The 63,876-nt window shown below is 36.5% G+C and overlaps 1 long non-coding RNA gene across 7 annotated transcripts; it reads right to left on the reverse strand.

Annotated features, from left to right (window-relative positions):
• Window positions 1–28,624: 28,624 nt before the first annotated feature.
• On the reverse strand, window positions 28,625–58,905 carry LOC145804873 (uncharacterized). 7 transcript variants are annotated; one of them, XR_014347564.1, is made up of 10 exons: window positions 58,581–58,905; window positions 41,995–42,062; window positions 41,478–41,527; window positions 39,440–39,490; window positions 39,070–39,086; window positions 38,006–38,100; window positions 30,487–30,606; window positions 29,375–29,436; window positions 29,090–29,261; window positions 28,625–28,965 (listed from the first exon to the last, which is right to left on the reverse strand). It is a non-coding gene; the product is annotated as an uncharacterized LOC145804873 (long non-coding RNA). The 7 variants fall into 7 exon arrangements; XR_014347563.1 differs by having other exon boundaries at window positions 38,212–39,086; XR_014347567.1 differs by adding an exon at window positions 43,512–43,543 and having other exon boundaries at window positions 38,006–39,086.
• Between the last annotated feature and the right edge of the window lie 4,971 nt (window positions 58,906–63,876).

Here is a 63,876-nt window from a genome sequence, read left to right on the forward strand (position 1 = left end):
TCTGCGTTATCACAAGTCCTGCCTCGGCAAGGGGGAACACTAGCTATTCTGTATCAATTCTCTGGACACTCTGAACTGAAAGGAGAAACAAACAGCATTTCAGCCCAAATAGACCAAACACGGGTGTAGCCGAACGACTGCACTCTACTACTGATCACTGTTCCCCAGAAATCACTGTCCCCAAAAACTGAACCTGATGCCCGCAGATAACTGGTTTCTCAACAACACTGATACTGGTGCCCTCGGGCCCGATATTCAAACTTGCAAACTAATATGTACGTTCTTGTAGAGATACATTCTAAAAGCACATAACAAGTAAAGAGAGCCAAAACACCCCTATACTGGGGTAGGGTTTCTCTGTCCTATTTTGTCAGGAGCTAGGGTTTCGCTATGTACGCAGCAGTTTTCAAACAACCTAACATCAGGTAAGCAACCTGTCCTAACTTGGAATGGTCACTATGGATCCGAATATGTACTAGGTCGAATAGTCAAAAGGGTGCCCCAGTAAAACCAGGGTTTGTGTTCCCATACTGTCAGAGCCCATAACCGGTCAGCCTTTTGGTCATGCCTTGACAAGACAAGCCTCCGGCAAACCGTTCAGGAATGGCAGATGGCAAACACTGTGTCCTAGGCGCACCAATGCACATGCAATGCAAAGAGACACATAAATGGAATCAAAATAGGATATCACGAGTTCGAGTCAAGCTCTCTAAAATCCCCAGCAGAGTCGCCAGAAACTGTAGACGTCCCCGAACGCCCCGGGAGGGTGAGCTCCTATTCTGTTCATTTGGGGTTACTATAGCTCGGACTCTCAAATCATCACGGTTCTTAATCTTGAACCGAAGAGTCCAAATCCGGTAAATCGTTTTGAGAAACAGATTTTTTGAAAAGAAGTGCCAAACATGGACTGCTTCGCCAGATACAGAGTCGCCACCTAAATATTTTTTATGGGGGAATTTAGGAAACCCTGACTCGGTGTCGAAAGCCACATGTCCGTCATCACCAAAGTTGTCTTGTCTCGGGAGCTTGGGTACGATCGGGGAAGGTTAGCTATGAGCACCCCCTTTCGCCCGGTCCGAAGACCGGCCTCTACTAACCATGATATCCGATTTTGAAAACGTTATGTGTTCTTATTCCGATTATTAGCCTAGAATTACTATGTTATGCGCACAGCAAACAAGTATAGACTAGATTGCCTAATTTGGAAACAAGCATTGCATATCCGTTTGTTTTGAAAAGCGCTTTGGAATTTGATACTCGCAAGTAGGCTAAAACACGGATTTCAACGAGTTTTTCCAACTCAAACAATCCAACCTTCACCCACAGGCATTCAAACAGTTTATCACATAAGCATCTAGCCACATGGTAAGCATGCTGTCATGATAGCATTCACACGCATGCGATATGCTAAAGCACAAATACTTACATCGTACTCCGTGCTAAAAACAGGAACATGTTAGCAATCAATGCATGATCCAAGTCCATGTTAAGTGCCTAATGCATTCGCATACAAAATGTTACTAGAATGGGCTCGACTAATCCAAGGATGGCATGTGAAATGCAGTCAGTCAATGCATGTATTCAATTCGGAATTTGAAGTACAAATGCAATTAGCATGATGTACTGAGCCCGGTGCATGCAATACAAATGCATGAATGCACGCATGCATAGCATAAGGTATGCTAATTTAAACATGTCCTATTACTAACCATCAAAGCAGGTAAGTAAAAGGGAAGGAAGACGTGGGGTTGGGGGACATGCACACACTCACCCACCCTTATTACAAGTTTGCCCTCGCTCGGAGGGACCGAATAAATATTACAAATTAACTAACTCGCGAGCTAATTAATTATTACAAATTGCCTAATTAATCAACAAACTAACTAAGCTAGGAAAAACAGATAAATCGCCTCAGGAGGGGAGCTCGATGCAATGCATGCTCGTTCCTGCTCGGAAGTGCACCGCCATGCATAGGCTGCCTCTGTTTCCCTTGCTGTACTCCTCTGGAGGCTACCAAAACCTTAGGATTGCTTCTCTGGATACTGGGGAATGCCATCGACTGAGTAGGATTACCACCGGCAGTGGTATATGGTCACCGGCCATTTATGAAGCTATCGGCAGAAGGAGGATTTCCGGTCGGCACTTGACACTGCCGGTCGGCATAAAGTTCCTGCAGAATCTGCAATTGACAGCAACAGAGGGCAAGGCAGAGCATGGCAGTACAATTCAAGCCATATATGCACCAAACATGTTCCTTATCATGTGAATGAGTCAAAGGGACATGCTTCTTGGTTCTCGGACCATCAATCGCGCATTTCAATGCGTGATGGCCCAAGAGACCAAGTGTGCACATTTTGATGTCAAATGTAATGCAAACAATCAAGCCAAAGTCCAATTCCTATCACTAGATCAAGGAACAAGACATGCATGCCAAATGCAATGCAACCTAGGCATACAAGCTAAGGATGCAACATGGAAGTACAAGATGAAAGGTAAGCATGCAAGCAACATGCAAGGTAAGCATGCAAGCAAACAAATAATGGACTTAAACATGATTTGGGCAGCTCTAATAAGGCCCAAAACAGTGGCCAAAATGACCAAAGTAAAGGACTAAATACACATACACACATGCACATGTTAAAGGGCCCACACTTAGGCACAAATGGGACAACTCTCAAACACATTTAAAAGGGAATGATCATGGACATATGGCATGCATTACAAGTCTTGAAAATCATGTTAAGATGATGTCAAACCAAGCAAACAAAATAGGCTAAGCATGCAATAAATGACCCAAGTACTTGAAGCAAGTCAAAGGGGCTTGAACCATGACCAAGTCAACCAAGCCTCACAAGGTTGAGAGGACTTAAAATAGGTTCAAGGCAGACCTAGACCATGCAAAGGGGGCCCCCTAGATGGCATCTAAGTGGCTCAAATTCAAAGGCATGTATAGTGGCCAAAACATGGAGCATGCTACACAAGCTTTCAAAGCATTAAAGAGGTGTCCAAGGCAAGCATACAAGCATGTCAAAGGGACTGAAATAACATGGCAAATGGCCCCAAATCACTAAATTAAGACAAGGATTCATGCCACACATTCACACACTTAAGGCCAACAAGCCAAAAATGTAAAGGGGCTATATAATGCATGCCATGGCCGACCCAAACAACTATGGACAGACCTCTAGCATGGCAAAATAAGCACATAAGCTTCACAAAACTAGACCTAAAACATGCTCGAACAACGGTTTACAACCTAAGGCATATTAAGGCCTAAACATGGCATTACAAGGTAGGTATGCGAAGCATGCATGGTGTACGAAAACCAAGTAAAAACAGAGGCATATTATGACATAATAAGCATAAAAAACAACTAAGGCATGGTCAACATGAAGCTTAGCTAGGTGCTCCCTCAAGAGGCCAAAAACGGTCCTTTTCAAGGACAACAAGGAGAGGGGGGGACCCTCTCCTCCCTAGGACCTCAAGGCACCATCTTCACCTCTGAAATCCCTCAAGATTTCAGTGGTGAGGAGGCCCAAACACCAAGGTCCCGGAGCTCACTCAAAATAGCACAAAATGGGGCCTTTCAAGGCCTAAGAGGGGTCAAACTCCTCCAAACCACAAAACACTCTAAACAAACTATTTAGAGGGCCTAAAAATAGAACTTTTTTATGTTATACACTAAGCACAAAAACAGTTTGAAGATGGGTAAAAATACAATGCAAAAATGGGGAATATAAAGGTAAGTTTCTTACCCTTGAAGACCCTCTTCAACAATGGTGGACCAGCTGCTCCTCCAAGCTCAAAACCACCCAAGAACCTCAAGAACAACCTCTTAGAACCTCAGTAGCTAAGGGAAGGTGAAACACTATGTGTTTGTGTGCAATAGTAAGACACAAATGCACCTAGACACACACAAAGGTAAAATGAGAGAGGGGTATAGAGATTGAATGTGTATGGAAACTTAGACCTTAAACCAGAGCTCTCACACCACTTATCTCTCTAAAATGTCTAACCCTAGAATAAGGAGAAGAGCCCTCCTCTTATAGAAGCCCTCATTTGCAAAGCTTTCCAAACAAGCTTCTTAGAGGGAAATCCCTCCATACACGTGTATGAAGGGAAGCAGAGTGGGTGCCAGCTGTCACAGCTGGCACAAAATATCTACAAAAAGTAGATGCACAGTAATCGGTTGCTCAAAATTGTCATTTTGACAAAATAGAGTGCCGACCGGCAATAAACAATGCCGATCGGCAATATTCATTGCCGATGGCAACAAAATATCAGCCGGTGGCCTCCGGCCATGGCCGGTGATGTGTGCGGATGCCTCATAAGGCATTCCCTGCCCCTCCAAGGCAAAACACAAGTGTTTGGTGCAAAATCGGACACTAAACAGTCGAGTCGAGAGATCCTGAGGCAAGGCGCGCGAGCCGAGACCTCCAGGAACTCAAGACGAACACAAATATGGATGATCACCGAGTGTTCAAACGGTGACGTCCAAGTCTTGAGGACGGTCAAAAATGGGGTGTCTACAGCTTAAGACACACATTTTGATGAATTGTTCCAATTCAAGCAATCCAACCTTCATCCCCAGGCATTCATGCAATTAAACACTTAAGCAGTTAGCCTCATGGCAAGCATGCTATCATGTCAACACTCACACTCATGCAAGATGCTAAAGCATAAACACTTACAGTGTACTCCGAGCCAAAATAAAAACGAGTTAGAAATCATGCATGATCGTAGTTCATGTTAAAATGACTAATGCAACACATGCAAAATGCAACTAGAAATAGGCTCGGCTATTCTAAGGTGGCATATGAAATGCAACTTGATAACATGCTGTTGGACACGTATTCAAGTAAATGTATTGAAACACAATGGAGTTAGTATGATACGCCGAGCCCGGTGCATGCAATATAGATGAATGATGCAAACATGCATAGCATAAGGATGCTAATTAAAACATGACCTAGAACTAACCATCGTAAGCGGTTAAGTAAAAGGGAGAAAGACGTGGGGTTGGAAGACATTCACACACTCATGCACACTTATTACAAAATTCGCCCTTTCGACGGAGGGTCCGAATGAATAATACAAACCAACTAATTAACTAACTATCCTAGCTAATTAATTATTACAAAACCATTAACTAATTAAACAAATTAATTAAGTTACAAAAGAAGCTAAGTAAGAAACTAAAACAGGCTACCACAGCTCTGCCTCGAAGTGATGAATGATGCATGCTCGATCGCCTCGCTTGGAAATCCGTTGCCATGCCTCATGTTGCCTCTATTTGCACTATTTTGCACCTCTGAAAATTGTACAAATCTCCAACACACTTCTGCTTCACCCCATGGATATGCTGAGAGGCCATCGGCCAAATAGTAAGGTCATCGGCCAAGAGATGAGGGTCATCGACCACTTATGAGTCCATCGGCCAAACATTGATAGCCGATCGACAGCCAAAATGGCCGGTCGGCCACTGATTTCTGCAAACTGCTCCTTTTGCTGTAGTAGAGTACAAATAGAGGCATGGCAATACATTTACAAGAAAATGTTTTGCAACTACACCCCTTATCATGTTTGAAGCTCAAAGGAGTGTAGTGCTCGACTCTTGAGCCATTAATCGCGCATTTCGATGCATGATGGCCAAAGAGGCCGAGTCGCACAATTCAATGTGAATGAAATGCACAAAAACACATAAGGGACCTTAACCTCTATCATGTTTGATCAAGAGGCAAGGCATGGACACACAATGCAATGCAACAAGCATGCAAAATCATGCAATGCAACAAGCATGCAACAACATGCAATGCACCAAGCATGGAATAACAACAAAATGGAGTAAGCATGCAACAACATGCAAAGATGAACAAGCACGCAACAACATACAAAGGTAAGCATGCAACAACATGCAAAAAGGAACGAGCATGCAACAACATGCAAAAGATGGACTTAAACCAAAATGGACAGACCTCAGCCATGCCTAAATCAGTGGCCAAAGTGATGAAATGCAAGACACGAAATGCAAGACACACATGCGCATGTAATGGTCTAAAAATTAAGGCGTAAAGAGGACAACTCTCAAGAGCACTTAAAGAGTGAAAATCATGCAAGTGTGACAACACTATAGGCCCTGAAATCATGCATGGAATGGTGCCAAACCACTCTAACAAGACAAGCATAGCATGCAAGAAAGTTCAAAACTTGAAACCAGCAAAGGGACTTAAGCCATGGCCATGCAAAACAAGCCCCAAAGGGGCAAGGGCATCCAAAATAGTCCCAAGGTAGGTCAATACAAGACCAAAAGCATGCTTGAACCTAGCCAACACAAACTAGAACAAAAAAAAACCAAAAGCATGAAGCATGCGAGGCCACAAAGGGGTATTATACTACACCTATCAAAACCAAACACGGCATGACTTAACCAATAAAAATCAAAGTTATGGCATGTCAAAATGAGCCCAAAAACCCACTGAGATAGCATCCTAAAGGCCTAAGCATAGAGGCATGCACAATGATCTACTCTTAAGGCATGAAACACCAACTCTTCAAAGCATTGAAAGGATGACAAAGGCAAGTGTTTGACCATGAAACATGCACTAAAATATCATTTCGAACGATGCCAAATCATGAGAATATGGATGCTAGTGACTTGGACACTCAAAGCTAACAAGCTAGATTGAACTACGGCTATACAAAACAACGCATGCATGACTAAAACAACACAAATCAGAGCTTAAGCATGGTAAAATAAGGCTAAAAGCTTCTTTGAGTTGAGCCAAAACATGCAAGAATGATGGTCCAAGCACAAAATGCATGTTAAGGCAATAGAGAGGATTACACTACAAGTGCATGGTGCATGTAATAGGCTATCAAGCCAATCTCAGACAGAGGTATAGCATGGAAAAATAACGCCAAACACTTGCTGAAATGGAGCCAAAACAAGCTAAGCAAACATGCTACTATTATGAGCCATTTATACTAGCATACAAGACATAAGGAGAGGGGATGACCCTCTCCAATTTGGGACCTCAAAACCACATTTCCACCACTAAAAATCCTCTGGATTTCAGTGGTGAGAAGGTCTAAACAAAGTGGTCCCAATAGCTCAAAAAGGAAGGCACAAAGCAAGGCCAAACAAGGCCTAAGAGGGGGTTGACTACCCCAAACACAAAAGTGACCTTAAACAAACATCACAAGCATGGAAAATCAGAAGTTTTTATAGTAGAAAGTTAAGCTTAAATCAGCATGCAAATAGGTCTAAAAGCTTAAGCCAAAACAAGGAATTAAAAGGTAGTTTACTCACCCTTGAAGAACACTTTCAAGAACACAACTCCAGCACTCTTCTTGGATCAAAACCAGTCCAAAACAACCAAAAACAACCTCAAGAAGCCTCAACAAGAAAAGGATGGTGTTCTAGTGGGTGATTTAGTGCAAAAGTATGAAGAAATTACACTTTTGAGCTCAAACTCACACAAATATAAAGAGAGAGAGAGATATAGAACTTGTATCTCAAGATTTCAGAACCTCTGGAAGGGGAGAGGGGTCTCATTTCTTATAGACTTTCAATTCTCAGGCTTGTTGAACAAGCTTGAGTCTCGATGCAATCCCTCTATACACGTGTATGGAGGATGAGAATTGTGCTCACCAACTGTCACAGCTGGCACAAAAATATCTGCAAAAGCAGGTGGAAAGGTCTCGGCTAGAAAATATGGCCGATCGACCAAAAAGAGTGTCGATCGGCCACCACTTATGGCCGATGGCAAGGAAACATGGCCGATGGCGCAAGGCCTTAGCCGATGGGTTGCGGGGATGGCCAACAAGCCACCCCCTTCCCTCAGAAGCAAAAACCACAAGTCCTTGGTCCACAACCAAGCACAAAATAGACAAATTGAGAGATCCTAAGGCAAGGCGCGCAGCCGAGACCTTCGGGAACTCAAAACGAACACAAGCATGGATGATCATTGAGTATTCAAACGATGATGTCCAAGTCTTGAGGACGGTCAAAAGTTGGGTGTCTACACATGGCTATCCTCAACCGATAGCCCAATACAATAATTTCTAAAGAGATGTTCAATCTCAAACAAATATTTTATTCAAAACTTACATAGGTGAGATAATACATATCCAAAATCACCATTTATAATCACAACCTTCCAATTTCACATTTTCAATGTTTATCCCAATTATTTATACAAAATAATAATTTAATCAAAATTAGGGCAAAACCCCTATTTTACCAAATATCAACCAAAACACCAAAATCAACTATTTTGGCACAACATGATCTTATATTCAAGCCTCATACTCGTTTACCTCATATTCATCAAAACCCCTCTTTTCATTTCACACCCAAATCCTAGATTTGTCCAAACCACAACCGAATCTCATCATCTATACACAATAGCAAATAACTAAGCTAAAAACCATATTAGAGTGTAGAAAATTCCTACCTCAAGTTTGAAGAAGAAACGAGTTGAAACCCCAAAATCAACGATGCCTAAACTCGATCTCCACTGTACACAACGCAGGCCTTGCCTAGATAACCAACTTTGATGAAGGACTTGGATCTAAATCCCAATGGATTTGGAGAAATCAAAGATCTTGTGAGGTTTTTGGTAGGAAATGTAGAGAGAAGGGAGAGGAAATGTTTTTAGAGAGAGAGAGAGATATACAAAAAGTGACATTCAATCAGCCCAAAGAGAGAAGAAAAGGAAAAAAAAATTGGGATCTACCTAACTTCCCGCACCTCCAGCCGCACTTGCCTTTTTATCAGTGTGCTTCAGCCCCCTGCCCTGTTTTCCGAACGTGCGACCTCATTCCCCACACGTGCGGAAAAACAACTTCGAATGCGTTTTGCATTTTTGTTTTGAGGGGCGCTGCCCTTGGACCCGCGAAGGGGCGCTGCCCTCTCGACCCCCGATCGGCCCAGTCGAAGTGGCAAAACATAAAAGAAGGATCGAAACCGAGATTACTACACACATAGAAACTTCTTTGGACATATCAACGTTCTGATTATCAGCATGAGATACTACTTCTCCCAACAACAAGAAAGCTCAATAACTTGTCTTCCTGTCACACTGTTATAGCCTTTATCGTCCCGACGCCACTCAACTTTCTGCAACTCATGTATAAAAAACTTGAAATATCCCCATTTGAAACTCACCACAAATGAATTAGTGTTGCCATTACTAGTTTGCTTATGTATTGCTTAGCCTACGATGCTGAACTGAGATTTTCTGCAAGTCAACGTACTCAAACTTATGCTCGCCGTGGGGTGGTGGTGTTTGGTTGGCTTGGTTTGGTCTCTCTAGCTTCAATTCTTTTGCCAGACTCAGTTGGGTCTCTTCTCTACTCTCTCTACGTGTTGTTCTCTTCAGGTGAGTTGTTGAGCCGCTGACTTCAGATGCTGTGGGAGTGGGTGCATCAGATAATAATGGGCAGAAGAGTTCCGTTGATGCTTTCGAGTCGGCTCACTGCTCATTCCTTTTCCAACATAGGAGCTATGCCTCGGCCTCGTGTCTAACTCAACCAAATTAAAACAAGTGAGATATTGATCAGCATCAGCTAATGGTTCCTTTTTACGTGTCAAAAAATAATGTTTGTCTCATTATGATGCAGCCATATATATATACTTTTTTTTTCTTGTTCTTTTTTTTAAAATTTTTTTATTTTAAAAATCATATGTAGCTGCCAATGTTGTTTAACAAAAATGATAGTACAGTACAATACATGGTACGTAGGTTGTTCTAACTTGCAAGCACTAAGAAACAAAATCAATTCCTGATTTACTTAGTTTTTTTAAGAAGGTGGTCAATAACCAGAATTGCAAGTGCTATTGATGTTCATAGAGTTTATCATAGGTTTTATTTTGATAATTTAAATCGTTCTTTTTTTTCTTCGTATATATCATCTACAAAAAAAAATAATAATAATAAAAAAGGTTGATCTAATAATCGTAACAATTTAATTTATCACATTTGTTATATAAAAAAAAACACAATTGTCATTTATTTATTTTTTTTGTGATAAATACAATAAATTAAATATATTATAATTATAAGAATAATATGAAGTACCCAATAAAATAAGTAAATTGGATCATTGAAACATAACACATAATAAGTCTCACAGACCCTTGTTAATTCCTTCACCAGTTCGAAACATTCCTTGGTCCATACTCAATCCTGTTTCAGCAAGTTATCCTTGACACACTGATCAGCTCCTAATGAACACCCGTAATGAACACCACCCTCCAATCTAGAACACGGACTGCTACCTGAATTATTAAAACAGAACCCGTAATGCTCGGAAAAATGAGGAGCCTGCAATTGTGTTCAAGCTAACCCTTCAAGTTTCCTTCAATCTTACACTTTCTCTCTCTAGAATGTTAGTTCTCTCTCTCTCTCTCTAGAGCTCTCCCTCAGATTGTGCACTCGAGAATGAAGCATGTTGAGCTCAAGAATGAGCTTAAGGCTCGTATATATACTTCGGATGGTTTTTTTTTTTGATCAGCAAAAAAAAAATTTATTGATGAAAAACATACAAAGTATGAAGGATACATCAATAAAGAGGAAGGTGCAAAAAGCATCACAATGGAACCTCAAGATCCCAACGAGGTTGGCACCAGGAAGCCCACGAAATCATCTGCTAGCACTACCTCAAGCTTGAAGTTGGAGAGTAACCAACAAAAAGAGCAAAACAAAGAAAAACCAACACACTACACCCATCAGAAGACACCCTTTTGAAGCAACAACAGTAGCTGGGTAGCAAGCACAGCAATAGCCAGCAATGATCTTCCCCCAACCAATAACCAATCCACACAGATCATTAACTTGGGTTGAGATTCCTTAAGAAACTAATAACAGACAGCATAACAGTGTCACAGACGCACTGTAGGCAGACCACCCAAGACCAAAGTTGGCAGATATCAGCAGCAAACAGAACAGAGAACAGAAACCACAAGCTTGAAGTTGGAGAGTAACCAACAAAATGTTGAACATCAGACTAATTAAATACAACTTAATTAATTAAAATGAATCAATTTTTTATTAAACTTGCCAAAAGGTTCTAAAAATTCCAATTAGACTATTCATATAGCCAATTTAGGTTTATGGCGCCATTAAGGCCTTCAATTTCAGATTCAGAGTAGAAATCACAACAGATAGTTTTCAAATTGAACAGATATACTCAATTTAATGTCATGGCACATATCACAATTAATAATTAACACATAATTAAATAAATATAATCATGATATACATGTTGGGGTCGTTACAAAAACTGTTGGTATTATTGCTTTAGATATAATCATATTCCCTTATTAAACTTTATTTTCTTTCTAGCCAAACTCTTAAAACGAGTATACGTGGAGCTGATTTGATAATTGATGTTCATGGTATATGGTGTACTAAAAACTATTTGTGGCGTATTATTTTGAGTAAATGTGCTATATTTAAAGCTCTCTGTTGCCTCAGTTTCATTTTAGGGGAAAAAATAAATGGCTGTTTAAGTTGTTGAAAAAAAATATTTGTAGATTATGAGGAAAAATAATCAGTGTGTTTGGTTTGAGTTTTTTGAATTAAGTTTTTTGAAAATTAAATTTTTTGGTTTTCGTGTTTTTTTGTTTTTAGTGGATATTTTTTAAATTTTAAACATTTTTTTTACTTTTTAGATGCACCTTACTTAGATATATCTAAAAAGTAAAAAAAATATGAAAAAATATTTTAAAAAATTAATAAATACATAAAAATATAAAAAATGTACTAAATTCTCGTATTTTATTTTGTATTTTGGGTATTTAGTGAATTTTTAAAAGATTTTTTTCACAAATTTTTTACTTTTTAGATACATCTAAGTTAGGTATGCGTAAAAATTTAAAAAATTGCTTAAAATATTTTAAAAAATCAATAACAATAAAAAAACACGAAAAATAAGAAGTAGAATTTTTTAAAAAGTATTTTTGAAAAGTGAAACCAAGCGTAGTGAATAGTTTCAAGTCTCCAATAGTTATGGATAATTCAATGGTTCTGTATTTTGCTTTTAGAGTTTTGATTAGTACATAATCCTTGAAATTTGACCAAATTAGTAGCTGAGAATGGTCTTGGTGTGATTTGTAAAGCATTTTTAACTAGAAATAGTTTATACTTTACAATTGGAACATTAGATTACATAAATATAATTTTTGAAACTTGTAGAAGTTTAACAATTCAATTCCCCCCCCCCCCCCCTTAACATGAGCATGGTTAATCGTGCGCCGTCTACACAACTAGTTTCTTATAAAGATTAGAGCCTAACAACAAAAGTGTAATTCTAATAAAATGGCTAAAATTTAATAAATCAAAATTACTTTTCCCGTACATTTAAAATAAATTTTATATTATTATTTAATTTTAAAATTAATTTTTGATATTTAATTATTATGCTTGTACCATTATATGGAATTATTTTATTTTTTTATTATTTTATTTTTTTTGTCAACTCAAATTACCGTAGAAGAGTTGATGTCAAGGCCAAACAGTAAGCCACCTAAGGTGTCCACATCAGCCAGTAAATCCATATCGAGACCAAACACTAAGCCATCTAAAGCTAACCACATGAACTGGTAAGCATACAGGGTAAAATCTCATAAATAAATAATGAAGTAAGCAATTTACAGGAAACCAAACCACCACAACACACTTGAATGAGACCACAAAATTGGCCAGCCAAAAACATTTATGAGATTTACATGCAACTTCTAATAGGTGAACTTTATTATCTAATAAATTTTATAATAATTAATGATATTTTTTATCAAATACTATTAGAAAAAATTACTAATTGTTAACTTTTAGTAACAGTTTAAAAGTTGTCACAAAAATGTCACTAATTATAAGTTTTAGCGACAATTTATAAAAATCGTAACAAAAAAAAAGTCACTAATTGTCAATTTTTAGCCATATATGTAAAAAATCGTCACATAATTATTTGTAGTAACAATTTTATTAGGATTTATTTTCAATAGAACTTGATGTAATTAAGTCTAATTATAAGGACTTAGTAGTTTACCCAAATGTTCTATCCATTATCAACGTGGGCTAACAGCCAAGAAGAAGAAGAGAGCAATCTGCATGAAGGGCAGTTCAGTGAGGCAAATAGATTCAAGGCATTAGCTGGGCAATAGAAACAAAACTAAGGAGCAGAAGTTGTTCAAAAGCTGTATTCATAAAAGTCATAGTTGGGTTAAATCTAACTGGCAACCGGCTATCCCGGGCCAGAGCCTGCGGAGGCTATGATGACACTACAGAGCTTCCTTTTTTCTTGTTCAAAAAAAAAAAAAAAAAACTAAAGTCATACCATATTCAATCAGGAACTTGCAATTGCAATATGAAACAGGATGACGAAAATTAAATTTTAAGTGCTTTGTCTCAATTCATCAAACGGCTACCATAGGATTTAAGAATGAGTAAAAAATATATATAATTGAAACAATATGAGTAAAATTGTATCGTTTATATATATCATGAATCATATTATGTAAAATGTTCAAAATCTCAAAATAAGTATTGAACAATGTGTAAGATATTAGGCTGATCAAAAAAAAAAAAAAAATGTGTAAGATTATTACAAAAAATAACGCCTAAATAATACACATCAATGTGTGTAAGATTATTACTATTACTAATAAAAGATTAAAAAAAAAATTTGAGAGCATAACTTTAATAATAATAATAATAATAATAATAATAATAATGTAGTTTAATTTCTCATATTAGGCCTTTACTTTTCAAATACTTATATTTACTGAAGTTATACCAGATCCAATCAAGGAACTTGCAATATGATACAGGATGATCAAGATTAAGATAGTAATCGAGGCCAGATTGGTTGTTCTTCAAATAGGACACCTTTTTAATGGCAGTAAGGTATTCATCCGGGGACTACGTGCAGGGAATGTTTTCTGAAAGCATTAGGACGCGGCCATAGTGGAAAACAGAGAGATAAATTGTAGAACAAATCTTGCAATGGAATGCGGCCATATACTTGTCTCATTCTGGGTCGTCAGATGGGGAGGGGGTGGTATTGGATTAAAGTGGCTCCGAACGCACCGTTCCAAATTCCAATGGCATCAGGAAGTCCTCATCGCCAAGGACTGCCATCAAGAGTATGAGTAACAACATCCCAACCACTACTATAATTTTGTTGCAGCAGCAGAACTTGAGGAAGAAGCCATACAACCTTTCTCCAACAGCAAGCTATACGTAGAAATCCGATGAGACGAGACGAGACGAGACGAGATTAATTTGGAAGAGAAGCCGTGTGTCAATGATTTATTATATAGGCTAGTCAAGTCGGGGGAAGGGTTTCCTACTTTAATTTGGTATGAGCTAATTTGAGGGTATCAATGGTAAGCCATCTAAGCTGACCACATCAGCCGGTAAACATACAGGGTAAAACTATGTAGCCAGTGCTCATAAATAAATAATGAAGTAACGGATTTACACGAAACCAAACCACCACACCACACCACACCACACTTGAATGGATCAACTAAAATTGCCCAACCTAGCTGGGCCAAAAATATGTAACCACTACCACCATGGGCTAACACCCAAGAAGAAGAAGAAGAAGAAGTAGTTTTGTTCACCCTAAACATTGCCAAACAAAAGAATCCATTAGGAGCACGTTCCCAAGTGTTTTGGTCACTTAGCCTGAAGGCCAAATCCTTAAACTTGAAAACTATTTCCGGTACATCTGTAAAATAAACTGATGTATATTATTAATTGATTGATTACAAGATTGTTGTATATTACAAATCAGAGTGGCTCATTATATAGGAGAGGGTTTGGGTAGTAGGTGAGGAGTAGGTGAGGGTAAATGGGTGGTAGGTGTAGTAGGTGTGGTAGTAGGTGGTGGTAGGTGTAGGTAGGTTATGGTAAATTATGGTAAATTCTAACAGCCCCCCGCAAACTCAAGGAGGATATAAACTAATCAACTTGAGTTTGAAGAGAGGAACAAAACAAGAAAATACATAAAAATAAAAAAATAAAAAAAAAGATAGGAGACACTGTATGGTCGTGTCAGACCGTTGGTGAAGACACTGAAAGATGGTGCCATAACGTGGTAGAGGACACTGGATGGTGGTGTCATAACATTGTAGAGGACACTGATGGTGGTGCCATAACGGTGTAGAGGACACTGAAGGGGGTGTCATAACATTGTAGAGGACACTGATGGTGGTGCCATAACGGTGTAGAGGACACTGAAGGGGGTGTCATAACGGTGTAGAGGACACTGTATGCTAACCGGAATCAATGTCGGGACAGTTTATGGGGTCTTGTCAGACCGTAGTAAAAGGGGCACCCTCAAAAGGCGTGCCATCAAAAGGCGTGCCCACTTTATCAAAAGATGTGCCATGAAAAGGCGTGCCAGGTTGTCGGGCGTCAAGAGGCGCGCGATGCGCGTGGCTGCCTCGGCTATTTAACCAAGTAGGAGCCTGAGGCCGAGGCAGAGGCAAAAAACCTGCGAAAACCGCTGAAAAATTCTGCCGTGTCTGAGAGAGATTTCTGAGAGAGGTTCTGTAACACTCTGTTGTCTGAGAGAATGGCTTCATCGTCTTCCCGCGGGCTGCTCACCCTCTTTCCCGACCTCAACGAGTCAACGAGAGAGAGAACTGGTGCGGTGGCACTGGAAACTCAACCAAGCGCCCCGGAGTTTACTCCGTTGAACTTTCCAATGCGGTCTGTGGAGCAAAGAATGGCAGTGCTGTCAGATGTGGAGGCCAATCAGTATACTCTGAAGGCATGTGTGGAAAGCATGACGGCGGTCACAAATTTGTCGAACCGGCTGCAGAGTAGGACAAATGAGGTGCAGCATTTAAACTCCCAGCTGGCTCTGCTCCAACGCATGTATAAGGATGCGCGAGCAGAGATAAGCGTGCTAAGGGCAGAAAACAAGGAGCTGAAACGGAAGGCCACCGTGATGTTCCGTTTTGGAGGTTCGCCATATGCGGCAGTGGGGGAGGATGGGGGAGTGAACGTGCTCGGTGGACTGGGAAGCACTGAGGCAACACCGGCCAGGGCCGCCCAGGACGGAGGCAAAAAGAAGAGACCTGCAGTAGAGTAGGAAAAGAAAAATCCCACGGGGGGTGTGGTTGTTTTGTTGGTGTGTCTGTTTTTTTTTTTTTTTTTTTATGTAAAATGGTGAACGGGGTGAGCCCCGACATGAATAAAAGGAGTGGTATGCAAGTCGTCTTCGTCCAAAGTTTTTTTTTTTTTTATTTTTTTATTTATATTATTATCTCAGAATACGCAAACAATTGATGTGCAAAATGTTGGGGGAAGGACTGTTATGGGATAATAGATATTTTCAAAAGAGTAACAGTTTGATGGGGTTGCCCAGAAGTTAATTTGTTTTTTTGTTTTTTGTTTTTTTTTTTTTTTTTATTTTTTTAATGTTTGATTGCAAAGGACGTGATGGTTGGAAAGTCAAAAAGGAGGAAGAGATAAAGGAGAGGTAGTGCGCCAGAATAGGAAAATAAAAAAAAACAAAAAACGAAAAGAGGAAAGTGGAGTGGGGGAACAGAATTGTAAGGAAAAATAGGTTTTAAAAAATAAAAAGGAGGAAGAGATAAAAAAAAAATAATAAAGAAATAAATAAACAAAGGAGGAGAGATGGTGTGGTGTATGGCCGTGTGTGTTGGGAGTGAGTGGAGAATAAAGAAAAGAAAAGAAAGGGGTGCATGTGTGGAGAGAGAGAGAATGCCCGAGAGAGAGAGAGAGAGAGATTGAGTCACCCTCTCTGTTGGTTAACACCAAGTGGAGAGGCAGTGGTATAGGAGACAGTCCAACCGTAGAACAGAAATGGGTCTGCAGCTAAAGCAAAGAAAAAAATAGATAAAGAAAAGAAAAAAATAGATCGGCGGAGAATGCCAGTGGTATCCCGAGGCTACAATCGACAGAACCGCCATGGCTCTTACAGCTGCTTGTTTTGATTGCACAGTCCAGTAGAATCCGGAGAGAAGGTGGTGGTGTTGATGGTGAGGAGAGAGATCTCGTCGACCTTAGGGCGAAAGAGACCGAGTTGAGAGAGAGAAAGCCTCTTGTCGCAAGGAGAGAGCTGGACCGATGTGTTGACGAAGAAGTCACCCCTAGCTGAGAACGCGATCCCGAAGCTGAACCCGTCGGACTTCTGGATCGTGGTGTCCGCGCACGGCGAGTACACCGAGTTCGAGTCGCTTCTCGACTCAGCCAAATACACCAGCAACGAGAGGGTTAAGGCTGCGAAGAAGATCGAGACTCTCGGAGCAGCCATTGTTGAGAGCTTCGCTGCGGTAGATGGTGGTGAAGTTGCCGGTGGAGCGGACACCACAGGAGGTGGTGCCGCCGTGGGGCTGGTGGTCGGAGCAGGAGTTGTCGGTGGTACGGGATATGAAGTAGGAGGTGCCGGAGTTACAGTCGGAAATGTGGCCGAAGGTGAGAGAGGCTTGTGATCAAGCAAGGTATGTGTAAAAAAATTCCAGCGGGCAGCGAAGGCAAGGTTGCCGGCCGGCTGTCCGCCGGTGAGAAAAAAATACAAGCCCAAATCTTATTGCTCTGATACCATGTAAAATAAACTGATGTATATTATTAATTGATTGATTACAAGATTGTTGTATATTACAAATCAGAGTGGCTCATTATATAGGAGAGGGTTTGGGTAGTAGGTGAGGAGTAGGTGAGGGTAAATGGGTGGTAGGTGTAGTAGGTGTGGTAGTAGGTGGTGGTAGGTGTAGGTAGGTTATGGTAAATTATGGTAAATTCTAACAACATCAGAAATATCTTCATAGCATAATTCATAATTACCAAATTTCTCCGCTTCATCATCATACATTGACTTCACTTTTTCAATTAATGCATCGAATGCACCATTGTAAAGTGCTGTATAACTACTCCCAGAGTCAATGACAAAACCATAGTCAAAAAATTCTTTTGGTAGGTTTACTTCCTCATCATCCCCACCGACAGTAATACCTTCAATGGATAAGTAGTAAATACTAGTATGGGTCGTAATTGGCATTGACCGCCCCAAAAGTCGGACTGCTGAACCAAAGTGAATCCAATCCATCCTCGAGGATCAATTCGGTCATCCATCACACAGTAAGAGAAGTAAGGATAATTCAGCTGTCAAATCAGCGAGACACGATCATTACCCAAACCTATATAATGCCTGAAGCGCCTAACCCTGAGCCATCTATGTTCCTTGTCCCACAACCGAAGTCTATATTTTCGAGTGTGGTTCTTTCAATAAAATCATTTGCTTCAAAAGTAAAAGATTCCTCAGCAATGAACCCGGTACTCATTGTTCCATCCGTGTAAGACAAGTTATATTGGCAAATTGACTTTTCTAAGCAAGTCAAGTACTTTAGACGTCCGCAGTCAAAATTTACAAAAAGTTGTTGTCTGAAAGTCGATGATTTTTCTCGGTTATAAATTGGTTCGAACCGATTCTGATTGTAGCACTTATCACAAGGCGAACATTACATCCAGATTAGACTACTGCCTGTATCAGGAACTGCAAATGTTTGCTGTGGTGGGGTGCCAATGCTAAATCTCATTAAGAAATAGTCGCTCATCATGGGTGCTCTCACCATCATGTTTGTTTCTCCCTTGCTGATGGCGGTGAGTTGACTAAAGTACACACTGCGTTGTTGTGAAATGCGAATGTCATTAGCCATCAAGTCCTCCTGATTTGCAAGAGGATTGTAAAAGGGAGATTGAGGGGAGGTGTGATGAATCAGGCGTGCTATGAAACCAATATCAGGTGAAGGTGAAGCTGAAGGTGAGGAGGGTAAGGGTGAAGGTGAAGGTGGTGGAAAGGAAGAGTTGATTAACCCAAGACAAAAGAAAAAAGATGGATGGAAAGATCGAATTCAATGACGAAAGCACTAACATAACAATTGTAAATCGATTCAAAGAAGCCATAACTAGTTGCGTGCCGAAGATTAAGGATGAAATGTATGGGACTGAAATCATTCTATATAGGTATTGTATATATTGTTGGAAAAAATAATTTTTGGTGACTTTAATTTAATATTAAAGTGTAGTAATTTTAATTAAATATTAAATTAGATCCCAACTTTTTATTGTGTTAGGTCTAAGTGAGCCAAAAATCATTGGGTTTTGAATAAGAAATTGCCAAGAAATTGTCTCATGATGTTAGATTCATGAATAGGATTTTCAAGAATATTTAAATCCTTTTTCTTGGCTAAAGGGTGTGAATCCTTTGGCCATCCAAACTTTCATATTTTTTGAAAGGGGCTATGGATACTTGGCGTTTTAATAACCAGACTTAAATGCTGGAGGCACTTCTTCTCTCCCCTTTCCATGTATAAATTGAGACCTTCCTATCAAGTTTCAATATAGAAATTTTTTGCTTGCATTTTACAAGTCAGTTTGCCAGAAAGTTTTTACATTGAGAGAGTGCTGTCACTGTTCTTGTTCACTAAGTTAGACAGAAAGTGCTTCTGCCGTAGCTGGTTTTGACCGTCATATCCTAGGAGACAGACGTCGGGATTCCTCAAGCACTCGACCCGTGAGGCAGCGAAATCTGTTTTAAGGAAACTGTTTCCGTGTAGGCTTCGGTTTCGTCTCTTTACCCTTTTATTGTTTTGTGTATTTCTGTTGAAATTTAATTGTAATTATCAGCATATGTTCTTGGTATATAATTTGATTTCTTTATAAATTTATTTATTTAATTTCACAATTTGAACAACAAGCTTAAAACAGATTTTATATATATTTTCTATGAAACTGATCGAATAATTTATATAGACTATTAGGTTAGCTTTATATAATGTTACTAGGAATTGTTGCGGAATTGCTCACTATTTCAATGATTGTAAATTATGCTATGGTACTCTCTAATTACTTAGTTTAGTTAGAATTCTCTATCATAATTTGCATGGAATTTAAGGTTATAAAATATAATTTATGGATGTTGCAATTTTGACATGCTAATTCTATTCTAGTTTTAATTTGTTACATGCTTATTATTTTCTAGACTAGATTACATAATTTAATGTATTTTGGAGTTATAGAGTTTTTTTTTTTTTATGAATTGTGTACATGATTAATGTGAATTATTTAATTAGGTGCATTAATTTGAATTATCTAATTGGGTGCATTAATGTGAATTATTTAATTAGGTGCATTAATCTAAATTATCTAATTTGGAGCATTAATCTAAATTATCTAATTAGGTGCATTCATGTGAATTATTTAATTATGTGCATTAATCTAAATTATCTAATTGGGAGCATTAATCTGAATTATTTAATTGGGTGCATTAACTTTGAATTTAACTTATTTATTTGGAGTTAATAGTTTAAATGTTTATTATGAATTAATTTTATTCATAGCCCATGAGTATAGAACTTTATTTTAAAGTTTTAATTTAATTGGCATTTTAATGCATTGGTTACTTATATAATTAAAAGTTGGCTAGATGGTTTCATTTAATTTATTAAATTTTTTAGATTATTTGTTTGTATTTTGTTGTGGTTTGCTACTAACTTTCTTTGTAGGAATACCAATGCGAAAAACAAATATAAAACCAAATGAATAGCATTTGGGATGTAAAAACAAAAATGTTTGGACTAATAACTTTTGTGTTGAATAAGAATACCTAAGCGTGGAAACGCTTTTGGATTAAATAGAATCCTTATGGATTGACTATTTTATTTAAATGTTTGAAGCATGTTTGCTTGAGATGTAGTTGGTTTGTTTACCAATTTGTAGTAGCAAGTTTTATTTACTTATATTGTTGTAGCAATCATTTTACATTGCTTGTAAAAATTTTGGACCTTGGTTTGTTTTAACCTAATTCATCCCTAAGAAAATTTAATTCTTAAAATTGTTTATCACGGACTAAGAGTCAACATGCTCTTAAAAGTTTTGTCAAAAGGTTAACTGGGTTTTAAGTGGGACCGATGTGACCCCTCCAGTCTTCCTGGGAACTTTCTTGACCATGTTTGATTCTACGTTTTGTGGTGAGACTAATTTTTTAATTAATTTTTCTTCTAAGGGATTTTCTAAAGGTTAAGTTTAATTTCTGGAAACACAGAAGTGATATTCTGGTGTAATTTTCAGAAAATGGTAACTATCACTGATGTTGCTGCTACTGCTAATGTTGGTGGGGATTTGAACCCCAGGGCAACTTGATTACTAACCCCTACTGCTGTGACCTCTGTGGTCAACCCTGGTGTTACTCCGGCTGTTCCGAGAGGACTGCTTAGTCACCATGAGCGTTCAGAAAAATTTGCTGGGGAAAATTTTAAGAGATGGCAACAAAAGATGCTGTTTTACTTGACCACGCTTAACCTTGCCAAGGTTCTGAGGGAGGATCCTCCAGCCATGGCAGAGAATGAGCCTGGCAGGCAGAAAGTCATGGCGCTTGACACATGGAAGCAGACAGACTATCTTTGCCGGAACTATGTGTTCAACAGCTTGGCAGACTCACTCTATAGTGTGTTTTGTTTCAAGAGCTCAGCAAAAGAATTATGGGAATCTCTGGACAAAAAGTACAGGACTGAGGATGCCGGGGCAAAGAAATTTGTGGTTGGCCGGTTCCTTGATTTTAAAATGGTAGATTCTAAAACTGTGATAAGCCAAGTCCAGGAGTTCCAAGTGATCTTGCATGATATTCATGCTGAGGTGATGCCTTTGAACGAGTCTATAGCGATTCCGGTTTTACCTTTCTGTATTTATTGTTTTCCGGACTTTGGTTCCGTGATGTTGGCGGTTGTATACCTTGTTGTCATCCTTTAATTTCGCTTGAGTGAGTTTTAGGATGTGTTGGGCAGAGTTGTTACAGGTTGGTTAGGCTTTGGTTTCAATTCCTTGTTGCCTAGTTTTTAGGAGGTCCGCTCGAGCAGGTCTTCTTGCGCTCGAGCGGAGATTGCACACTCCCAGTGTTTTGGTGCTCTGCAAAACTTCTACAAGCATGTTTTTCACGCTCGAGCGGGTTTCTTTGCGCTCGAGCAGTCGCGCTCGAGCGGGCAATCTGGCGCTCGAGCGTGTAGTACTTTTTTTGTGTAAGTTCTGGGAGGGGAAAATCTACGCTCGAGCAGACTGGTTTTCACGCTCGAGCGGATGTACTTTATTCTTGTGCCTTGGCGCTCGAGCGGGACTTCTTGAGCTCGAGCGGACCTAGTTTTTTGTTCTTTACGCTCGAGCGTTGTGTTTTCCGCTCGAGCGGGAATGTCGTATAACAGAGAGCAGCTGGGCATTTTTGAATCATTTTCTACACTCTCTCTCTCTCTCTCTCTTACTTTCCCAAAAACATTTTTGAAGCCTCTCTCTCTAGAAACTCCCTTCTCTCTAGGGTTTGATCTAGTTAGATGTTTCCCTCCCTTTTGGCCTTTGTAAAAGTTGTGTTGATCGTCGAGGGCTTCGTTTTGATCCGTGGATCTTGGAGTTTGGAGCATTTTGGTTTTCTTCATCCTCTTCTCTTGCGCTCCGAATTTGAGGTAGGGATTCCTACTCACTCTTATGGTCTTTGACATAGATTTTTAGTTGTTTTGATAAAGTGTTGAAGTTGGGTAATTTTGGGACTTAGGGTTTCAAAATGTTAAAAGAGTGTTTTGTTATTTTGATTCTAAAATGTGTATTGTGGGTTTCAAAATAATGATATCGTTGTTGGTTGTTGATATATAAACCATTGGGTCAATATGAGAAAATGGGGTGTAAAACCCTAATTGGTTGTATAAATTAATTGGTATAATTAATTTGGAAAAATTGTGGCTATATGGAATTGAGTTGGAAATAATGAAATTGACTCATTATATGGTAGAATAGTAGAGTTGGATTTATTAATCGCTCACTTTTGAAAACATTGATATTTTATCTGTTGGAGCTATTATTATCTGTTTAGAAATAATTGCTTGGGCTACCGGTGGAGGGTAGTTTTGATTGTTGTAGACAATGCATGATGATTAGGCAAACTAAAACTAATCAATTGGGTATGTCATAGAGTGTGACAGTTGATAGAATACATTAACGTTATGTATTGATTGATTGTGTATATGACCTATGTGTATATACGTTGTGTGTGTGAGAGGAGATAGGGGATGTACTCCACGGTTTAGGGAAAGATAGGGGATAGATCTCTAAACCGGATGTTGTTTCGGAGGAGATAGGGGATGGACTCCACTAATACAGCTCATATGCTTGCCAGTTAACGTGTTGATATAGCTCATATGCTTATCTATGGAAGTGTTGATACAGCTTATATGCTTATCTTTGGAAGTGTTGATATAGCTAATATGCATATCTATTGAAATGCAGATACAGCTTGTATGCTTATCTGTTAAGATGTTGATACAACTAGTATGTTTATCTATTGTAAAATGGGAAACGTTTAATATGAGTCACTGTCTCATATAAGTGGTTGGCCAGGTTCTGAGCCGTTGATATAAATTGTAAAATTGATAAAAAAATGGAAACTGAAATGAAACATGAACATAGTGGTCATGAAATGGAAATGGGTTATGAATTGGTTTATGGAAATTGAACATTTAGCAATTGCTAATATCTTAGTTATTGCTCATACTGTGTTTAGCATATTTCTACTGGGCGTTGGCTCACCCTATATGGGATATTATTTTCAGGTACAGGTAGTATGCCACCTCCAAGGACATAGCTTGGATGATGATGAGAGTTGAAGACTCTTTTTTTTTTTTGTTTATTTTGTTTGTATTACATGTATATCAAGCCAAGGGCTTATTTTGTATAGAGTTAGTACTCTTCTTTTGTGTAACCAGGTGTTGACTTGGAAAGCTGTAAGCCCATAGGGCATTCGCTTTTGTTGTTAACATATAATACTGTTGTAAGAATTACTCTGATGAATAGAAATGGTTGGTTTCTTTTATATCAAGTTGTTAGATTCATGAATAGGATTTTAAAGAGTATTTAAATCTTTTTTCTTGGTTAAAGGGTGTGAATCCTTTGGGTATCCAAACTTTCATATTTTTTGAAAGGGGCTATGGATGCTTGGTGTTTTAATGACCAGCCTTAAAGGCTGGAGGCTCTTCTTCTCTCCCCTTTCCATGTATAAATTGAGACTCTCCTATCAAGTTTCAATATAAAAAATTTTTGCTTGCATTTTACAAGTCAGTTTGCCAGAAAGTTCCTACATTGAGAGAGTGCTGCCACTGTTCTTGTTCGCTAAGCTAGACAAAAAGTGCTTCTGCCGTAGCTGGTTTTGACCGTCGTATCCTGGGAGACAGACGTTGAGATTCCTCAAGCACTCGATCCGTGAGGCGGCGAAATCTGTTTTAAGGAAACTGCTTCCGTGCAGCCTTCGGTTTCGTCTCTTTACCTTTTTATTGTTTTGTGTATTTCTGTTGAAATTTAATTGTAATTATCAACATATGTTCTTAGTATATAATTTAATTTCTTCATAAATCTATTTATTTAATTTCACAATTTGAACAACATATATAATAATAGGATTTAAAGATTTCATAGGCAGGCATCCAATAGCATAGTTAGAAGGGCATGATAATGTAATGGTCCACACAAATATTCTTTTCAAAAGATGAGTAGTTCAAAATTAGGTAAGGTGCAAGAATGAGCTTAGGTAGTGCATAACAATGCAATGATTACAAAAATATTATTTTTCACTAGTGAAAATAGACTAGTTTAAAATTAAATAAGTTGCTAGAGCAAAGTTAGGCAATGCATAACCATCTAATTAGTTCGGCCTTAAAAGAGGCATGATCAAATTGTTATTGATTTGATTGTTAAAAAGTTGTACGAAATTAGGTAGGTGCAATGCACTGAAATTATATGGTACGCACCCTTTTGCACTTGTTATTTATTTTTTTGTTGTATATATTATATATTTTTATAATAAATGTTATTTAATATTTTGATAAGGTTATGATAATTTGTACTTCATAAATAAAATTATGCATTTTGTGGTAATATTACGTATTTTTGCAGTGATATTACACATTTTTTTTTATCTAAATATTTTCTAAACAAAAAAATTATAACATTATCACAAAAATGGGTAATATTACCCCAAAAAGTGTAATTTCATTTCTGAACCACAAATTGTCGTAATTCTACAAAATAAAAAATAAATAAAAAAACACTTACCACAAAAATTTGTAACATATATCACAAAAATACGTAATAATAATACATATATACACACTTTTTGGGGAGTGTGTACTCTTTAGCCACAAGCTTATTGGCCCTGTTTGATAGGGTTTATTTCCAACTTATTTCAGCTTTTAGCTTAATTTAAGTTATTTTGATGTGTTTGGTTCAGTTTAACAATACAAGTTATAACTTTTTGTAAGTCAAAAATTAATTTATTTTTTAAGTGGGAGAGGAGAAGCTTAATTTATAAATAAAAAATTAACTTATATTCACAATTATAAGTTATAAGCTGTTAAACTATAAGGTATAATCATTTTCTCACAGCTCTACCAAACGGGACCATTGTAATGGCTTGTTCTGCAGATGATTGGGTTTCATGCTTTGTGTCAACCTAATTGGAAAAATGTATGAAGCTTTGATACTTAAAACACTTACTAGATTTTATTTATTTATTTATTTATTTATTGATGTTCGATGTAAGGTCATACCTTGATTCCTAATCAATAAAATTTAGTTTGCAGTTCAAAAAAAAAAAAAAAAAAAAAAAAAACAAGTGCAATCTAATTACACTACAACATATAAGACTTTTAGCGACCTATTATTTTGGTCCATAAAACCATTATTTTGGTCTCTAAATGCCTTTTGTGGCAAAATTAAATTTGTTACCAAAATCGTTGCTAAAAGTGCATCTAGAAAAGTCAAGATTGACTTTTAGCAACCAATTTTCAAAAACATTGCTAAAAATGACAATTGGCAACCCATTTTATGCTATCACAAAATGTTTGATTTTGCTAAACTGAACATTTCGTTGCTAATACTTTGTCACAAAAAGTCTCAATTTGGTCACAAAATACGAAATAGTGACATTGTTAACAACGATTATTTTTTGTCGCTAAAGGATAAATGACTCTTTATCATATATTTCGTCACTAAAAGTCAAGTTTAAAAAACATTTTATAACCATTTAATTTCATAGCTAAAAATTCACAAAAATTAAATTTATCATCCAACCATAAAAATAAATAAATAAAAATTGACATTAACACATCAAAGCATTTTATTCCCAAACCATAATGAGCATATAGAAAGTAAAATTTTACAAAAATTCAAACAAACTAAGTTACACCTTTAGAAATGGATATTTATCTTTTATCCATTGATTCAGTTCTGTAAAGCAAAAGTAAAACAATAATATCAATTTAATTGTTGTGATAAAAGTTAACAAGGAGCAAAAACTGATACAAAAATCAACAAAGAAAAAGGTTGTTGAACAATTTACGGAAGTAATTGAGACCCCCTTTTCCCACCACCCCCACCAACCCCACACACATGTGGAGGTTGGTGATTGAAAATAAAAATAAAAATTGGCCAATCAAAGGCTAGAGGGGGTCGTCCAAATCATTTTTTAACAATTTATTCAACCGATAACAACTGAAATTTATAAGAAGGAAGCATTCCTAAGTTGAATCAAGTCAGAAACAGAGCAACATAAATCCGACCTAATATAGATAGATATAGGACAAAAGGAAAAAAGCAAGAAGCACAACTGAAAATTGAGATGATTAATTGGCGAAGAAAAAATCAAAAATAAATAACAAGTGCTTCAAACTTAAAAACAAAAATAAATAACAAGTGCTTCAAACTTAATTACCTGGATTGCCTCAATCTCCAATTCACTATAACAAATCAACATTTTAAGAACAAATTTATTCAATTCCTAAAAGTGTAATATTTGTTGAGAAAAACCTTCAACCAACTAATTTTTTCCGTCGCAAAATTTGTCCCAAATAGCCCATCCAGAAAAGCCAAAAAATGACTTTGAGAGACAAAATTTTACATTTGTCACTGTAAATAGACTTTCAGAGACAAAAATATATGATTACAAAAAGTTTTGATTTTGAGACAACCAAAATTTGTTTCCAAAAGTCTCATAGCAATCCAGGGCAGAATAAATAATAATTTTTGAGACAACACAAATTGGTCTTTAAAAGTTTTAATTTTTGAGAGAAGTGAAAGTGATGGCTAAAAGTTTGCACGCAAGCAGTCGGTAAAGGTTGTAATTTTTTTGAAACAACTAAAATTTATCTCTAAAAGTTTGATTTAAATTTTTTTTTTTTTTTTTTTTGTGGCTTTTTGATTTTGTAACAATTACTTTAAAAATACTAGTTTGAACATCAACTTATACTCCTTTCTTGATTTCTTAACAACTAAACAGAAAATATCAAACATATCACTAGACCATTTGTTTTTCTCCAAAAAAAAAAAAAAAAAAAACACATGCTTATCACATTCAAAGCGGCTTAATCAAAAGATATTCAATGACAAACAAATACCATGCTCCAATTCATTAGTACGAGTCAGGATTCTCTACTTGACTTTCCTCCTTGACTTCCTACTTGTTGGGCCATTGGGCCTACTTTTAGGCCCAATTTCGATGATCCGAACCGTTTACATTTTAAGATTTGTTGAGTATATCATACTTGTAAAAAATCAAGTTGATCGGATATCAGAAAACATGTGTTCGAAAAACTGTTTATTAAACTTTTTTAAAAAATAGTTTTTAGTTCGATGATCCGTACCCACGTTTTCTGATATCCGATCAATTTAATTTTTTACAGGTATGATATACTCCATAAATCTTAAAATGTGAACAGTTCAAATCATCAAAATTAAACCTAAAAGTGGACCCAATGGCTCAACAAGTAGAAAGTTAAGGAAGAAACTCAAGGAGAGGATCCTGATTACAGTGGCATAAGCATTGCTTGTAGCATTCAACTATTCAATGAACAGAATATAAATTGGAGTTATATCTACCTACAGAACAAAACAACTCATCACATCTTCTCAAGTACTTCATTGAAATGTCATTCAAAATCGACGCAAGCTTGCACAACCTGCATAGAACTGAGATCTTAGAACAAATTTTTTTCAGTCAAGGGAAGCTATGTGTTGTGTTGAAGTAATATTCGGTTTTAAGTAGTAAACTACTAGACAGCCTTTACAAAATAAAAAATGGCAAAGAATTGAAAGTATTGTAAAGTTGGTACCACAATGGAGAAAGTGGCAAAGAATTGAAAGAATTAAAGCCAGCATATACAAAATAAAAACACTAACTTTTGCAATTAGATTTTTAAAGTTGGTACCATGCATGATACTTTAAAAAAATGTAAAAACAAAGACCCTGTGTTCATCCAAAAAGTATTCAACACATAAGAATTGAGTCCAAATAATTATGGAGCTAAAAACTTACTGGAGGAGCCAAGACCAACCGACTTTAAACAATATAAAGAAACAAGTTATCGACACATTAAAACCTTTCAACTTGGGGAGGAACAAAAAATTACCTGATCACGAACAAAAGCCCATGCATACACGTCTAAATTTAGATAGACCATCTGACCAGCAAGGAAATCTCACACAGGGTAGCAATCAGCCGTACAAGCAAATAGATATATTTAACCAGAGTATAAATCACAAGGTGGGGAAAACCATAAATAATTCCAACACATGCATATTTATTATTTATTTTTATATACACAAATATATGGTTATAGACATATACTCAGCTCAACAAGCTTTTATCCTCAATCTTGGGGTCATTTCTTATCACCACAGCCCAAGTTTTTACCTCTTCCTCTAACCAAGAGTTCAGTCGAGAAATAGAACTCACATTCATGAGGAAAGTTGAATGATTTGATATTTCCAAGTTTAGATTATCAAAAGCTAGCTGTGATTTTCCTTCAAGTTCTTCTGCTAAATCATCCAAATGTTTTATACTAGAACCATACATGGATTTAAGCCCTCGGAGCTGTGCTTTAAGTTGTTCAGTAGCCTAAATATACATTAAAAGAACAGTATGAGTTCCAAATCCTCCATGTGTCTGCTTCAAGCATTGCTGAAATCACTGATAAAAGAAAATTGAGTTCTTGTTTGTAACCAAATAATTTATATTTTACCGTGGCCTTTGTAGATACAAACAATTGTGTCTTCTTCTATTACTTTCAGTTGCTGCTCTTGTTCTGTTACAGGCAGCTACAGTTTCATGTAAAACTTCAAGCTGCTGATCTAGTTGAGTGCAAAAGTTCGGGATTAGAACTCTGTTCCTGTCTTCCACTTTACTTTTGTGATCTGTTCACAAATCATAATAGGCAATGTCAATGAATCAATTTTTTGACAACGTGATCTTCTAATAATTTAAATAAAAAAAAATACAAACCAATGTCTGCGAGCAAGCTAGATACCTCTGATGTTGCATTCCCCAGCTCAGCATGAAGCTCAAATGCTTTTTCAGTCATCGCTTTCTCTAACAAAAATATAAAAATCATTGATGCTCTAAGTTATTTTCAGAACATTTCTCCCCAAGATAGTGAAGCTTTTTAGGATTATCAGAGTAGAATGCCGATACTATATTTTCATAAGAAAATATTTGCCAAAAAATATTACAGAACTCTTGGTTACTGGATCCTAGTAGATTAAATTATATGAAACAATAATGGTGGCAAGCTTCCAAGCAGTACTAGGATAATATCAATTGTTTGGAGTGTGTGAAGAGATTAGCAGCTTAGAACTCAACCACAAGACAAAGAAAGCCAGAGCATTTGGCTCATACAAGCAAATGGAGACTAAAGGCCACTAAAAGTGTTGATCTTACCTATATGAAATTTTTCGAGGGGTGGACTAGTTACAAAATATATAACGACTACAAAAAAAAAAATTATAACAGCTTGATTGAGCCGTACAATTTATGAAGGCCCAGAATTTCTACCCTTAAGTCTGGCCAATCCAAGTCCCATCACATTTTATACTTGTGAATTGAATGATTTGTGCCAAACTAAATATAACCAATCATTTGTATATATTACAAAATTTACATTTTAGAAAGCCTCTAGTCAGGACATTAACTTGGTACCATGATGGTTTTGTTCCCTTTTCCAAGAGATTGAAAATCCAAATTTTGTAGTAGAGTCCTCAGAATTAGTTGGCATAACAAGATGAAAAATGCACACTCCCATGACTCAAGGAAGAATAAAACAAGTATGTTCCACGATAACCAATGTATCAGTGAAATGAGATGTCTCAAAGACTTGCTATCAAGAGCTAGTAAAGAGACCTCAATGTAGTCAATTAGTTTGCTATCTCAGTACATATAAGTGATGTTTCATCCTAAAAAGATTTAAAGAAAAACTGAGTTAGATCAGAAGAATTTTCTTTGGGTGAGAAACAATTCCATAGTGGGGCCCTCCCAGTTGTAACATTATCCCAAAAGGTATCAGCAACAGAAACAACATATTAATAAGAAGTTGCTATATTAAATTGTTGAGTTGAAGCATCTAAGAATGGTATTGGTGACAACCTGGTGGCCTAGCAGGTGGTTCTGGTGTCAAGTGAAACTTTTCGTGGTTTCGAAGAACTTCACAGATTTCAGTAGGATGGAGACAGCGGTGTTGTGCTTCTTACAGTATCTGCTCAACGTCTACAAAAGTTCAAGATTTACATGTTAAAGATCTGAAATAAAAAATAAATAAATAAATAAATAAACTACTCAAAGCATTCATAAAATCAACAAAATTATAAATGACATGAAGACCCATAATCAACAAACTAAGCACTGTATTTCAAACCAACCATGCCCAATTCATGCATGCAGACTACTAACTAGTTTTGTACAATTCAGAAGTTACAATGTGTTTGGATTGGGTGATTTGGGAAGAAAATAAAAGAAAATTGAAAATTTACACCTTTCAAGGTTATTTCGATCATATAACATGAGACAATTTCTTTTTCCCTTCCTTTCTCTCCTATTTATCTAAAATTTATTTTCTCACTAGACTTGTATAATCAATTTATTTCCTCTCCTAAGTTTGAATAGAGTTAAGGAGGCATTGCATGTAATGTTAAAAAGCTTGGCATCATTCCATCAATCCAACCATAGAAAAAAGGGGCATTTCCAACGAAATCAAACAATATATACAGAATTTCAAAATACCAAGAACAAACTAAATGATCATTGCAACATTACTCAAATTTTAAGCTAATAAATTGATTTTTAAGCCTCAATTAAACTAAACATGAATAACCCATTAATCAACTATGAACCAATTAACATGAGAGAGAGAGAGAGAGAGAGAGAGAGAGAGAGAGAGAGGGAGAGAGATGCATGGAAACGAACCCAGTACAATTAATAGAGTAGAAAATAGAGAGCATTTAAACAAGAACATAAAATCTTCCATTAAAGCATTACATATAATTATATAATAATAATCTTCAACTAATAACCTTTAAACACTTAAAACAAATAGTATGTAATATGTATGAGCATCTTGGCAACAAATTATACAAATCCAAACAAGTCAAGTTACCAATCGATAGTCATGATCTTCCAAATTTTACCGATGATATGAACGAATCCCGTTCCATTTAATCATTGACAAAACATACCTTTACTTAGAAAATATGAAGAAGAAGAACTCCGAAAATATGAGGAAGAAGGAATATATTTCTGTTATATTCAAAACTTCTTATATTACAAGACCAAATGACACTCCTTATATAGGAGATATTACAAACATCATCATAACCCATTATATGCCACTTACATATTATATATTACCACTATCCACCACTATCATATTCTATACATACCACTATCTACCACCAACACCACTATCATATTCTATACATGCCACTATCTACAACCAACACCACTATCATATTCTATACATACCACTATCTACCACCAACACCACTATCATATTCTATACATGCCACTATCTACCACCAACACCACTATCATATTATATGCATGAACACAATTTCCAGCACTCCCCCTCAAGCTGGTTTGAAGATATCTTCCATAGCCAGCTTGCTAGTCAGCTTATCAAATTGCTTCTTGTGTAGTCCCTTTGTTAGCACATCAGCTAATTGTTCACCTGTTGGAAGGTAGGTCATACAGATTATGCCAGCATTGATTTTCTCCTTGATGAAATGTTTATCCACTTCTATATGTTTTGTGCGATCATGTAGAACTGGATTATGAGCTATAGATATAGCTGCTTTGTTGTCACAATAGACCTTCATAGGTGTCGGGTGAGAAAGCTTTAATTCTTCAAGAATTCTTTTAATCCACATTACTTCACAGATTCCATGGGCAACAGCTCTGAACTCTGCTTCTGCACTACTTCTAGCTACCACATTCTGTTTTTTACTCCGCCATGTAACTAGGTTTCCACCTACAAAGGAGCAGTATCCGGATGTTGATCTCCTGTCTGTAACACTTCCTGCCCAGTCTGCATCTGTGTATACTTCAACTTGAAGATGTCCATGTTTCTTGAATAGTAAGCCTCTCCCTGGAGTTCCTTTCAAATATCTTAAGATCTTATAAACGGCCTCAAAGTGCTCTGCCCCTGGTGAGTGCATGAACTGACTTACCATGCTGACTGCAAAGGCAATATCAGGCCGCGTATGAGACAAGTAAATCAATTTCCCTACAAGTCGCTGATATTGTTCTCTCTCTTTGACTTCTTCAGCCTTAGCAGCTTGTAACTTCAAGTTAGGCTCGATCGGAGTCTCCGCCATCTTACAACCAAGCATACCTGTTTCTCCAAGGAGATCAAGAACATATTTTCTCTGATTAACGAATATACCTTCCTTGGATCTTGCAAATTCCATTCCGAGGAAATACTTGAGGGCTCCCAGATCCTTAATGTGAAATTCTTTTGCGAGTTTCTCTTTGAGGGCTGCTAACTCTGCTTCATCATTGCCAGTTAAAATGATGTCATCAACATAAACAATCAAAATTGCAATTTTACTGTTTTTTGAATGTTTATAAAATATTGTGTGATCTGCTTGACTCTGCGAGAAGCCACAATTGATAACTGCCTTCCCAAAGCGTTCAAACCACGCTCTTGGTGATTGTTTGAGTCCGTATAATGACTTGTTCAATCTGCATACTCTGTCACTTCCAAGTCTCTGCTCAAATCCCGGCGGTAGGCTCATGAACACCTCCTCTTCAAGATCACCATTAAGAAATGTATTTTTAATGTCAAGTTGATGTAGAGGCCAATCTGAATTTACTGCAAGAGATAACAGTACTCTGATGGAATTTATTTTAGCAACAGGAGCAAACGTCTCCTGATAGTCGATCCCATAAGTTTGAGTGAAGCCTTTAGCTACCAGTCTCGCCTTGTATCTCTCAACGCTTCCATCTGCGTTACATTTTATCGTAAACACCCATTTACACCCAACTGTTTTCTTGTCTTTGGGTAGATCAACTATCTCCCAAGTACCACTTCTCCTTAAAGCATTCATCTCCTCCATGACTGCTAATTTCCAATTCGGATCATCCAATGCTTCCTGTATATTCCTTGGAACAAACAAGTGTGAAATCCTAGATGTGAAAGCTCTATGGTTTTTAGACAATCTTTGATAGGAGAGGTAATTTGCAATAGGATGTTTAATGCAATTTCGGACACCTTTCCTAATTGCTATAGGTACATCAAGGTCGGAAATAGAAGGAATAGGATTACCTAAAATTTCGATGCCAGAACTCGGGTGGACATTCGGGTCATTAGGATGGACATTCGGGTCATTATTCCTCAGATGAAATCGCTTCCTAGTATAAACCTGAAGCTCAGGATTTAGATCATTTTGTAGTACTTCTCCCCCTAAACAAGAATCTTCTTGACTAGGCACCATAGAACTTGGTTCTCCTAAGTGATCATTATCAGACAGATGTGGTTTTTGTGTAGGATAAATGACATTGGGGAGCGGAATAGAAATATCCCAAAAACGGTCTTCTACTCCACTTGTCTCCCCCTGAAGAGAAGTGTTGGGGAAATAGGATTTTGTTTCCACAAATGACACATCCATACTCACATGAAATTTCTTGTTTTGAGGATCGAAGCACTTATACCCCTTTTTGTTTGAGGAATAACCCAAAAAAACACATTTTATAGCACGGGGGTCAAGTTTTGAACGAAATTGACTGGGAACATGAACATAGGCAGTACATCCAAAAACTTTGGCGGGTAAATCAGAAAACAACCTCGTGCTAGGAAAAAAAGTTTTGAGACAATCAAAAGGTGTTTTGTATGTTAACACCTTTGTAGGCATCCTGTTTATCAAATAAGAGGCTGTTAAAATTGCTTCACCCCATAAATATTTAGGAACATGCATGTAAAACATTATAGCACGTGCTACTTCAAGTAGATGTTTATTTTTTCGTTCTGCAATGCCATTTTGTTGAGGGGTATCTCGACATGTAGATTGATGAAAAATCCCCTTTTTTTCCAAAAACTCACCCAACTGCTCATTGAAATATTCTGTTCCATTATCAGAATGTAAAATACCAATTTTGGTTTGAAATTGGTTTTCAATCATATTGTAAAAATTTGTGAATAAATTTTTCACGTCAGATTTTTTATTCATCAAATAAATCCAACATAAGCGGGTATGGTCATCAATAAATGTAACAAACCATCTTTTACCAGAAAGAGTAGTGATTTTAGAAGGGCCCCAAACATCACTATGAATCAAATAAAAAGGTTTTGAAGCCTGGTAAGGTTTTGGCAAATAAGTAGAGCGATGAAATTTTGCAAAAATGCAACTTTCACAATGAAAAGAAGAACAATCAATCCCTTTAAATAATTCTGGAAATAAATGTTTCAGATAAAGAAAACTAGGATGTCCTAGCCTATAGTGCCATAGCATTATTTTTTCTCGAACAGAGATTGAACTGGTACTATTAAAGCTCTGAGCTTTTTTATTACTAACAGGTACTTCATCAAAGTAGTAAAGACCTTCAAGCATCCTAGCACGCCCAATCATCATCCCCGAGTTCTGGTCCTGAAATTCACAATGGGATTCAAAAAATGTAACACGACAATTAGAATCCTTAGATAGTTTACTGACAGACAAAAGGTTACAGGCTAAGTTGGGGACGTGAAGAACAGCATTGAGATTAATTTTCTCAGTTAGTTTAATAAATCCTTTTCCTGCAATAGGTGAAAAACTACCATCGGCTATTCTGATTTTGTCATGACCAGAACAAGGGAAATAGGTACTAAATAAATGGGAAAAACTAGTCATGTGATCGGAGGCACCGGAATCTATGATCCACAGAGAGAAGTTTAGGCAAGAGAAGGCTTTAGGATTTCTACCTGTTTGTGCCAACAAAACACTAGGAGTACCGGTTGAGGAGTTGGATTTTATCAGCTTTAAGAGTTGATCAATCTGCTCTTTGTTGAAGGGACCTGAATCGGCTTCATTAGCGGTAGGAAAGCCACGATTCTTCTCTCCTTGTTTGCTGCTTTTCCAGTTGACAGGTTTGCCATGAATCTTCCAACACGTTTCGCGTGTATGGCGAGGCTTGTTGCAAAAATCACACCAGACCCGTGGCTTATCATCAAACCTGCGCTGGTAATTTGCAGCCTTGTTGGCCGCAGCATCGCTAATTAAAGCAGAAATTTCAATTGATTCACCATTACCTTTTTTCTTAAGCATGACGCTCCTTCGGCTCTCTTCTCTTCTGACTTCGGCAAATACTTCGCCAATGGATGGGAGAGGAGGTCTGCCAATAATTCTTCCTCGCACTTCATCGAACTCAATGTTGAGGCCGGCAAGAAACTTGTAAATACGGCTGTCTTCCACAGTTTTCTTGTGGTGGTTGCAGTCGTCAACCGATTTCCATTCGTATGTGTTGAAGATGTCAAGATCCTGCCACAACCTTTTCAACGAATTGAAATATTTGGTGACGGAATCATCTCCTTGACGAATCTCTCCCAACTTCAAATTTAATTCGAAAACTTGAGATTGATTTCCTAGGTCAGAATACATCTGACTAACATTATCCCACAATTCTTGTGCAGTAGTATAGCACATGTAATTAGAGCTTATATCCTCCTCCATGGAATTGACCAACCATGTCATAACCATGGAGTTTTCAGCGTCCCAATTGTCGAACAGCGGATCATTAACAGCAGGAGCCTTCTTGTCACCAGTGATGTAACCGATCTTTCCTTGCCCACGGATATACATCCGGACAGATTGTGACCAGCGGAGAAAATTATCACCATTTAGGCGGATGGTGGTGATTTGGACAGAGTGAGAGTTGGACGTTTTCACCGGAATGGCAGCGGCAGGGGTTGAAGTGGTTCCGGACGTGACTTCCGACATGGCTATGACGGTTTTAGGGCTGCTGTGTTTTTTGTTGCTCTGATACCAACTTAGAAAATATGAAGAAGAAGAACTCCGAAAATATGAGGAAGAAGGAATATATTTCTGTTATATTCAAAACTTCTTATATTACAAGACCAAATGACACTCCTTATATAGGAGATATTACAAACATCATCATAACCCATTATATGCCACTTACAAACTATCCACCACTATCATATTCTATACATACCACTATCTACCACCAACACCACTATCATATTCTATACATGCCACTATCTACAACCAACACCACTATCATATTCTATACATACCACTATCTACCACCAACACCACTATCATATTCTATACATGCCACTATCTACCACCAACACCACTATCATATTATATGCATGAACACAATTTCCAGCACCTTTCAATTCGACTTAACAAAACGACTCAACTTTTAGAACAATCAATTGAATGGGTAGTCATGATCTTCCAAACTTTACCAATGGTATGGACGAATCCATTGCTTCATCCAAATGTGTAAAATATCTTAGCTAGACTTAAAAGTTGAGTTACGCGACTCGATTTTGAAAATGATGAGAGGACGAGCTCCTAGGAGCCTTCAAAGTCATGTTAATTGTTCAAGTTTGACTTGAAAACTAATCGAATTTTAAAAATATGCTCAAACTCGATTTTGAAAAGGATGAGAGGACAAGCTCCTACGTGTCTTCAATCAACAAATAGACTTACATCCTGCTCAAGATGATTTTGGACTTCTCATATAATTCTCTGATTATTTCTTAAAGTACTTACCAAATAAAAAAAATCTGCTCAAAGTCAGAGTTTATGGTTAACTGGTAAAAGCAGAGCCTTGAGAAAGAGAGAGAAGCTGGAATGAAATTCATGCTCAACAAGGCTATGACATATTTACTAAAAGAGTTCAAAAATGATCCATGAGAGGCCTAAACCACCAAGACATCCAAAAACAAAAACAAATATCCACATGACACAAATATCCTAATTGTTCTATTATCAACAAAGTGGGCTAACAGTCCTGAGCTGTTTGAAATCGCTGACTCTATCTTCATATATAAAATGTTGTGAAAACAAAGCAACAAATTTTCAAATTTTTAGAACACCATGTCACAAAAGGCTTCAAGATATATCAAACTCCTCTTCTGTAGACACCAAATCCATTCAACTTTCTCCAAACTTTGTTGCAAAAACTTCATTTCCGGCTTGCCACTAATGTGGAAAGTTACTCTATTTTAGTAAGGTGCAATTGGCGGTTGGAGCAGTTTTCTCTTAGACAAATTGTAGGCATACTAAGATCATAACTTTTTGACGTAATTTGAGCTGAAGCAACTTGTAAGATTAGATTTCAAATCTACTTCATTTGAAATCCTTAAGTTAAAAAACAGAGCCTTAAACTATTTAACAAAGACTAAAAATGTACTCACATAATCGTCAATTCATACAGATTCTACAAAATTCTAATCAAATTCAGAATAAAATAAAATAAAAAAGCACAAAACAACAAAATTTATAAGAGCAACAAAATCATATGTTCAAAATTGTAAAATTTTCCAATAATTCAAACCTAAGGAATCCAATTCTTCAAGCAATAGCAAAAAAAAACTTAATCAAAAGGCGTGCACACACGAAAAAAAAAAAAAAAAAAAACCCAGAAGAGATAGAGATAGACATACCGACTAACTGAGACAGATCTCCTTAGCTTTTTCTATAACCCTAACAGCAATCTTCTTCAAATCCGCTTTGACGTAGGGTAAAACATCAGCAACCCCTGCAATTCAGAAGAAAAAAAAAAAAAAATCAAAACAATCAATTCACTACATGAATCTGTATATATAGAGGATTGAATGGAAGCAATCAAACAAGATCCGTAAAGAAGAACCATTGCATTTGCGAGAGAAAAAGAAATTAGGGATTTGAGAGAGAGAGAGAGAGAGTTCAAAAATGACTTTATAAAATAAACGACAATGCTACGTAGCTCAAATTTTGTGGATCAAAAGTGACTCAAATGGTCAAAACGACGTCGTTTTGAGTATAGAAGAACATAAAAATGGTCAAAACGATGTCGTTTTGGCCATTTGAACCACTTTTGAGTCACAAAATTTGAGCAACGAAACATTTTCTTAAAATAAAATAATGTATTATTTGGGTTTATTGGGACCAATTAAAATTGTAGGTAAAAGTGGTTGATTTTTTTACAACCAAATAGTCTTGTCTAAAAAATATAATAATATGATTAAATATATATTTTTTTAAATTTCTTCATTTTGTCCTTAAAAATATAATTTTTTACAGACAAATTATTTTTATTCTTAAAAAAAAATTATCTTTAAAACCTTAGCCTGCGTTTGGTTGTGTTTTGTAAATGTGATTTGAGAGTATGAGTTTTATTTTGAGTTTATGTGTTGTAGAATTATGATTTGAGTGTAGAAAATTTGTTTGGTAAAGAGTTTTGAAAATAGTTTTGGAAAAGAGGTTTGATTTGAGTGGAGAATTGTTGATGTGATATTTGATATGTGATACAAAAATTTACAATTCATAACTAAACATACAACTCAAAATTATTTTAAAACACATAAAAAATTTAAAAAAATTCAGAAAATATTTTTCCTGAGTATGTAAATCAATTGCCAAAAAAAAAATCTGGAATTCAGAGGACATCCGGGTGGACGTCCCCAAGGACATCCGGGTGGTCTTCCGGGTGGACTTCCTCAGGCAAAATTTTGACAAAAAACGCGACCTGTGCATCAGAGTTCTCTGCAGAGAGTGGAAAATTGATTTCAAAACCATAACCAAACATCATACTCAAACACACGTGTAGAAAATTGATTACAAATCACAATCAGACAGAGCCTTAATTTCTTGTAGTGATTCTTGCTTCGGAATGTTGAAGGGCAATGGATACAACATGCATAGGAAGAATAAATCTGATTTACCAAAGAATGACTTGTGGAATTGCCGGTAAATCATGATGTGTGTGTGTTCATAAGAAAGAATGACATGAAAAGTTCAAAAAAGATGTGACAGCTACTGAGTAAAGTTAAATATAAAATTCAAAAAAAACAAATAAATAAAAATTATGAAAACTATATATCAATAAAATTATTTACCTTCGCTACAACATTAGGAAAAGTTGCATCTTGAAGATTACATATTTCAACCTGTTAAGAAAATACTACAGCTTAAACAAAGTACAATACATGGTGCATATAAAAATACATATAAGTGTGTGTATATATAAGCATGTATCTATATGCAATTGAGAAAACGGATGTAAGGTGTAATGTCCTGGGAAAACACCTCCCAAATCCTGTTCCCCTACCTCAATCCGCATAGATACAACCATTAGATAAAGAAATAATAATACAATTCCGTAACACTTCTTCCCCGTTGAACTATTCCCAAAAACTTCAGTACAGTCTACTTACATCCAGAGTTAAAAGGAAACAATTCCATAGCTATGAAGTTGTACTAAAAAGAGAAACCAAAAAACAATAATAAATAAATAAAAACAAAAAAGGCAACACTCTATCAAAAGTGTGCATGTTTTAAAAATAAAATTCTTCACATTTACACAAAATAGCCCCAAGGCTTCAACACAAAACATCAAACGATTGGGCATTCATGCTTCATCCAAATTGCTTTCTATAGTAAATCATTTAAATGGCTCGTCAACTTCATTTCCTGAAAATGGTTAGTTTTTGGGGTGAGTGAATGCCCAGTAGGAAATATATTTAACAAATTATATAATTAATTGAAATACACATGATCATGCAATGCAAACATTTGATAAATTTTATTATGTATGCATATGAATACCTTTATGCATGAGTATGAAATGAGTAAATGTTAAGGTTAAATAAGCATTTCCTGATCTTTCAGGGGTGGTAAATACTATGACATTCCAAGTAAGAGCCGTAATTCAAAATACATACATAGATATAAATTTTGTATACTGAAAATAGTCCCACATTTGCTGACTCCAGAAACGGGAGGGCGATGGGCACCCAAAAACATTTTTTCCTTCCCCATTTGCCGACTCCAGAAACGGTGGGACTGTGGACACCCAAAAAAAATTTTCCACATTTATCCTGCCGTATGCGCAAACAGGGCAATTGGGAACCTTGACTCCTCGCGCAGGTACCAAATACAAAACACAACTCAAAACCACCCAACTCACAATCCGGACTCATAGACTATTTATCTCCTTTCAACTTTCCATCATTCAAATCATCATTGTATTATAAAAGAAATTTAATAATGCATATGATGTATGAATTTGTAAATTCTCATTTTCCCCTAAAATGATTTCAATGCACAACAATTCAATAGTTCACATGTCAACAATGAGAAGATTCTTCAATTCATAACCATCATCATCTCCAGTTTTAGTGTAAAAATCTCAAAGTCTAACTTTTCAACATCAAAGTCAAGTAAATATACTTAATTTTAGGTTTTAGAGGCCAATTGGGCAAAAACCCCTTTTAAGTCTTCCAACCACTCATACACATTAGTATCACACCAATCCAATAATTCATATTTCAACCCCAAAGTCGAACAAACATGCCCAATTTCATGTTTTGAAAATTAATTGAGAAGAATCCCTCTTTATTAAACAAGTTTCAAAACTAGGATTTGTAGAAAATCAGGAGTTTCTCTCTTTCATAAATTATAGACTAATTTCCATCATCAACAACACTAATCCTCAATAATAGACATACTTCCATCCATAATCATAAATTATTGCCCACATCCTTCAAAATCATTTATTAACAAACACAATCCATACATATATATATATATATATATATATCTACAAAGGTGAATATCTAATGAAGCATAACTCCTTTGTCCAGACTCCGGTTTAGGTCGTTCTTGTGTTCAAAACCCTAGAAACAAGCTTTCCAATGGTTCCAGCCTCACATCCAAATTTAAAGTGTGGAAAGAAAAAAGGACAAAAGAGTAAAGACTACTCATGGGACAATTATCCGAATTAATGTTTTTGGTTCAATCTTACTTTACCATTATGATACCACCTCAATCAATATCACAAAATGAACCAAAGAGGCTCCAAGTACAATAATAAGAGTGTCAAGAGCAATCCCACAAGTCCAAGAAGTACGAAGTGTTACATAAGGGGAGGGTTACCTGTTTACTATTGCCCCACAAATCTTCATACCAGTTTATTCCATCCATATCTAGAGGAGATGTACAATTAACAAAAGGGTTACTCCATAGTCAAACTTTTGAATAGAAAATAAAAATAAAAAGGAAAGAAGAATCCAAAAATATAAAGGAACTCTTATACGCTAGAATATATATATATATATATATAAACTGGAATATATAATTCAACATGTAGCATATATGAGCATGCTGCTCTTATCATAAATATATCATGGCAAAGAGAAATAGAAAAGAAAAACAAATTATAAAAACTTGCAAAAGAAAGTTATTCATCAAACTATATTTTCTTAGAGAAATCCACAAGTAATTATTAATTTGAGCAATAATCTTATATACACAATCAAGTAACAAAGAAATTTCGAATAAACAAATTTCAGAACAGATTCATACAACATAAACCTCTTTCAAGTCCTAGAAAAGTAAAGTAGTGATTTCAAAACAACTTCATAGGTATTGCTGGGGTATAGGTATAGCATACCTCTCCTTCTGGGATGTTGATGACATGTGGCATAAATCCGAGTCCTGTTGAACTATTCATCTATTCACCTAGAAGATAAACATTGATGATTCGAGAACACAATCAATTTCTCTAACCTCAAAAACCAAAAAAAAAAATTTAAAAAAATAAAAAACGAAGTAAAAGAATAAAAAGGAAATATCAGGGGGAAAAATAGATGGCATTGTCACGCAATAGATAGAATATGAGGCTCATTCGATTCAAGAGAGCGAGCGAAGCACTTCTTGTTCTTATAGATGTGAATATGACACTTTAGCATTATACAGAAGAACAATGTCATGATTTTATTATTGTTTATCAATCTCAATGACAATTAACATGCAATTTATACTAAACTTTTATCATAAAACAATGATGACAAAGCAAATTCCATAGCTAATTTTCTATTCATGCAATTAGAAGAATATAGAAGTCCCTGTTAAAAAAAAATGCATAGCTAATTTTTGTTCAAGTAATGAAATCTTAAAATGAAATATACTAGAAGCATATCACACTTTATAACCCCGGTACATTCCCAGTTCTTCCCTAGGCTTGGAAAATGAGACAACTTAGCACAGTAAATCTAGAAAAATGAAAACATGTTGTCATAAACTTCATGTGTGATACATAATTTTGTAATCCAAATGAAGAATTTAATTGCATGCGTGATCAATAACCATTAGTATAGAACTAAATTAAACTTTAGAATTTAATTATGAAAAGTTAGTAAAATTGTAATGCTGAAGTATTAAAATTATAATAAAAAAGAGGTTTAAATTATAAAAAAGGGAATGAAGTAAGAGCATGCATCATACAATTCCATTCCATTCATATGCAGATATATGTGGCCAAAAACGGGGTGCAAACACTTAAATGTTAGAATCAAACCATGAATGATTTCAATATTAACTCCAACTGCGTGTACAACTTAAGAAGAAACTCCAAAAACTTACTACTTAACATTCCAAGGATAAGTAACAAGACAAATTATTTCTTATATTTAGCCCAAATTACATAACCAAGTAATAAAGAGAAAATTTGACATATAATACAAAGTACCTCAACAACAGTTTCCCAATGATCTAAGGTGATAATGTTGGAGCTGTGGAAAGTGGATACTGTGGCAATGGTAGCTAAAGTAGCCCAACACGGCAAACAAAACACATATCAATCCTAGGAATTGAACTTGCTTAATTGTTGTCAAGTATTAACAAGAAGATTGTATTCTTTGCTAAAAAGATATATAAAAAGAAATTGTAATCTTAAAAAAATACATAAAAAATCATGTATGAAGAATATCAAGTCCAACAAGGTATTCCATCATATCATCATCAACTTGATAATTTGTAAATTAGTTTTTTGTTGCACTGCAACTAAAACCACATTTATACAGGAAAGATTACATGTTCTAGAATTTAGGGATTAAAATCTTTTTCATTTTACACTTTTCTCAACAACCAAACAAGGCGTTTAGAAAATACACACGGAGTAGTGTATACCTTTGTTAGAATGATGACAAGAAGCTCCATCTCTGCTTTGGAGTCGAAAATCTAAGTTAGATGACTGAAATTTATTCGATAAAAACAAGGAAATCAGATTTTTATTTTATTTTATTTATATATATAGAAATTAAGAGTAAAATTAATGAAAATGAAATATATTAATGAAAAAATAGAAAAAGTTAGATCATATACTTGAGATGCCATCTCGAGGTCTGAATTGGTGGTTTACGGAGGGATTAAAGAGGTCGACTCAGCGAGGTTTATGGAAGAAGATGGAGTCAGAGGCAGAAATTGAGACCCCGCTCATCTTCCTGCACCGATTCATCTTCTCTTCCAGTTCACAGATCCAAACACCAGCGCACTAAAAAATTTCAAATCCAATCTGCCATAGGCATTTATATATATATATATATATATATATGTGTGTGTACATGTGTGTGTGTGTGTGTGAGAGAGAGAGAGAGAGAGAGAGAGAGAGAGAGAGTGGCCTGAGCAAGAAGGGGTGTTGGTGCGAAACGAAAAATGGAGAGACGACTGAAGAAGAGAGAGAGATAGATCTACATTGAAGCATGAGACCGATCATGAAAATGAGATCGATTGAAGCTGAAGATCTTAGATCTTCATTGGAGTCCTAGACAGAGAGCCCTAGACAGAGAAGAGTGAAGAGAGGAAGAGGGAGAGAAGAGAGGAAGAAGAGAGGAGAGAAGAGAGGAAGAAGAGAGGAAGAAGAGACAGAGGAGAAGAGAGGAAGAACAGAGGAGAAGAGCCAGCACCACCGCCGCCGCCGAGGATCGTCGCTGCTCGTCGCCGGCCGTCGCTACCCGTCGCCTCGTCGCCCGCCGTCGCTGCTCGTCGGCTCTGCCTCGCCTCCGCCCCCTGCCCCCCGCCTCCAGCCCCATTTGTTGGGCCCCCTCCAGTCCCTCCTCCTCCTCCTCCTCCTCCCTCTTTCCTCCTCCTCCTTCCTTCTCTTCTCCTTCTCTGCTTCTGATTCGAGCCAATTTCGAGCTCCACCTTTCGAGCTACGTAGCACTACCGTCAGAGTTGTACAATCGAGAGCACGAATTTAACAAATTAGGGCGACTGGATGAGATTTTTATTTGCCTATCGTTAAGCCGATTGTTAAGCCGACGGATGCGTGACGACGAGCGGACGGTTGCGGATTGATTTTTTTTAATTCGTTTAGTTTTGAATGGATGACGAATTTGAGGTTTATTTGACCGTAACCGAATCACCGAACTACTAAACCGCCGAGCATCTTTAATAATTTGTAAGACTTTATATTTTCAATTTGTTTATATATTCTATTTGTGTTTTCAATTGAAAAATAGTTTAAATATTCTGTTGAATATATTATGTTGAAAAAGAGTTATCAACTTAAATATTTTTTTGAATTAAAAATAAATAAATGTATTATTTATCTATATATTTTAGTTTTTAAATCTAACTCTAAAAATAATAAATAAAAAAGATTATATATGCTGGTTGGTTTTTGTTTTCAAAAACAGATATAGATATAACAATACAAAGACATACAATCTCTACTACTGTTTTGTTCATGGTTTTGGTAGTTTGAATTGTTTTTATATTTTAAGAACCACTGATTATAATAGTTTATGTGGATGAGGCATGTTGTAATTGTAATATGTGGATAAAGTTTTAAACTTTCTTTCTTTGGATGAGGTATGCAGTGATTGTAATACTATGTTAAGTCATTGACTATAATTTTTTATTTTTTATTTATTTTTTTAGATAGTGCACAAGTTGAATAATGTTGAAAATTTATAAAATTTTAAACCGTCAAACCAATTCGCATCAATCCGCCAATCCGCTCAATCCACATCCGTCGCATTGGCGGACGGATGCGGATTGATTTTTTTCAATCCGCCAATCTGGCGGACGGATGACGAATGTGAAGTTTTGTGACCGCAACCAACCCACGCCCACTCTTAATTGAGGCTAAAATAGCCTATGACCATGCTAGTAACCAAATTAATTTGTCTCCAGCTCTTAACCATATCAAACACGCATGGATCAACTAGTCAAATGAGAGTAAGTGCAACTTTTTTTTTTCCCTTGTAGTACATATCATGAAGGAATATAGTGCATTTGTATAGCTTTCTCCTAAACTTTATTTTTGTCCCTAAATGATGGTTTTTAAAGACCAAATTCAATTGGTCCCTAAATATTAGTCTCTAAATTTTACTTGATTTGGTTGCTTGATGGTTATGTTTGGTTTAGTTTTCGGAATTTTTTTTCTTTTTAAAAAAATTAAGCGAAAAATTAAATAAATCAAAAAAAAAAAAAAAAGAAAACCTAGAGTTTGACACTCGTAACAAATCAATCCCTGAGGTTTTAATTTCATCAATTTAAACAATTTTTTTTAATATATATTTTGGCAAAAGTTAAAACCTTCGTTTATTTCTATTAATATATTAACAGAAATATTTTCTTATACACATGGCTTAGGAGGTGGTGTGATCTCGAATTGGTGGCTTCACGCACATCGCATGTCCTGTCCTACCATTGTCCATTCTCCAATCATCTCTTTCGCTAAGTCTCCAACGTTAATCTATATCTATATATGCAATATGTATATACAAAAAATGTGCAATATATATATACAGTAAATGTGCAGTAGCTTAACAAAAATACCCTCAACTTCGTTAGTGTTTTATAGTAGCCCGGGTTTTGACCTGATCCTTTTATACTCCTTGATTTTGGATTTTGGATTTTGGCATCTATTGGTGTTGTCGTTATCTGTTTTAGTCCTATGTCAACTTGGAGTTGTGAATTGTTTCTATTGAGTTATGTTGAAATAGATTGGGACTTAGCATTTCTGGAGTGGGTCTGACTGTCTGAGTTTGAGTTCGCTCGAGCGGTCTTTCTGTCACTCGAGCGGTCTTTCATCTCTTCTAGTTTACGAGTTTGTAGTCTGAACTTCTGGGAGTAAGGTTTTCTTCACTTGAGCAGTGTTTTGGTCACTCGAGCAATCTATTCTACAGAGTTGATCTTTTGAGAGTTTAGTTATTCGCTTAAGTCTAATTTTGGTTGCTCGAGTTGTTTGTTTGTATAAAGTCGCAGGGTAAGATCTTTTTACTCACTTTTCTGATTTCTCTTTCTATCTCTCTCTCTGCAAGTATCTAAAACTCAAAAAGTCTCATATCTCTGTAAATTTCTTTCTTAAATCTTTCGATCTACTTCAATCCACGAATCTCACTATCCTAGTGCTTTGGGATTAAAGGTAGAGATTAAGGAGGGGGTCATTTTGTAGTGGCCTGGGTCAAAAAACCTAACCCATTTTGTTTTTGAATGGGACGCATGTTCGTCTTGGTTGACATGGACCTTTTCAAGGTGGTTTAGGACTTTGGGGTGCTTAGGCTTGGCTTTTGAACAGCAACCCAGGTTTGCTGCCGTAGGTTGGTTGCGCCTGTGACCTTGGCATTCGTGCCTATGATTTGATAAGGGCAGGATCGTGCCCGCGATGGGCAGCGACCGAATGTGGCATTCAGGTCTGTGTATGGGGTGAAAATTGCTTCGCCTATGAGGAATCGCAAAGGTTGGCCACAATTTGAAGATCGTGCCTGAGAAGAGTTGGTTGAGCCCGTGGTGTGTTTCATCGCGCCCGTGATAAGTCGTTTATTTAAGTAGTCTGTGCGTGCAAAAAGTCACTTTTTTAGATTTCTTCCATCTCTTCTCTCCCATTTCCACCATTTTTGATCTAGTTAAGCTTTCAAGCTTAGGTTTCATCTATTTTAAGTGATCTTTTGACTCTAGTTCCATATGCCAAAATGTAGAGGGCTGTGAGGGCTTCGATTTAATCTGAGCGGATCGTGTTTTCATTGCCAGTGGATTTTTAACTTTTCTTTGCTTCGTTTCAAGATGTAGGGATTCTCCTACTCCTTTTCAATACCTCACTATAGATAGATGTGTGGTAAATTTTGTAGTATTAAAAGCATGATTTTGAAACATGATTTAATTAAAAGTAGATGGGTTAGTTAGGATTTGGATTTATGGATTTAAGTGTTAGGTTTATGGTTGGTTTTGTGATGTTGAGCACGTTGAGATAAAGGGTTGTGAAGTCTGAGCTTCTAAGCAAGTGATTGTGGAAAGATAATGGTGGTTGTGTTGGTTTTGGGTTGTATTTGAACATAAAGGAATTAGGGTTTTGATAAATAATAAGTGAGTATTGATATGTACTGGATATGTTGGGGATTTGGAAGTGTGGAAATTGGTTTTCAAAACAAATTGATATTTCATTAATTCTTTTACAAAATTGAGAATTGGAATTGGGTTTATACATATTTGTGTTTGCTCTTCAATGATTAGTATCTGTAGAGTTTTGTCCTTGGCCATCAGTGGAGGATGGTATTAATTGTTGCTTAGTAGATGTCATGTGTAGGCATTATGTGTTAGTTTATGTAATCTAGGATTGTGTTGTGTGGTTATAAATAGATGTTGCTATCTTTTTGTTAGTTCAATACTGTGTTGGTAGTATAACGGTTCTGGTTTAGACCTGACCCATTTCTTGCTTTTGAATCTAAGAATCCATGTCCTTAATTATTGTTCATTTCAATTTCATCTTGTTACTAGTTGAGTTTCGCTGTGTGGGAGTTGTGGTTGTGTTTGAAACAGGTTTGGAGTTAGTTTTTCAAAAGAGTTGTTCCCTAAATTTTTGCTTGTTCACTCGAGCGATCTTTTACAGTTTATAAAATTACTGGAAGTGAGGAATCTTCGCTCGAGCAGTGTTTCTTGCGCTCGAGCGGTCTTTTGCAAGTTTGAACTTTTGGGAGGGGGTCATTGTGCACTCGAGTGGTGTCAATTATTGTGTCTGACACTCGAGCGGTGTTTTGGTAACTTGAGCGGTCTACGTATATATCAGTCCAAAAAAAGGGTATTTTGTGTCACCTTATCATCTCTCTCTTTAAACATTTCAAAAATCCTAAATCTTCACACATACACACTCTCTCTCTTTCTCTCTAGTTCTTACAATCAAGCTCCATATACTCATAATCCATTGATTTCCTAACCCTAGTCCTTTGGAGAAAAAGGTAGAGCACGTCAAGGGCTTCATTTTAATCAGAGGAGTTACCATTTCGGCTCTGCCAAGCTTCAACTCTTGTTCTCTCTTGTCTTCTACTTTGAGGTAGGGATTTCTTTAACCTTTGATATGAATTTTACCTTAGTTATTTGTCTATTGATAAGGTATAGTGACCTGAGAATATTTGGTTAAATCTAGGGTTTGGTTTTGAATTGAAAAGAGGGGTTTTCAAATGGATTCATGAAAAAGGTTGTGGGAATGCGTTTATGATTGAGATTTGTTAAAATGGTGGGTTTCTTTACTTAAAATTGATTTAGTAAGTAAAAGGGGTTTTGTTCTAAAATTATGGATATTTGGTTTGTAAAAGAAAATGGAAAATGATGTTGGATTTGGTAAGAATAGAACAATGTACATGTTGATGATGATGGTGGAGTTGGATATGTAATATCACTCCCATTTTGAAAAAGAAGAGATTATATCTATTGTTGGGAAATTATCTATTGTATAGAAATATCTATTTTGGGCTATCGGTGAAGGATAGCTTAATTGTTGTAGAAATTGCATGAAGATTAGATGAATTGAAACTAATCATTCATTCATCTTACATTGAACATTGTTGTATACTTAAACATGGAAAATGTTTTGTTTTGAAAAAAAAAGGGATGAATACCTTGGTGAATTTGGTTAGAGTGTGTGGTTGTGGTTATTATGTTGGCCTCAGTATCCTTGGTGAAAATCCGGAAACCCGTGTGGTTAGGTGCCGATCCTTCCGGTTACTATCGGTAAAATGGCTTTGGTAGTGCTTGTATAGCTTACTGGCAGACACGTACCTAGACATTCCTAGTGTTTTGTATCGACTACCTTGTTTTCTGTTATAAAAGGATTATTTTTATGAATTGATTTATAATCTAGCATTGCATTGTTTTGAAATGGAAATGTGAAATGTTTGACAAATAGGATGCATTTGTGCATTCACCTTATGACTTTGTTAAGATTCATATATTGCGTTAAAATATCTCTACTGGACTTTGGCTCACCTTATGTGGAAAACAACTTTCAGGTTCTAATGATATGCTTCCACCAAGGACATAGCTTGGGAGGATTTGGAGCCAAGAGCTTCTTTCGTTTTATTTGATGTAACTATTTTATTTTATTTTATTTTTTTGGTATAAGCCTTAGGCTTTAATTGTATTGAGTTGAAGCCACTTTGATGTAACCAAGCATCGTCTTGAAAAGATATAGCCATTAGGGTACATAATTACTTGGGTTTTACATTTCTTTTAACTCATGTATTCGTGTCATACGCTATAGATTCAGGATCTAGAATTTATAAATGTATACCGATCACAATTATAATTGAAATAGAAGATATGATGTTGTTGATCCTTTTTAAAGTAATGCGGTAGTGCTACATGCACCAATTAGTGTACTAACTAGTGTACCAACACTAGTTATGACATTCTTATTGACCACACTCATTAATCACATTACAAATATCAAAAACCTCTTAAGTTATGCCACATCATCAATTGGTACACTATTTAGTATACTAATTGGTACATATAGCATTATTCAAAGTAATATTATCAGAAGGGCTATTGTTATTATTTCAGGGCGTTATAGGTAGAATGAAATTGGTGAAAGATAAGGGAATTAAAATGGTTGTAAATGTAATTGGGATTATGGGATTGTTGTTGAATAGCTTGTTTGGGTAGATTGTAACCATTAACTAATTATGGTATTTGTGGTTGATAATAACTCGAATTATATCATATGAAAATGTTTTGATGAGAATGGAAAACCCGTTGTTGAATGGTGGTGCATTGAGCACATTTTGTAACAGTTGGTGCATGCCTTGGGCATTGGTTATAACAAAAAACGACTAGTTTTAGTTAGATGGTTAGTGTGAATCCGGGTCATGATGCGTAGAGATTATGATAGAGATTATGATGCGTGTTCCTGATATTGACGATTTGGTGACGCTTAGTGATGGGCACAGTGGTGCTTAGCAATGGCCACGGGGTTCAGTAGCACTCAGCGATGGCTATAAGTTATGGTGGCGCTTGGCGATGGTCATGGGTTTAGGTGGTGTTCAATGATGACCACTAGCAGATAGACGGACTTGAGATGATTCACTAGGTTGTAGCGTTGATAGGTAATGATGGCTTAATTTAATTATAAACATGTGTTGTGTAGTCTGTCTTGGACATGGTGTGACCACATGTTATGTATGTGTTGTATGAGACTTTGATGTCGATGTACGTGTAGTGAAGTCAGTGTTATGTATGTGTGACGAGATGGGGTTAGTCGAGGATATTGTTGAGTATGTGTTATGAGATATGGTCGAAGATGTTTGGAATGTTGGATTTGAAACGATAAATTTAAAAGATAAGAAGCGAGTGTTTTTAAAGAGGCACTTTTGGAAAAGGAAAGACAATATTATATATGTCTATTTTGGACAGAAAATGTCACGTTATATATACATATTGATGTGGAGCATGCATAATCATAGCTAGCTATATGTTGCAATTGTTTAGGATCTTTAGAACCTCTACTAGATTATATGTTCATCCTACATGTTGACAAACTTTCAAGTACAAGGCTGGAGGATTGTTCGAGGCTTGAAGTGTTTATCATGTTCACCACAAGGCCTTTTAATTTGTTGGTTGAATACCATGTTTTGTACAGGGGTAAATTCCTTTCTTTAATTATTTCAAATGTAAGTCTTAGGGCAATGTATCTGTTTGTATGTAATTTGGCATCATTATTTATCCGAGAGAGAATGTATGAATGTATGAATGTTTAATTCTTTATTTCTTTCTTTATGCTTCCGTATGTATACTCTGTAAATGGATGTTAATAACAGATTTTGTAATGGATTAGGATAATAAAACTCGGGGTGTTATAGCTTGGTATCAAAGCGAGCCAGGTTTGAATACCTTGGGCTCGTGGAATGTGATTTTTACCACAATGGATTTGCTATGCTTGGTGAGGACGTTTGCATATAGTTAGGATAGATGTTAGGACTTATGTGTTACATCTACGTGAGCACGAGGTTAAGTTTCTAGGATAATACTTTTCGCCGGTGAACTTGCTTTGAGGTCTCATTGGAAACACGCTTCATCAATGTTGTTCTTATGAGAATTCCTTGAGAGTTCTAGGACAAATAGTTATCTTTGTGGGCTTGGCTCAATTATGTGGCTAAGAGTTTATTTACTTTCATGCTTTGTAGTTTGGGTGCTTAGTGTGTTTTGTGGTTTGTCGATGTCGAGTGAGTGTCTTTGGAAAGACTAGAGTGTTGTTTGTTATGGTCGGTTTCGTAGGGTTAGTTATAACAAGTTGCTAAGACTTGGGGTTTGGTGTGTTGAGGGTGGTTTTCACCAGGGCCATTTAGGCTAAGTATTTTTCCTCCTTCTCGAGAATGATTAAGGAAACAATTTGTAGAGTTGCCTTGGGATACTATTCCTTTGGCATGGTTTGAGGTAGAATTCATGAGTTTGTCATCTTTCACTCCAAAGTTGGTAGCAACAGAGGAGTGTTGTGGTGTTTGGTTGAGAAAGGAATTGTGTGGGTGTTTGAGGAGATGTAATGGAGTGTGTATGTGAGAATGAGAGGATGAGGGCTTATCAGTGATCCCTGTTGTTTGAGAACACTTGGGCCTGGTAAGAGGTAACTGGGAGTAGAGTCTTTTGTATTGGGCTTAAGCAAAAAGCCAGCTAGTATAGGCACACTAAAAAAGAATGGGGATATTTGTAGAAATTCAGTCAACGTCATTGTACCAGCCAAAAGGTGATGATCATAGCATTGGAATGATTCTTGTTGAACCGCATAATTGCCTACTCATTAATGACGGCGAGTGGTGGGATGATAATGATATCCATCTCGCTCATACTGATGAAGGTTGGGAAAACAATGCACCAGATAACACTTGGTACCTTAAGGAGATCGATCATCTAACTAAGAGTGAGCGTTACTTTAAGCCCTCACATCTAGACCAAGAAGAGCCTTCAGGTAAAGATAAAGAGGTAGAGAAAGGAAAGGAGAAGGAGAATGAGGAAGAAAAGGACTCGATATTAAACACTTAAAGAAGATCCAAGCTAATATCTTGACTTGGGGACTACTCATGGCTTCATGGGAACACCGTTAGGCTATGCTCACAGCTCTGAGCAAAGCAAAGTTGTTAATAGATTCCTTGCCAAAGCAAAGTTATTAATAGATTCCACGCCAGATTAGTTAGTATCATTGATCATGCCAACCAAGCCAGCCCCAACTATGACCTTCTCAAATAAAGAACTTCTTCCAAAAGGATTGGAGCACAACAAACCTTTGTATGGGTCTTTGGAATGCAGAAAGAAGTGGGTCACAATGGTTTTTACTAATATCGGGTCAGCTATAAATGTGTGCTCTTCACGTATTGCTTACGATAGGGCTAAAATCGACTGACTTTGTACCTACAAGCCAGTTGATCTAGGCATATGACAACACTAGCCGAGAGGTTATGGGTACCATCAAAGTGCCAATTATGGGTTGGCCACAGAGCATGAAGTTGAGTTCCATGTCATGGATGTCCCAGCAACATTCAATTTGTTGTTGGGTAGACCATAACTACATCAAATGAAAGCAGTTTCCTCCATAGTACATTAACTAGTAAAGTGTTCGTATGATAGAGGAATTGCTATGGTTTTTGGGACCTTGTCTATTCATCCTCCGCCAGAAGTCACAACACCAGTGATGGAGATTAATCATAGGAAAGTGGATATTTTTCTTTCTGGGTTTACTTTGGTAAAGGCCTAATTGGTGCAAACTATCATGGCTGAGGAAGAAGAGATGTATGTAAGTGCACAGTCCATCTACTTCATGAGCAAACTAAGGCATATTCCTGGAATGGGTTTGGGAATGAGTGGCATGAAGGGTGTTGTCGTGGCAAGTGAAGTCAGCCATAATCAGCATTTATTTGGGTTAGGGTATGAACCTACAAAGGAGGATTGAAAGGTGAAAGATGATGAAATGCGAGAGAGTTAGAACTAATAGAGCTGGCAAGCAGTATGAACTGAAGTATAAACCAATTCAAGGGACCTTGAATAGGCATTTTATCAGAAAGGGAGATAATTTTCCTTTCTATGGATTTTCTAAGCCATGGATTAATCATGAGACAAATGAGCATCTCCCCGAATTTGAGATTTTCTTTGATCACCAACTGTCTGAGAATGATAATGAGGAAGTAAACTTTTGTAGCAGTATGGACCAGAACAGAGCCAATTGTTTAGACAAAAACACAAAGGACAAAATGACAATAACACTAGCCGACTTTAAAGCCAGCACCAAGTTGTAGGGTTTGGAGAATGTCAGTATTTTTGTGATCGGGAATGAATCATCTATAGACTATAACGACCTTATCTTGGATGTAGCAAAGGCACCGCGTTTAACTGGGTAACTCGAGAACTATTATATCATGGAGTCTGAATCCGATAGTGAGTTTGAGTCTGATTCTACTGAGTCTGTGGAGTCGAAGTCAAATTTGAGTCAATCTGGTAGGTCGGAGTATGGTGATTCTGGGAGTGATGACCCGGACACCACTGTTATATCTCAGTCGTCCTTTTCTTTTTCTTTTGAGTCCACTATAACTGCTAAACTGGGCTTGACCAATGAGAATGATGTCGATTGTGCTTACTTTTTCATGCCTTTAATTTATTACGTTGACCAAGATTTTCAAAACTTTGATGACAATGAAGAGGAAGAAATTCCTTGGGATTTGAAATTTTTGATTAATTAGGAAGATGAGAGGCGTTCCAATTAATGTGGGTACTGAGAAGAATCCTCGCTCAGTCTATATTGGTTCTATGCTGTCCTGAGAGGAGCGCGAGCGATTAGTCACTTTGTTAAAAGAATTTAAAGATATTTTCGCATGGTCCTACGAAGACATGCCTAGAATTGATCTTGAGATCGTACAACACTCTTGACCTATCAAGCAGAAGCTCCATAGAATTTGGCCAAACTAGGCACTGGAAATTAAGGAAGAGGTGACCAAATAGATTAATGCAGAGTGTTTGATTGTGTTCGAATATCTGACGTGGTTGGCTAACATTGTGCCAGTTCCAAAGAAATAAGGCAAGATCAGAGTTTGTATCAACTTCAGGGACTTGAATAAGGCCAGCCCTAAGGATCACTTCCTGATGTCGTATATCAATGAGTTGGTGGAGTTCACTACAGACCATGATTTACTCTCATTCATAGATGGGTTTTTAGGATACAATCAGAGCTCCATGGCACCTGAGGACAGAGAAAAAACAACATTCACCACCCAATGGGGGACTTACTGTTACTGAGTCATGCCGTTCGGATTGAAAAATGCTAAGACTACTTATCAAAGAGCAGCAACCACCATATTGCCTGACATGATCCACAAAGAGGTTGAAGTATCTGTGGATGACATGATTGTCATGTCTAAAGAATGAGAAGGTCACTATACCGCATTAAGGAGGTTCTTCAAAAGGATCCACAAGTATAGGTTAAGGCTAAATCCACAGAAATGTACCTTCAAGGTAACTGCAAGAAAGATCCTGAGGTTTCTAATCACAGAATGCAGAATCGAAGTTGATTCATCCAAGATCAAAGCCATCTTAGAAATGCTGCCACCAATGACTAAAAAAGAGGTGTGGGGCTTTCTAGGGAAAATGCAATTCATAAAAAGGTTTATGTAACGACCCCAAAATGTGTATCAGAAATTATCTTTATTTAATTATGGGTTAATGCACTTTAATTTAATTATATCTATTTGAATTGAGGAATTATCTGTTGAGTTACAACCTTGAAACTAAAATTGCCAACCTTTATGGGTTCATAAGTCAAAATTGAGTACATAGATATGCTAATGGGAATTTTTAGAGCCATTTGGGAAAGTTAATTGGAAATTTATTTTGTCTTATTCGTTAAGGTGTGTTTAGGTGGTTAACTTTGCACTGCGAATTGAAGGCCTTAGAGGCTTCAGAAACCAGAACGGAGTACATAGTTATGATCAACATGATTTTTAGAGTCATTTAGGAAGTTTAATTGAAATTTGATTTCATACGATTTGTAAGGGTGCGTTTGGCTCTCCCTAATTGTGATAAGCTTATATATATATATATATATATATGATATGAGTTGAACTTATCACTTGAAGTCCAAAAATATCTGAGGGAGAGAACCGTGAGAGAGAGAGACAGCAAGGAAAGAGAAAGCTCCTCTAAGAGAGAGAGCTCAACATTCATGGGATTTGAACACAAATTGAAGAGATTTAAGAGAAATGAGGAAGATAAACCATGAAAGCTTGGGAAAATGAAGGTGAGTTAAGGGAAAAGCAAGGATTGAACTAAGGTATGGAAATCTATCTTGAATCCTTATGATTAATTCATCAATTTCATGAAATCATAATGATATTAGAAGATTTGAAACCCATTTGGGTTAGGGTTTTATGTATGTATTTAATTGAGCTAAATTTAAGAAATTAGAACTTGGGTCCTTTTGATTTTGTTTCTGATTGGGGCTTAATCTTGTGAATAACATATAAAATGAACTCCAGATTGTCCATAGAACAAGATTATGCAAGGATCAAGTGTGTTTGTGGGTTGTGTTTTGGGAACTTTCAAGATTATGAAAGATAAAACATTGATCTTGAACTTAAAGGAAAGATTGATTTGTTTGAGATGAAATTACACTTGAATAATGTTAGTTGGGTTGAAACAGGGGTGCCCCGTACCTACGAGAAACAGGGCCGCACATGCGGGAATTGAGTCGCATGTGTGGGAAACCCCGTTGCACGTGCGACTTTGGGCAAAATCTGCTGTTCGAAATTCTTGTTTGCTCTAACACTTGTTTTTCCATTTCCTAAGCTTGGTTCTAACTCTAATCACCCAAAAACATGTAAAATTATGCCCGGGAAATTTCCGGGGTCGGGAAAAACCGATCCCCGTTGGGGGACGGGGGCGGGGACGATGATAGGTCTCCCGTCGGGGATTGGGGCCGAGGACGGGATAATTTTTACCATTGGGGATCGGGGACGGGGAGGGTGATCCCAGGCCCCGCCCCACCCCACCCCACCCCGCCCTGTTGCCATTCCTACCCGTAAGACTTTGTTAAGGCTAAGTTTTTGTTTTTTTGACTAGTTAATTTTCTTAAATGACTGCAATATTTAAATGTTTGTTTTCCTAGTTTGTTTTTCTTAGTTTATTTAATTCAATATTACTTGTTTTTTTTATTCATTTGGACCACATAAATTGATATTTAGACAACAAACATAAAATTTACAATAAAATAGGTCATACAATACAAAACCAAGCTTACAAATTGGATTGAATTCGGATAAAGATTCTACAATCTAATTAGATCCAATTACCAATATCGAAAGATCCTACCTATAAGGGATTTTTTACACAATTCGGATCGATTGTGTGTAAATGGACCGTAAAATCGTAGGGTCATAAGATCCAGATCGAGATTTTGAGAACCTTAGATAATTATTAGAGGTGGCAAAGTTAACTCGAAACTGTGAACCTGCCCAATTATGCCCATTAAAACCTATCCAAATTCATAAATGGTTTGGACATAGGACACATTTAAACCCATTTAAATAGGTACCATCTCATTCACCGCACCACCACCACCTCCTCCACCACCATGCCATCACAACCACATCACCGCCTTTACTACCGCAACCACTCCACCATCACCAATACCCTTACCACCGTTGTCACTCCGCTGCCCACTACCGGTGCCATCACCCCACCACCACTACCACAATCTCTGCCACTGTAGCCACTCCACCACCACCACTACTACGACCAACACACTCACCATTGTCAACGTCGCCGCTCCAACACCCACTAACAGTGCCACCACTCAACCTCCACCGCTACCGCTACCGCCACCGCCACGATTCCACTACCACGGCCACTACAGCCACACGCTACTATCACCATTGTCATCACTAAGGATGGTCATTTTGATCCACTCCACATGGGACCTGACCCTACCCAATGTGAATGGGGAGCGGATTTTACCCAATCCATTGAAAGTCGGGATAGAGGTGAGTGCTGTTTTTGCATCAAACTTATGAAAAAAATGAATTGTTCACATGTATATTCCATTCAACTATTTATGCCCCCAAAACACTGTTTTTTGTTTATAAATTTATGTCTACACATTTAACTTTTGTTCAAAAAAATATATTTGAACGACATAAATAGTGTGTATTGAGGTTTTTTGCGGTGTACCAAAAGAATTACCCCTATTATTAACGAGAGACCAACTATTGTGGGGTAAATGTAATGCAATTGTAAAACATAAGAGAGGACAATGTAATTATCTAATACCAATGGGGCCAGATGTATTTTTACCAACTATCAAGAAGGTTTGCGTAATTTACCCTAAATTAAATTTCAAACTACAAATGAGGCTTTTGCAGCTAGGTACCTCTTAAACAGTGGAGGCTAAACATATATGGCATGGGACTAACAGTCCCATGAGACTACTAATCCCCCCAAGGGTGGAATTATCATTCATACAAGAAGTTGGCATTGTTAGTCCAATCCTATGTGATTGAAGGTAAAAGGAAAAGGCTGTTTTGCCTTGAATTTTACAAAAATAACCAAGTCACCTTACAGAGGATTTTTACGTAATTTCAAAGATCTAATCCCAATTAATTAATACAACTACATTAGTACACAAACAAACCCATTTTTATTTTACATCTTCAACTTCCACATTAGTAATCATATCACTCAATCAATCGGCATGGCTAAAAAAGTAGCAAGAAAAAGAATACAAATTCGACATATGCATTTTCAGCTACATATAATATTCCATAGGCAGGAAAAAAATTTAAAATTGAATCTCTGTACACAAAATTGCATATTAAAAAAACATATATACATTTCTTTACACTTTAATAATGTTTACTGAATCACTGCATATAGCCTCCATTACATGGAATTATATAAATATTTATGTACTGTACCGATAGAGAGAAAGAAAGAAAGAAAGAAAGGCACCAGTTCTTCGCCCATCAACTCCTGAAGCCTCGCTTTGAGCTTCGGGCCGTGGCGCCCACCACTGAGCGAATTGATGAACACCACCAGGGCCAAGTCGGGGGGCTGAGCGGCCTCTCCGGCGGAGGCGTAGTGGTGGTTCCCCGGCGGCGACGTCCTTGGATTGAATCGCGTCGCGCATGGCTAGCCTCAGGTACTGGGGAATCGTAATCTTCTGCCTCAGTTCCTCCTTCAGAATCCGAGACCCGCCCAGCGTGCACCCCCTCATCGAGTCGATCAGGGACGACCAAGCCAGTGTGGTCCGATTCGTATCGGACACTGGCGTAGCCATAGCTCCGTATCCATAAATAATTATTTTTTATTTTTTATTTCTTAACTAAATTAATTTTTAATTTTTAAAAAAAAATTCTAAAAATCAAATGATATATATTCTAAGAATCTTTTAATAAGTAATTTCTTACGTTGGTAATTTATTTAATTATTTATTAATTTTATGACATTTTAACCATCTGAAATCTGTTTGATAACTATTTCATTTTCAGTTTTCAATTTATATTTACAAATTTTTTTTAAAATGTCATAAAAACTTATTTGATAATTTTTTTAGTTTATAAATGGTTATCTTAGTTTATAAATTTGAGAAAAAAAAAGTAAATTTGAAAAATGTGTTTACGTTGGTTTTTAAACTTCTTTTCAATTAAATTTTTTTTTCAAATAATTTTTTTTCTAATTAATTTTTTTTTCAATGAATATTTTTTCCAACTAATACTAACCGGCGAGGCAATTGGTAATGCTACTTTAAACCTTAGAGAGTGGATTGTAATTTCTAAAATATGAGGGGTGTCAACGTAATTTACCCAGTGAGGGTAAAATTGGTATTTAAAAAAAATTAAATTACTGAGAAAAATCTATAATAAAACTTTAAACTCAGGAAGGGAGATGTAATTTTCAAAAGATAAGAGAAAAAACTGTAATAAACATAAACTTCAGGAAATGTCAGTATAATTTATTCAAAAATAAAAATAAAAATAAAAAAGGATATTCAAACAGTTTCATGTTTTTTGTTTGGAGTATGCCCCCTGGGTGGCAGTAATTACAGGAGCGCCTCGGCTGCTTTTAATTTGAAAAAAAAAAATTAAAAAAGCCTATGCATTCGCTGACCATAAAAAGCCTATGACCATAAAAAGCCTATGCATTAATTTAGGACTGGTTTTTGCATCTTTCGAAAAAGTTAAAAAAATATTAAAAGAGTTAAAAAATTATCAATATTTATCAAAAAAAAATATTAAAAAATTAATTTTACAAAAAAAAAAAAGCACAACTCATTTTTCACGTGAGTTGTACTTTAGCCGACTTTGGTTGCACAAAGGGAACAGTCGGGTGCAAAAACAAGACGATGATGTTCCGCCCGTGGGGGCCCATTATGAATCCCTTTTTGATAATCCGAACCGTTCAATGTATAGAACTCGTCGAGTACTATATGTTTGTAAAAAATCACGTTGATCAAATATTGCTAACTAGATGATCAAATTAGTTTTGTATAAAAAAATAGATGGTGTTATAGTTAACGGTTGACAAAAAACTAATCCGATTAGATAGTTATCGATATCCGATCAATGTGATTTTTTATCAGTATATAGTACTCGACGAGTTCTACATATTGAACGGTTCCGATTAGCAAAACAGGACCCATGGTGGGCCCCACGGGCAGAACAACACCGTCCAATTTAAAGCCCGAAAAGGTGGCAAGCATCTCCTATACACTACTCTGCACAATGCTACCACCGTACTACCTACTCGCCAAAAAGTTTCTCCTATACATTAATTTATACAATTTTTTAATACACATTTTTTCATAAAAATTTAAAAAGTTATCCCAAACAACCATCTTTTTTTCCTCAACTTTTTAGTCCAAAAATTTAAAAAGTGTACTTATTTAGGATATCTCAAACAACCCCTTAATAAATAGAGTATGCTAACGCCAGATTTGTTTATCGTATATATGGAACAGATATTATATAGCGATCCCGGGTTTACCCTTGTTGTACAGTGATCCGGACAAGTGTCCGTGGATGTTGGTAGTTGTTTATTATCTTGTTCATATCCTTTTACTTCGTATTTGAGTTATAGGATGTGTTGGGCAAGCTTGTTACAGGTTGGTTGAGTTTAGAAACCAAAACTAGTTGCCCAGATTTTGGCCTGTCCGCTCGAGCGGGGGTTTGTGCGCTCGAGCGGGGAATACACCCATCCAGTATTTTTTTTCTTGTGCAGTGTTGTACGCTCGAGCGTGGGATTAGCCGCTCGAGCGGGGTGTTTTGTGTGAGTTCCGCTCGAGCGGGGAGTTGGAAGCTCGAGCGGAGACCTGACTCTGTAAAAGTGCTGGGAGAGTGCATCCGGCGCTCGAGCGGGAGTTTGACCGCTCGAGCGGGAGTCTGTGAGTGACGCTCGAGCGGGCTGTTTTACGCTCGAGCGGAACGACTGGGTTTAAGTTCCGTGTTTTGACTTTTCAAATCACTTTTTCACTTTCTCTTCTCTCTCCTACTTTTCCAAAAACTCCATTGTTGAGCCTCTCACTCTAGAACTCAACCTTCTCTCTAGGTTTTGATCTAGTAGGAGTGATTTGCTCATCTTTGGCCTTTACAAAAGAGTTGTTGATCGTCGAGGGCTACTTTTTAATCTGAAAATTTCGGGTTTTGGAGCACGTTGGGTTTCACCTTCTTCTCTCTTGGGGCTCCGAATTTGAGGTAGGGATATCCTACTCCTCTCTATGGATTTTGTCTTTAAATTTTGGTATTTTGAGATGTTGGGGTTGGTTTGGTAATTTTGTGAAAGTTTGGGAGCTTTTGTGTAATTTTACAAAAGTTGGGGTTTTATTCATAATAAACCTGAATGCATGTTTGGCATAGAGAAATGGAATAAATGTTAAGTTATTGATGAAAATGGGACCTAAGGGTCGTAATGTTAATTATGGGAATTGACCTAATTACATTGTTTAATAAATTGGGATAATTAATTGTGAGGAATGAGGAAAATGAAATGTTGATTGAATATCCATTGTGCATTTATTTTCTGTTTAGAAATAACTGCTTTGGGCTATCGGTGGAGGATAGTCGTGATTGTTGTAGACAATGCATGATGATTAGGCGAACGGAAACTAATCAATGGAATGTGTCATGGAACTTGACGATTGATAGAATACATTAATTGTATGTATTGAAGGATTGTATATAGAACCAATGTGTTTGTATACGTTATGTGTAGAGGAGGAGATGGGGGATGTACTCCGCGGTTTAGGGGAAGATGGGGGATGTACCTCTAAACCGGATAGTGTTGGGAGAAGATAGGGGATGAACTCCGTAGATACAGCTCATATGCTTGTCTAGAGAAGTGAAGATAGAGCTCATATGCTTATCTTTGTGAAGTGTGGATATAGCTTATATGCTTATCTGTGGATATTGTGGTTATACATATCTGTTGTAGAATGTGGATATAGCTTATTTGCTTATCTGAGAATGTGGATATTGTTGTTATACATATCGGTCGAGAATGTGGGTAGTGCTTATATGCCTATCCGTTGAAAAAGGGAAAATGAAAAGTAACTTGGACTCATAAGTTGTATGACATAAATACGTGATTTATGTGAATGTATCAGTGTTGGCCATCTATCAATTGCTAATCTTTTAGTCATTGTTCATGGTTGGTTTAGTATATTTCTACTGGGCTGTGGCTCACCCTATATGGGAATATCATTTTCAGGTACAGGAAGCATGGCACCTCCAAGGACATAGCTTGGGAGGCTAGAGGCGGACATACTTTTGTCGTATTACTTTTGATGTATTACATGTAAATTAAAGCCAAGGGCTTAAGGTGTATGAGTTAGTACTCTTTTTGTTGTAACCAAGTATTAACTTGGGAAGCTGTAAGCCCGTAGGGCATTTTGCTTTTATTGTTAACATGTAATACTTATGTAATGAAACTCTCATGAATGAAAGAATGTGGAACTTTTGTATATCAATGCATGTCTTATTTGATGGGTTTAACGTTATCATTTTGAGAGCGTTACATATTAGAATGAACTCAGATATAGGGCTATTTTCGAAAGTAGATTAAAAGTCACTTTTCAACTTTTAACCCACTTTCCTTACTCATAAAAAGGTTAAAAAAAATCAAAAAATAACTTTTAACCATATTCCCAAAACACCCCATAATATGGGTGAGTCTTATATATTTTCTTATTTTTTTATATTTTGTATTTGGTTATTTTAGATATAAGGAGTCTGAATGGTATATACAAAAGGAGATATGCAATGCCAATCTCCAAAGTATTGTATATCCTCCACTGTCGAATATAAGAAATATTTTATCTAAATGTCAAAAATAATTACTCTCATTTTATATCATATCTTAACCAAATATAACATAAATAACCCCACAATATATATAATTAATCTCATATGTTATAATATATTATATTTCATTTTTATCATTAACTATTACATGTCATCCTCAAACTTTTATATCCAATCTAAACAATCAAAAAAGAGCCCAAAGTGCTCTGAGTGCCACGACAGAAACGGTTGTAGCTCAACCCTACCCCATTTTCAATTTTTTATTTCAGAAGAACAAAATTGTCTTTTTCAAAGAATTCATGAATTCTCTTCTTTTTTTTTTTTAAAGATTGTGAATTAAAAAAAAATGTGAGAATAATGCAAATAAAACATAAGTTTATTTTTTTTGTTATTTTTAAAATTTTTATCTAAATTTATTAATCAAATATAATGTAAAAAAATTATTATTGTTACTATTTAATTATACTATTGTTAAAATTTGACAGAGGCTTGCTCTCGTCCACAATCAAATTAAAAATATTGTTGTATGTGGTGGGCTTGAGTCCATTTCAATGATTCAAACTATTTAATGGGTAAAAATTGTTAAGCATTTTATCCTTATAAAAATTCATATTAACAAGATATCAATTGTCACTTTAATCAATTCAAACTTATTGATAGATGTAATAAAATTAAATAACTATCAATATTTGATGAATATAATTTTGTGAAAAAATTAAAAATTAATAGAAGTCAAAGGCGTATACTTGTCAATATCAGATATAACTTTTGCCCTATTTCTATTAAAAAATAATTAAATGGGTTGCCCCATATGTATAATTACTTTTGATTAAATAGTTGCCCTACTTAAAATAGTTATTTTAGTATAAAAACATTGATGTCATTATTTTCTTATCTATTTCACTAGTGAACAACCAAGGAAATGAAACAAAATCTCGTGTAATGTAAAT

This window comes from Camellia sinensis, chromosome 12 (assembly GCF_055761805.1).
Source record: "Camellia sinensis isolate YWXY chromosome 12, ASM5576180v1, whole genome shotgun sequence".
Classification (NCBI taxonomy): domain Eukaryota; kingdom Viridiplantae; phylum Streptophyta; class Magnoliopsida; order Ericales; family Theaceae; genus Camellia; species Camellia sinensis.